This window comes from Leptosomus discolor, chromosome 4 (assembly GCF_034619465.1).
Source record: "Leptosomus discolor isolate bLepDis1 chromosome 4, bLepDis1.hap2, whole genome shotgun sequence".
In the NCBI taxonomy this organism is placed as follows: domain Eukaryota; kingdom Metazoa; phylum Chordata; class Aves; order Leptosomiformes; family Leptosomidae; genus Leptosomus; species Leptosomus discolor.
In genome coordinates this window covers 53,097,254-53,169,342 of record NC_141394.1, presented here as the reverse complement: position 1 = coordinate 53,169,342, position 72,089 = coordinate 53,097,254, and positions in this window count along the sequence as shown.

Sequence of the window (72,089 nt, the reverse complement as noted above, 5' to 3'; positions counted from 1 at the left end):
AAAGTATTTGGGACTAAGAGGGCTCTTTAATCTGAAAAAAGCACGACGTCTTTGTAATCTGAAAATGTTGCCAAATTCAAGGCAGAAAGGTTGACTTTTTCTTAACAAGCGAAGGCAATAATTTGCCATGTGAACAAGTCACCAAAGAGCTTATTCTACATCTCTTACGTGTTCAACACTAGATGATGATCTGAAAAAAATATATTTTAGCCAAAGTGGATGAAATATGACGGCCTAATGCGAACAGGGCAGACAGTGGCCCCTCAGGTCTTAAGCTCTGTGAACCATTCCCCAGCATGGCAGAGCAATGGTAGACATCCGTTAGTCATGAATGGTATCATGCAATAGGTTGGTGTCAGCAAGGACTCCATGAGTAGTCCTACAAAGTGGGCTGAACTGACCTGCTGTAAATGTGGTTCTTCAACCAGCAGAGATTCCAAATGCTTCAGAATGTTTTTCTTTGCACTAGAAGCCCAAGCACCACCCTGCTTGGATTCTTTGTCTAACAAAAGACTATGATCCTTCAGTCTACACAGGTAAGCACAGCTCACAGTATGCCATTGGAAGAGATTGTTATTCCTAGCCATAAATAATGCCCTGCACTTTCTATTCAGAAGTGCTACAGCACTTCACAACTGTCTGCACTGCTCAATGCAGCAGTGACACAGGTAAGGGCTGCAAGGACTCAACACAGCAAAGCTCAGTGTGTGCCAGCCATGGTTCAGGATAGCCCTGTGTCTTCTAACAAGGTGCTGCCATAGGAGGAATGCAGGGAGACAGAGCAGTTATTCCAGTCGGAATCATCTGGCTATAGCGGCCAACACTTGCCCCTTTCAAAAAGCAGCAATGAGACTGCAAAGTGGTCAAGACCTCATTCTATGTCTTTGTTAGACAAGATGCCTGGTACCCGTGGCCCCCACTGCTTGGGAGCACTTCTGCAATTCCAGCTCAGAAGGACAAGTCCCACCTTCCAAGTCTCCGTCTTCTCTGCCACACGCTTCCTCAAGGATCCAAGAAATGCCTGACTTTGCTTGGCTTGGGAGCGTTTGCTGCAGCAGATACAAACAGAGCTGTAAGTGGAATGCTTCCTCTGGGATTGTGTTCCCCCTCCATGCTGAGTCTCATGAGCCAGCCTCGGTCATTGCTGTCTTAAACAGGGCTGTTGGCTAGGAGCATTCCACCATAACCATTTGCAGATCAAGGCTGGTGGAACCTCATGCTCCATAATGAGACCATTGCAGCAAAATGCATCTGGCAGGAGATAACTTGCAAAAAACTAGGGTGAGAAGAGTTGAGTGTTGGCAACCCTAATAAGCTGGATTCCCAAACGGACTTGAAGGATTTGCCAGAATTCAAATTACATTTTTAAACAGTTACTGTAAGTGCAAATGTTATTTTATCCACCCCCTTGAACCGTATCATCCTGGCCAGCTACCAGGCAACCACACCCACACTCTTACTTTTACAGCTGCAGAGATGGGGTCAAGATCATCCATGTTCTGTATAACTCAAAGCCTATCATTAAAGTAATTCATTTGCAAATAAATCATCCTTGTTATGCAGCTCCAAGTAAAGAAGGAATAAAATAAGGACTTGAGCTCTTTTGTTGAATGCAAATCCTACTCCCTTCTCCGACCACATTTAAATAGTTAATGATAATTTGGTCACCAAGGCACCTCTCCTTATTTCATTCAAATCTGGGCAAGTTGATACAGTAATCATTAAAGAAAAACAAAAATAAAAATAAAACAAAACAAAACAAAAAAAATACAACCCACCCCCTGCCTCCCAAACAAACAAAAAACCCCAAAACAAACCCCAAGAAGGTTTGTCAAGTGATGGTTCTTCACAGGAAAACAGAAAAGGTCAAAGGATCTTACAGCACTCCAAGATGTAACACTGAGCCAGAACATGACCAGGAACATTATTTCTTCCTATTTTCAGCATTACTTTTATCATGAGCATGGGAGTGTAAACCTGGCCCCAGCTGAGTCAGAGTAACGGCCCATTGACTTTGATAGAGGCAGGATCTCAGCTACTGTGGAGGGCTTGAAAGCTGCCAAGTGATTTCTGGGAGGAAACAAGTAGCCTCATTTTCAGAACACTTTGCATGATCTGGCTTTAATTCAGGACCTTGCACCCACATCAACCTGCTCAAGAGTTCTCTGTTTGATGCCCTTGTTTTTTTTTTTTTACTCTCCCCTTTTCCCTTCTTACAGGTCCACAGGCATAACATTTTCTTTCATTCTTTAGGTAAAAATTCAGGTTTGTTTACTTCCGCAAGTCTGCACATGGTTATGACTTTTTCCAGTGCTGCCTTCTGTGTTTCTGTAGGATACTGGATATGCATGAGAACTGCAAACAAATTTATTATTAATCAAACCTAGCCTGCAAGACTCATTATATCTTTAAACAAAACAAATAAAGGAATAATTTGTTATTAAGCACAAAGTTATTTTATGCCTGCTGCAATATTCACAAATATACATAAAGATTAGACAGCTTTTATGTGATGAATTGAAGCCACAAGATCAGCTTTAAAGTAATACCACATCCAGAAAAATATTATGCTGAAACTGAAACAGCCAGAGCCAAACTTTTGTCTTACATTACGGTATAAAGAATTCTGAAAGAAATTTCCACACCACCTATTCAATGATTTAAAATAACCATTCCTAATATAGCATATCTTCTCTGACCCTGTATTTTAGGGCTGCTGATGGCCTAGCCACCCACTTACCACTGTGGCTATGGACCAGGTCTTGACCAGTATCCAAGCTGAAATACTTTTTATATTTTATTTTTGTTTTCAAAAAGATGATGTGTTCATATTCACACACAGTTTTGTAATAACTACTTGAATAAATTCCACCTGAAAGATTGAATTAAATTTACTTAAATTCTTTAGTGTCTACAAAAGGATAAGTTTCATTATGGATGTTTCCAAAGACGCCGTGTTTCTTCTCACTGTGTGTCTATATGGTCTGTAAACCTGAAATAGACTTTTTCTGTTATAGAAGATTATATTTCCAGTATTTTTTTCACTGTTTTAAACTAACTTTAACACAAAAAAAAAAAGAAAGATTTTTATGTATTAATATTGGCAATCTCTGGAAGTCATTACATTTTTGGAATCCCAGACTAAAATCGAAAAGCACCTAGTAGAAGCAGCAAGTATAATTTTGGATGCTAAACATTAAGCCCCACCAATTTTTTCCTCCCTATGGCCTACGTGACTCAGATTTCAGGTCCTTCAGAGACAGAGCCTGGACTCTGCAAAGTGCCTTTCTGCTCAGAGATTTCTTAGCATCTTACAGGAGAGAAACAATAAGCCATCTGTCATGCAGTCTGGGATGTTACAACCAAAGGGAGAACTGGATGAAAAAAATATGAACAAGCAGAACAGACTTTGTCAGTAATTCATTGTTTTCCTCCACCTCCTTTTCTCTCTCTCTCTCCATGGAACCTACCTCAGACTTCTACCAAGCACGACTGTGGTAACAACCTGTGAGGAGACCGTTCCCACCACCAGCTCTCCTGCCACCGTGACTCTCATGATACTTGCCACCCGTCATCTGGAAATTACCTCCTCCATTGTCAACACATGTCTAGTTGTTAGAAGGTTGGTAACATAACAGTGATGCTGCCTGGCTCTGCCAGGGAATAGCCTCATTTGAGGAGTTTCAGGATAAAATTAGCTGTTAGTAGAGAGTTGGTACTCACTGCTCCTCCCCCATCGTGGCTCCTCAGATATATAAACAGTGTGGCACACTATTTTTACGCTTCAGAGAGAGATGTGCCAGGCAAAGGACACATGTGAGATTTGGGAAAAAAAAAGAAAAAAAAGTATCAATGGTCTCTTACTCATCTTCCAAAAAACAGCACTACCAAAACACAGGCACAACTGTTCCCACATGATAAAGGATGCATTGATAGTGGTGCTAAAAGCAAGCTACTGTACTCTTGACATTCTCATCTTGTTGAATCTTCATGAAACTGCTCGATCTCAATTTGTCTGTTCCTGTCATGATCACTGACATCTAAAATTGCCCTAAAGGCAATCGAAATGGCATGCCAGATCAGGCAGTCTCTGTGCACAAGTAGAGGATGCCTAAGGAGGTATTAGAAGGAGGGCAGAGCACATATAAAATGGAAATTACAAGTAAGTTATCTGTTGCATCTGACTAATACTTTTTGAATAACATTATCTTTTTGGTCTTTACAAAACTCTGTAGCATTGTGTCCTACATTTTTGTTACAGGAGCATGCAGGAAGGCAGCAGGGTCACAAAAAGTCACACAGGAGCAAGTGTCAGAGAGGACAAACCTTACCCAGGCAAAATCAGAAATGAAACTGAAAAAGCATTTCAGCATCACTACAATTATATACCTTTTTGTGATCTTGACAGTGATATAAATACGAGGGCAAGGGGTGATGCATTAACAGATTATCTGGTATGTTGGCAGTTGTGTCAAAAGCAATTGTTATTTTTCAAATTTATCGGTGAACAAAAACCAATCATTTCAGTTATGAAAATGAAGTATTTGTGTTCAAATTTGTAAATAATTTTCGAACAAAATCATTCTTAGTTATAATATATTTTGTTGATATTTTTAAGATGATACAGAAGCTTCTAAAACTGTGTCCTATCTTCCCTCAGTAAAAATATTTTGTTGTGATAAACCCGTTTTTTTCAAAAGGTATTCAGCTGCTGCTTTGGTTCATTAAGGAAGTTTGAACTAAATTATTTCATTCAACCCTTACTCTCTCAGTTTTGTTTAGACTGAGATTTGTTAATCGAAGGGAATAGCACCAGTGTATTCTTGTCATATTATCAGCCAACAGTGTTTGGAAAAATCATATAATAGAATCACAGAATGGTTTGGGGTGGAAGGGACCTTGAAGACCATCTAGTTCCAACCCCCCTGCCATGGGCAGGGACACCTTCCATTAGACTTCTCACCCTCACAGGAAATAATTTCTTCCTAATATCTAATCTAAATCTACCCTCTTTCAGTTTGAAACCATAGTGCATGCTGTTTTCAAATAAATACCTGTAACAACCACTCAGGGGAAGTGGTATCTCTATACGATTTATGAAGGGTGTGAAAAGAGAGATAGATTATTCATAATCTACAGGAATGCTGAAAACTAAGATATAAAGGGATGCTTCCTAAACACTCAGAGCAAGAGTGCTGCTAGGTTTATCTCATGGTGCTAATACACCCCAGCAGGATAAAAATGACAATAACTTAATTGTCTTTATTGAGAGAAGTGCCTGTGATCTTATAGAGGAAGATCTGTATCAAGATAGATCTTATAGAAGATAGATCTGTATCAAGGAAGAAGCTGTTCATCCTGCTTGCTGTTCTTCAATAAAAATGCATTGGTTTTCCTTTATGTTAACCTACCAGTAGTATTTTTCCAATTTTAACTTTTAGGGCCTGGAACAATATTCTATAGAGTAATGCTGAAGCTGCTCTGCCTGGCTATGGCATGACAGAATGTGAACAGAAGGGACGTGTCCAGGTGAAAAGATATCTGGACCAAGGAGTTCTAAAGAACAACATGGTAATAAATGTATTTTTAAAGAAAAAAGAACTTCTAAAATATGACATTTGAGTGAATATTTAAAAACACAGCTACAAGTTTCAACAAAGGTGAAAAATTGTCATTGATTTCAGAGACTGGAAGTTGATAATAACCTTCCATATAGACACATGGTCACAAGATGAACAGTAATGACTCCTAAAGAGATGCAAAATATTAAACATCAGTGTTTATTACTAGTAAATAATGGTTAGTGATTTGTCTTTTTTATTAATGAACTCCAGAATATGCTTCCACATGGCTCTTTTTATTTCACTCTTGTGCATCAAATCTTACTACCTATACAAGTTTGTGCTTATAATATTTCTTTTCAGTGAATTAAATAAAAAAGGACAGATGTTTCTGATTTTCCTCTATATGGATGACAACGTAGAAATGTACTGTGGAATCTGGCATTGACTGGTTCTTGAAGTAGAGTTACCACATGTCCCAATCACAAAACAGCAACACATAGTATAACATTTCTGGAAAGAATCTTGCTGCAATAAAATGGATCACAAAAAGTTTACAATCTATGAATTCTGCCCAGAATATAAACCACCAATACTTTCCTCCTATTAAGTATTTGAAATTGGAAACCAATTCACAAACCAGGGTGGGGGCAAAGAGGAGGGATTGGAAGTTAGTTGTACTTGACAGGAAAATGCATTCCTGTTCAAAAATTAGTGCAAACTGCTGATCACAACACATTTTTAAAATCATGCAGAATATCTTTTAGAACCTGGAAAATATATCCAGTGAACATTTGGAGAAAATGTTAATAAATTCATAAATCAAAAGGAGGACTATTTGATATTCTTTATCACACAGGTGAGAGGGCTTCCCTGGATTAATGCCAGTTGAACTAAACACATCACTTTTAGTGAAAAATCAGCTCATGGTTTCAAAAACTCCCAGTGATGGGGAATATACCTTAAAACTTGGTAGGTGACCTGGTTAACAGCTCATTATATGTCACAGGATGTGTGTCTAGGCTCGAGGATTTTATTTCGCAGGGAAGCGCTTATGATCTTCAGGTTCCCTTCATCCCCCTTTTCAAAAGCTGAGCAGCTTGCTTGGTGGTTTTGAGCACACACCCCCCTTCATTCCCAGACTAAACCTTCTCTCATACCAATGGCATCCCTGCCCTGGACTGAAACCTCCTGAGCGTCCCCTGGATCCACATTCAAACAATCCAATTAGCACTTCTGGCCACACCACCACTTTGGGAGCTCATGAGTAAATAAATAAACCAGAAATATTCCTCATCTCTTTTACAGTTGCTTTCATAAGGTCCAGCACGTTCTTAGATGACTTCTCCCAAGCAACATTAATGAGGAGCATGTCAGCCCGTCTCCGGGGCAGCAGGTGCCCTGATGAAACATGTCTGCACCCACCTTGCTTGACCAAATGACCTGTCAAGGTACCCTGGGCAAGTCATCTCAGGCCTTGGCAACTTATTTTATCCCACCTTTAAGATAAGACTTGGAGACCCACAGCAGGGACAAGGACAGCGGAGTGACCTGTTCAAAATCATTACAGAAACGACAACTTGCTCACGCAGACCAAACCATACAGGTTCACTGTTATTAAAGAGAGATTTCTTAAGTGTTGGCCCTCTGTACTCTCTAGACTACACTCACAATTCAGAGCTCCCCAAAGCATCTTTATTTCGTAAAATGCAAACAACTCAGGAAGCTGAAGGTTAATTTTAACCCATGCCAATTAAGTGACAAAGTTAAAGCAGTGTGAAGTTTTCAGGATGCAGCTGCCTGGTGGGGTGACTGGATAACAGCCGGCACTGACTAGCAGGATGCCTGCTTCACCTGTCAGGCTTAAAGAAGATGTTTGTGGTTTGCCCTTCAGTGGAAAATATAGCAACTCGGGAGTAGGGCACTAACTCCTGTGGCTGCTCAAAGCACAGCTCTTCCCCAAGACAAAAACTTCAAGTGTCACAGGCTAGTGGGAAGTTTCACATGCTCTGTCACTAAGTACGAACTTTCTTCTGAATCTGATTTTACTCTCAACCCAGCAACAAGACTTCCAGGCAACTCATGCTAGGAATGGGAAAGAAATTATGAAATGGTTAAAAAAAGATTTAGAAATGTAGAGAAACAGAATAGAGACAGTGTGAGAGGAAGACAGCCAGATTTTGGTTTGGTTTCTGGATTACAGGTCTACCACAGGGAAGATGCCAGGCATGTTTAATTTTTACACTCTTTTACACATCTTTTACACAAGAGATATCTTGTATTTTGTTTTACATAAAGCTATTTTGCATAGTAAAGCCAAAGTCTACCGAGATGCAAATGCTAAGATGCACTTTAGACACTCCAATCCCCCAGGCTTCCTACTGCAGAAATGAATGCAACCAGCAGTATCAACAGCCACAACAAAGTTACGACAGGACATAGGACGACATTTCCTAAAAGCCAACAGTCATCTTCAGGATCAGCGCAACACTTTGTCTGCTCCTCATCTGTGACACGCTCCAGAGGAAATTGTGGGAGCAAGTGCCTGTCTATGGGGCTGTTCTTTATCAAACATCTGGAATGCTAATGTAAACGCTTCACATTTACTTCATGCTTTGCCTTTAAAGACTTTTGCCAACATTAATAGTAATGCTACTACTCATAGAGCTTTTGTAAGGATTAATTTGTTATGGTCATTAGAGTCCACTGCTCTTTACCACAGTCATGTAATAACATATTTGGTGTACTCTCCAAAACAAAACAACAAAAAAAGAAGCCAGCTGCAGTACATTAACATCCGCTTACAGGAATCCAGTGATTTCTTCTCTGCTTGTTCTGATGACGACATGCTGCCACATACGATAGCATCTTAAATCCCATGTCTATTCTAACCCTTGTACGCACCCATGAAAAATAATTGTCACAACATCAGTTAATCTACCATTTCTTCTTTTTCATGAGGATGCAAGTGTATGCTGATGTACTAAGCAGTACTGTTACTGGCATCTCTGTGAACAATTCTTTTCCATCAGCATGGCTCAGCCCTTCCTCCCAGTCTCTTCCAGATGTCCACAGAAAGATAGCAGCTGGCATGGCACCTTGTTTTCTAATTATTACAGAGAATTCAAGCTATGGCCCAACAAGCCCATAAGGAAAGGCTAACGTTGCTCAAATCCTGATGAGTTACTTGGTACACAGCACTGGCACATGAAGAAACAGGTTGGTGTTGGTTTCTAAACAAATTTCCATGCCCTGTTGCCCATTACTATCTTATCAACATGCCTTGCAACCCTCAATGCATTCCTTCTCCTTACCCTTTTCTGACATAAAGACCATTTCTCCTACTTCAGAGATGAAAATTGATGGTTTTTACCTGATGGTTAGTCCTTCACTTCAGTGCCCGGTAGCAGTGCCTCTTCTTTTCCAGTCTCTTTATACTTTCCCAACCCTTCCCCAATCTCCTCAGCCCCCTCCCCAGCTTCTGAGAAATAAAAAACACAGATAGACCACAGCCCAGCATCATCCCTGCCTCCACCAGCAAGGAAGCAAAGCTCCTACTTCAGGCAGAGCTGTCAAGTGCCTAAATTTAGCTGGGATGAATCTGGGATTAAACCATCAGAGCAGGGAATAAAACCAAGGCGTCTCAAGTATTAGGCTAGAGTATTAACACCATCCCCTACATTGCACTGGGATTTCTGCCATTCAGCAATCTAAGTGTGCAACATTAAAAATGATGCTGATAAAGACCAGCATTGAATTCAGAGCAAGCAGAGATCAGATCTTTTAAAAGGACAGTATTTAACACACATCACCACTTCCACTCTATTTTTTTTCTTTTTTTTTTTTTTTTAAGGAGAGCAATATTTGTATGAAGCCTGATTTTGTCAATAAAGGGCTAGAGCAATATCTAGCTCTCCGTGTGCACAAACAGAAGGGTGTCATACACACCCCATTGTCCTGACCAGGTGCCTTTACAAGGTAACTTCATGTACCAGGCTGCCATGGCATGCCGTAGTGCAAATGGACCCTGTGTTTTGCTCCATGATGTGTTTAATTGAGTCTGTGAGCAGTTGGACAGGTAGACAGCCCCTGATGAGTCACGGATGCTCGTGCTCAGGGAGTTGTGCCTAATGGAGGCAATTGCATCATGTTGGGAAGAGCAGAGCAGCCAAGACACACCCCTGGGTAAATGGTGCCTCATGGTATGCTTAATTATAGTTAACATGCCTGGCTGTACGATCTCAGAAATCAGAGATGGTAAAGACCTGCTGCATAACCTAACCACCACAGCAGTGAAGTATGTCTCCCTTCCTGTTGGCAGCAGTGAGGCTTTCACTGCTTTCCTTCAGAGGAATAGTCCAGATTTTTTGCTGCGCTCCTACTTCTTGGGAGTTTTTGCTGTCTCTTCTTATTACATTCCATCATTTTCTGAGTCAACCCATTTCCAGTAGTTAATGGCTCCTTACAGCCTCCTACTGCCACCTGCTTGGTGCTTTACTGAGCACATTGACTTGCACCTACCCTTCAAAACAAGGAGCAGAGGTGGCTGTGGAGAGCCCTGACCTCCCCGTAGCCTACAGGAGGTCCCTGCTCCTCACAACAAGTTTGGGATGCTCATCTGCAAGGCCACTGCCCAGGGCAGGGGGCCTAACCCTGCCACCAAGGACATTCATGGGGCTCGTTGCAGAGCCTCGAGCCCAGATTCATCTTCCTTCTCTCCTTCCTCTGCCTGCGCCACCCATGTCCACCCATATAAGGCACCTTCTACTTGTTTGCCGATTTCTTTCTGCTCTACTCGTTGTGTGACAACCATCCACAGAAGGAAAGGAATATGAAACATAAAAGGATCACTTTTCTTCAATTTTTTCTTCTTTTTCTTCTCACTGATGTTTACATATTTTGGTGGTGCGTGCTCTGGACTCCTGAAATTTTTGCGGCATCACTGGTGCAGCATGTCCCTCTGAGACAGGATCCTGCATGTACAGCACTAATCCCAAGTCATGGCCTCATTCCCTGTTATTATCTGCTGAGCTCTGATGGGAGATGCGTCACCACAGGAAATTCATCCAAAATTTTCCGTCTGGTAAATGAGGAAACACCTCATGCATACAACAGGGAGTTCAGATGTGCATTTCTCCACACTAGAGCCAACAGAGTCTGCTATTTATTTATTTTTTAAACCTGGAGATGGCTGCTGTGCACTTTTGACCTGCTGTCAGTTTGAGCAGCAATTAGCTATTCACAAGATGTAAGTACATACTGCAGCAAGGACGCATGTATATAGGTACGAAATACCAGCAATTTCAGTGATTTCTCTCCCCTTCTCTGCATTCAGCAGTGGTGATAAACAACAGTGAAAAGAAAGGAATGGGTCTGAAGCTCACAAAAAACCCTCCTGCGTTCAGGTGACAGGTTCCTACAGAGAGCTGAGGCTGACAGCCAGCTCAGGAGCTACACAAATTTTCAGACTCGTAGCATGAACATGCAAATGGGCCCCTTGTTTCTACCAGTGTCTTAGCAGAGCTCTTCAGACATTTTTCATGAATGTGTCATTTTTACAAAGAGATTAAAAAAGGCAAAAACAACCTAATTTTTGTTGTCAAACGTGGACAAACTCCGGATAAGAAAGTATTTGAGCAAAGGCTAAACCTTTGTACAGCGCTGCAGAGATGTCTTGGTGCTATGACTGGGGATCAACTGACCACTCTCTGATATGGTCCCCTGGAAATGATGCTGGGGGAGAACCGCCTGAGTTAACCCGTGACATTTGCTCATTACTTATCACAATTTTGCTGTTGTTGGCACACAGTACGCTGAGAGATGCCTGGTTTCCCAGAGAAGGGCTCATAATGCACACTGGTGGGACATGTTGCTTGCTGCCAAGTCAGAGAGAGGGTCTGGGGATGTTCAAGGATGGTAACGGGACATTAATGCACTAAATGAGGGCATGATTTTTCTGGAAGTCCCAATATCTGAAAGATAACTTTCAAAGCTGTGAACCAAAGGAAAACAACCTTTTCTCCCAAAGAGTATCCTAGATGAGAAAAAAAGAAAAAAAAAAAAAAAAAAAGCAGCTGTAGGAAGGCCACATGATCCAGAACAACTCAGAGACATCCAAAGTAATGCTTTAAAGAGAGAAAACTGGCTGCATAATTCAGACAAATTAGTCTCATTGCATTATTGGTGTTCTGCTGCCCAAAACAAGCTCTTGGCTACCCAATGAGAAAAAGCTATTTTGCTTTCAAAAATTGCCATTCATCACCCTTCCTGACTTTAAAAGAAACTGAAATTTCACAAATTAAACAAAGAGATATTCAGGTAAAAGTTATTTGAGGATCTTCTACGTCACTATGATAGTTTCTTCCAAGGGACAAAGAGAGGTAAGTGATATGAAAAAAAATTAATGATGCTTAAGAAAGTCAGTAAGAAATAAACTTGTGAGCATCTGCTTTGGGCTGGCACCAAAGCAGCAGCTGCAGCAAAATAAAATATTAATTAAATGTGATTCAATTATTTATATCAGAAGTCATCAGAAAAGTTATTCATTCCTTCTTCTCCTCTTGAAAATATTTCACCTGAAATAGCCAACAGTATTGCAACTGAAGAAACAAAAAGTATTTTGAATCTGAATTGCATGAGGAGAGGGGTGCTGTCATTATTACATCTTGCTTGGGCTTTGGAGGAAACCCATGCTCCTCATGCTACAGTGCATTTTCTTCTATTTGTGAAGAAGAGAAGGCAATTCCTCATGGCAGTCGTGTGCTTGCAATGCATCACACGAACCAAAGATCCGCTGAAGATCATCTTTTCCAGGGAAATACAAGTCTCAGGTATCCAAACAGGAATTCCCATGAAGTTTTGTGGCACCTTTAAAGCCAAAATATTTATGCTTTTAGCCTCTGGACAGATGAATAAATAAACAGCATTTCTGCATATAAGATGAAAGTTCATGTTTTTCCTAAAAGAAAATGGCACACAAATTACATACTTTTAAAAAGTAAACAAAACCTTAAACCAACAACCTTGAAAATATATTTGTCAAAGAATAAGTATATATATGAGAATACTTTTCATAAGAAAACACACATCCAAGCAGCAGACCAGTGTCTTTCAAAATGTAGCTCAAACCACATGAACCTGTGCTTGCAAGTGCTGCTCTGATTTAGAACATTATTTCTGGACATCATAAAAGAAAGTAATTTCCACTGTTGCAAAGAGAAACTTCCTCAGAGAAAGCCTCAACAAACTGATGCAAGATTTCTGCCATGCTCCTGCACTCCCAGTTTGCTGGGACCTACCTGCAAATAGCAGCCCATGCTTCTTTTCTGAAAAATGCCCTAGAGCTCAATTTTCCAATATTGAGCTTTTAGGGATTGTGTTTACATTTGATAAAAATCCATTAGTTTAGATACCGAGAGCTACTGCAGCTGCATTTCAACCACATACTTCACAGGGGTATCTAAAATTTCCATGTAAAACTTTTTTTTTCCCCAAACCCATGGAATTCCCATCACAGTTTATCCAGTGCCAGAGGCAGCCTAAACGGAAACTGTAACTATCAAACGCAGTTGAAAAAAAGATAAAAGGAAAAGATTTTGTCTGATGGTCTTTCCAGGATCCTCAAGAAAAATGAATGAAATTCCTAGTCTTCTGGCACTTGTAACAGCTCTAACCTGAAACTGTCATGCTTATTAGAGCCTTGCCAAGAATATTTTCAGGTTTTGACTGTGCGATTCACCTGAAACAAATGTTGAATTCTGCCAGTCGTTAACTCTAATGCTTTACCATTTCTACATGCTGAGAACACACACATTACACTCTGACTCAGGGCTCCGGTCATGACATATGGAAGTTCTTAACTTCCCAGGCTCAAAAGTAGATGGACATGGTTTACACTTCTGCAAAAATTCCTTTAAATGACACTTTTTAACATTTTTGTGTTTCTGAACAAAGAAAGAAAACACACAGAGCAAAACCAGGATTATTAACTGCAGTCATTAAAATGCCAGGCATAATAGATCTCAAAGGAGAAAAAGAAACAATCTGGAATCACAACAGTGATTTGTTTCAAAACTCATTTGTTTTGAACCTTTGTAATGTCTAGCATTGCCCAAGAGTGAATCTGTAGCAAAATTATAAGCAGTGTAGTTTTGCTTTCAGATCTGATGTAATACATCAACTCTTTCAGGAAGGGCAAAACCTATGCTGAAAAGTTGATATCAGTACAGTTAGAAGTCAAATGGATGTGAAAAAATCTCAGAGAATCGGACGGTTACTTTCCATCCAGGGGGTCAGTGCAGTTGATGAGGCCATTTTAGGCAAGTGGGGAGGGCGATGGGTGTCGAGGGAGCATCCCATGTCCTAGGGAACCGGAGGACAGGGAAGAGCAGACTCTCTGCCCTCCCAAGAATGAGACCAATATTGGCACTCGGCTGGTGACTTTGCAGCCTTGTCAGAGAGTTTATCTCCAAGAGCCATTTCACTTCTTCCCCAAGAGAGACCTTTTTCTAGTGTTTAATGTGAATTTTCCTGGCTGAAATTAAATTCACTCATTTGTATCCCCTCTACCAATGCCAGGGAGGACAGGCTAGCCCCAGTAGCATTTATGCAGCCTTGAAGGTTGCAGTCTGGTCCTGTACCACTGCCCTTCTTAGACTACAGTAAGCTGAATTCATCCAGGCTCCCTCCATTGATCACAGGCCTCAGAAACATGACCTCTCCCACTGCTGCCCTCTGGACTCTCTCCAATTTCTCCAGACCCTCTGGAAATGCGTCATCTGCCGTACTCCAGCTGAGGCACTATCCATGTGGAGCAGGATGGAAGGATTACTTCACATTTCTCGCAGGCTATATGCCTGTTTATACAAGTGAGTGGGATGTTTGCTTTTTTTTGTGGCAATGCAACTCCACTGACTCACAGACAGCTTGTGACACCCTGCAGAGCCCGCTGCTTGGATGCACCACCTACGCGACTGCCCCTCGTCCCCCATCTGCTAGGTCAATAGTCCTGCCTCCACTGACTGCTGCAACAGGCAATTCTCTCCTCATCATAATCACACTAAATGAAAGAGTTTTGTGGTACTTCTGAAAGGCTATTTAACTGCATTTCATTAAATTAATTTTTTTAAAAAAAGAATAATTACCAGCAGATGGCGGCCCCCTGGCATGATGCAGAGCCCATGCCACCAAGGTGTCCATCTTCCCTGTCTGCTTTGTAGGGAGGTAGGAGAGTTGATCCGGAGATGGTTTTCTGGGTGGGTTGCTGTAGAGTAGAGGGATAATCCTGGGAGAGGAAGCAGTGCAGAGGGTGGCTCACCCGCTCTCACTTCCCCTTCTCTCCTGATCCCAGAGTGCAGATTGGCCTCAGCATGCCTGCAGCAAGGCTGCCCAAGCAGAAAGTCCATTTCTAGCATCACCACCTTTGCAAGCAGGCTTTCCTCTGTAGTGGTCTCTGCTCATCTGGAAGCAATCTAATACCGTGATGAAATACACACCCTACACATGAGGAGGTGGGAGTTTAGCTTGGAGGTTCTTGCACACACACAGAGCTGTCGTGGGAGTCACTGCCTGGGGTCAGGCTCCCAGCTGACCCCTGGACCATGGTGTGGGGAGAGCAGCAGCACATCCACTTCCTTGGACTTACCATCCTGATCAGCCCTGCAGGGATGAGATCCAGGGAGCCATAAGCTTCCTTTCTCCAAGCAGGGTTGCTCAGACAAGCACCACACAGGATGGGACTTTCTGTTCTGCTTTGCTACATCCTTTATTGGTTCATTGAAGATGTTCGTGCAGTAAATCTAATTCAATCACGTATTTATTTATCATACACTCCAGAAGGAGTCTAGGCTATTGAATAAACATGTGGTGGCCTAAGTGAGGCTGCTTTTTCAAAATGTCTCTGTATCTTTTTTTCTATGATTTGTGCAAAAAAGCATGTTTATAAACAAATTGCAAGATCTATTTATACTATAGCTCAAGACGTTTAGACAGTAGCATCTCAGAGACTTTTGATGGAGGCGGTAAACTGGGCTGGAAGTTGATCTGACAGGAAATAAAAGCTAAAATTGTTTTCCTAAAAATGAGCAGATACAACTAACAGGCTGGGATGAGTAAGAGCATGGAATCCAGAGCAAGACGTTGGATGTAGCAATCTGCGTTCTACAAAAACCTCTGTCAAATGAAAGAGATGCACATTTATAGAACAAAAACAACAGCATATTTTAATCATACAAGAACAGAAGTGGAGCAGAGCTACCAAAATCCCCAGCAGGAGCTCATGTTTAGAAAGAGAAAATTTCATGGTGAGAAACATAAGAAATAATAAAATAAAAGCCAAGACTAATAAATGACTTGAATCCATAGACATATTTTTCGGATGACTGGTCGGGTAGGTCAGCACAATCTCCACAGCTTGTTCTAGAAGAAATCTTGATTAGGTCTGTTCATACAGATCTTTATCACACATGTGAACTTCAAGTTTTGCCATCGCTCTAAAAGCAAAGAGCAGATGCAAGATGGAAGTCAGCCAAATTAAAGATGGAAACAAATATTCTTGCAGCAGTACTGTTGTTAATGCCTCTAGAGGGGTACAACTACATTGAAATACACACACGAACAAATGAAGCCATTTTTTATTCTGATAATATAAATGTCAGATAAATAGTTCCTAGCAAGTTCATGCAATGAAGACAACTCGGGGAGGGAAAGCCCACAGCACCTGGGTGACTAGTATTAGACATAATGAGAAGGAAAAAACAGCCATAAAATGTTAGCATACTGCAGCTCTTGAGCTGCCTGTGTATGCAATTCATTTACAGCCCCAAACGGCTTTGGCGGAGTCTCTGGAGGAAGCAGCGTTCAGCAGACTGCCTTGCCACACCAGCTCCAGGAAGTCATCAATCAGGCCAGGGAGAGTTATGCTGAGATTCTGCCCAGATGAGAGGTTACCAGCAAAAATAATGTTCTTGCCAAAAAATGTGGAACCAAAAATGGATGCTTGAATACCTAATCAAATTGCATCCTTGTTGTGATCAGTAGGGAAACTCAACACCCTTCACAAGCTGGATGTCCCTGACCTTCTACTGTCCCTGTGTTGGTGGTAGTACTTTAGCACGACAAGATGACACATAAGCAAGAAATAAGCTAGCTCTAACATGAAATATGTAATTTTGACTGGAAACGAAATGACTAACCCCCAAGTCTTACATAAAGATAGCCACCTGGGGTCAGAGTGAGGATCCTGTCCAGCACCTGCTTCTGCCCCACAGAGGTGTCCAGGAAAGAGCAAGAGAACAAAACATCTGCAGAGAGATGCTTTCCTACTACCTTCTCCACGTCACCTGTGGTTGAGGAACCTTGACCAGAGGCCACATCCTGCTTGATAAAGGAACCGTGTGCTTGAATCATCAATCCAAAGAAATGAAGGCACTGAAAATAATATTACTCTGAGTGAGGGAGTACACATCTGGGAACTCAGAAACAAATAAAATAATAGACAGCTGAGGTGTGAAGTGAAAAGTTGTGAACCTCTTCAGTCCACCTCAAACCCTGGCAGAGTTGTAAAGCACATAGATAACGCGGCTCTGGGCTCCTGCTGTCTGAAGTATCTGAGAGCCAGGAACGCTGGCAGGAGAATGGGAGTTTTTATTTTCTGGCATAAGCACAGTGTCTAAATCAGGGTTTCAAAGTCAAATACAGTGTCACATGACAAAGTCAATATTTTCTCCAGTCGTGAGTGTAACACTTACTGTGATTTCACCCATATCAAGTCCCAGTGATGGACTGCAGAGATCATATCTAACTGGCAGCAACTGCTAAGATGCTGTGCCGTTTCCATCTAGAAACAGACCACCTCCTCCCACCCCCCCCCCCCCCCCCCTGCCCGCCCCAAACTGGCTAGCTGCCAACAAATGAAACTGTGGTTTGAAAAACAGCCCACTGTGGTGTTGAGGTGAGGGGAGCATTTTTCCTTTTGGCCACCAGTGACTCTTACACAGACTGACAACTTTTGGAGTACTAAAACGACACGTGGTAACCTGTACTTCAGCAAACACCACAAGAAAAAAATGAGTATTTAAAACAAAAAAATGCCTACATCAAATTTCTATTAATTTAGAACATTTAAAAACATGAAAAAATTTCAGCATTTAGTATTACCCTAATCTTTAGAAAAGATACATTTCTCATATATTTATATGCTTCTGGAATGTTGCCATAATGTGAAACGGTATTTTTCATATATTCTTACTATAGGTTTAGTTATTAAACAAAAGGCTACCTATTAAGTTTTCATATGGAAAAGTATGTAAGTCCTCTAAAGATGAAGGCTGCTTTCCACTTCCATAATCTGAAGTATGAGCAATAAAAAAAATATTTTTCACAAGAACAGTAGTAGTTTAATCTAGCTATTTTGCAGGTATCCTACAAAGATATCCTACATTGTCTTTTATACCTCTACTATCACGTAAGAGCTAAGCGTATGTTGGCTATATGATAGATAAGGACACTAAACGAGCAAATTTGTTGGAAGTCTGTCTTCAGAAGATGAGTACAGGTGCTGCATATCTGGCTGTGCACCTAGTGGTATTTGGAAGTGCTCAAGAAAATAAAGGAAGAGGAGACCTTAAGCAGGAAGGGAAAGTATAAAGGGAGGTCAGCAAGGGGTTAGCAAGGAATCCTGCTAGCAAGGTGAAAATGAAAACACCCCAAAAACCTACAGAAAGAAATGAAAATTCAAGAAATTTATTTCACTGAAAGCAAGTTACAAGATTTTGCTGTTACAGGAAGCAGTGGCTTCAAGTCACAGTGTCTCATTAGGTATGTTTTTCTTATTTTTACCTCTCCTTCAGTGTTCTCACCACTTCTCCTGCTTGTACTATGATGTATGATGTGATCTGCAAGACTGTTGACCAGCTATTTTGGGCCAATTTCCTTACAAGCTGATTTCAGATCAGTTGCAGATGGTTAGTTTTTTGTGCCAATGATGCTGAGCATTTGAAATTGTTTTATCATCCAGACAATTGCTTTTTTTTTGTGGAAGGAAAAAGAACAATCTACTCCATTTTGTCACAAAGCAGGAATGCATTAGAATATTTTTGTCAATATAGACACTGTAAAATTATATATATATGAAAATTTTGATATACTATAGCATTTCTAAGCCATTTGTGGAGGGTGACAATTTTGCAAAAACATTAATGTTAACTATAATGTGTGAACCCAGTGAAGGATCATAAAATAATCTTTCTACTCTGTTGTAATAACAGTTTGACAAAATATCCATTTTTTTCTGACCACTAATCAGCTGGTTTTAATGCTAAGAGATTACCCAGCTGATTCTTACACTACCACTCATAGCGAGGCTGGAACATGCTCTTATCGCTCTTTTTAGATCTGAGCTGCAGTTTGCGTGTTTTATACAAGAAGTGTGTTCCCAGAAAAATCCTTTCCCAGTATACATTTTATTTAAAACGTTCTTTTAGTGCTTGGAGTTGTCTGTCTCCTTATCTGTTGCCTGTTTTCATTTTGTGGAGTTTCACAGAACTCCACAGAGATGGCTTTTTTGTACTTTTGGTAGGGATTGTCATACTCTTACCTTAATTGCCCAACATATCTCTCTTCATTTACTGGGTTTGAGACTAAATTTTTACAGAAATACTAGAGGAATCATTTCCATCTTAGGCAGACTGTTTGAATATACAGCACTGAATATCTTGTAATTTTTTTATTTTTTTTTTTTTTGTGAGAAGGGTATTTCTACTCTAAGCACACAGCACAGATTTGCCTTTAGCCAGAACACTATTTCTTAAAATGAGTCATCCATGAAAACAGATAGGTTTAAATTACAGAAAAATGCTTTGCAAACTAACCAGTGTTGCAAAACCAGAAATAGCTCAGGAGACCGGGAGAGACTCCAGTTCCACAACATTCATCCATTCTCCCAGTCCCCAGCCATTCAGTCTTCCTGTCATCCTCCCTCTTTTTGGGCGATTGTTAAGTTTTGGCTAATGCAAGACTAAAAATCTGCCCAGAAATGGATGTGTTAATAGAGAGTAAGAAACGTCATTCTTTCTTCTTTTGTTATTTCCAATAGGAAAGTCATGTTGTAGAGGCTGTACTGAGCTTTGTCTCGTAGTCTCTACCACGACTTTTGTTACATACACAAATTTGGGACAGCGTATTTAAGTAACAGATAACCACAGAGGATCTCTTCCAGCGCATTCCCTTGCTTGTTCATGGAAAGAGTTGACTGCAGCATAGCACGGTGTTTCTCTCTGTGGTTTAGATGAGCTGAATCCAAAACCAACCGTTTTCTGTTCCGTCTGGGACCATAGAAGTCAGAGCCTGTCCTGGAAGTACATTAAGGCATTTTAGACCAAGAAGCAAACTCCTCCAGCAATTGCAGAAGAGCCTGGGTTATTATGTAGCACGTAAGGCTTAGACTGTGCATTTTACAAAACCTTTCCTGCCGTGATACACTGCGACCCAGACTAATCTGTTTCAAGCACGAATATCTTTCTGCTTTCTGCTTGTAAAGGTCTGCTTTGTAAAGGGAGAGGAGCTGAAGCAGAGCTAGATTCCTGACCCCTGTCTCCTCACCAGCCAATGCAGCCAGCTAAGGCCACAGGAGACTGCTCGTCCCAGCCACCACCCAGCCCCAATGCTACATTGCAGCCTGTATATAATTATTTGGAGAAGGGGTTTTAGTAAAACAGGGTAACACCCAACTTCAGAAATATTTGCAGGAAAAGCTCTGATGTATGTACTGCTTTGCAGAAATGTGAAACCTGAATCACAACATTTGTCATGAGTCAACGTCAACACATGCTCCTTGATGGCCTGAAGGTTGTGCCAATGAGAGCACTACACTGTGCAAGTCCTGGTCTACTTTCCCCTGAAAAGCTTCTGCTGGCTGTCATTTCCCTAGTCCTCTCCTCGCAGACAGGTCTCAGCCCAATAATAACTGAAGCAGAGTGTGCTCATAGGAAGGGGAAGACAGAAAACATGGGAGAAACTATTTGGATGACAATAAAAAGCAGGTCAGATAGTGACTTCACTGCCAGAAGGACTCCTGACTTCCTGTGCCAGAAAAATGCTCTGCAGTGTGGTGGAAAGCTGGAGAACTTTCTGGGATCTGACCCTCTGAGGCTTTTCTTGCCTTCCTTTCCTAACAACGTTAAAGTAGATCTTAGCTCAACAACTTCTCTCCTTCCTATATTTTGCAGCAAGGTTCAGAGTGGAGACCAGTAGCAGCCCTGAGGAGCCCTTTCTTGTGGTCAGTTACAAAGGATTGCCCCACTCCAGGTAAGCATGGAGAGGCACACAACACTCCCAAACTTCAGCTTTTACAGATGGAGTGTCTACATATCTTCCAAATACCTTCACAGGTGTCTAGCATTTCAAAATGCTGAAAGAATCTGGTCTTGGCATTAATTCTTTCGTGCGGATTTTGGAGAAGAATGTAAATACTAACAATAAGAAATATACAGGCAGCTTTGGGTAGAGATTTTTAACATCTTCAATGTTAACCTGATGAATATTTTTGAAATATTTTAATGAATCAAGTACATATTAAAAAAGTTTATTTTGTCCATCTTTCTTTGTTCAACTCAAAAAACTCATGCCAAACTTATTTTATTTCAACAGAACTACAGGACATACGGGAATGAAAATCTGTAACCATTTTTAAGTCAAATGAAGTGCATTAACAGTTGGACATCTGTAATTGCATTTCCTTTCTCCAAACAGAGTTTGTTAACACCTAAACAAATTTACAATATTTCTCCATGCCACTGAATAGAGATTCATTTTTTGCACCTACTACCTCTTCTTCCTCTTTCCCTTCCTCCTTCCCTGTCACCCTCTTCAAAAAGATTTGATGGACCAATTGCATCCAGCTCCATCACTGTCATCTTTTCCAGGCATTTGGCTGCCTATATATAAGAGCTGAGGATGGGCCCCCAACTTTGAAATCAGACAGCCTGTACACCAATACTTGCAGTTTGCAATGAGAAACATCTTACTTCTGTTCTTCTTTCCCATTATTCTTTTTCCTTTGTTCTTTCAGTGCTCTCACGCTCATGGTTGAGGGAGGTATAAACAGAGTCTCACCATGCCACAAAATACATAGCAGCACTTTGGGAAGTTTGACAAACTGGAATACGTGTTTAGATTTCCTGACTCAGAGACAATGCAGAAAAGAGGGTTCTGGCAAGCCTCCTGGAGATGGGATGCAATTGCTTTGCTCTGAAATATGCAGTAGGGGTTACAGGCACTTTGAACATTTACAGAGCACCAGTTCAAGAAGAACAAATCATTTTTTAATCTTTGTGTTGTAATTAAATCCAACCTAATGGAGTTTCTGCGTATGAGAAAGTTGACTGGAAAGAAATCAGATTGTTGTGAACTAAAAAGAAATTATAACATGACACTGCACAGCATGTAAGTATGACACAGTTCCTCTCAAATTTTGTTGCCTCTTCCTTCTCTGGCTTCTTTAGGAAAGACATGCTCCTTCATAATTTTCTCTTCTGTGTGATGATTCATTTCCTGCATACATAGCATTTAGGACAATTCACAAAATTTCACCGGGTCCACGGATCCTGGGGAAAATCAGTGGAATTCCCAGGTGATATTTTTTTGCATCACTATAAAAAAGATCTCATCTAACTTCATGGCCATACAAATAACTGGTTTGTATATCCAGTTTTAGTAGCAGCCACCTAAATATATTTGAACCCTTCCTGGCTTTTTGTAGTCTTTGGTCCCTAGCTTGCCTTCTCTACAATGTGCTGTCTTTTGAGCATCCACGGCTTCCCTACCTGCAGCTCCTTCTGACCTCCCTCTCCTCCATCGATTAACTGCCTTCTCTTCCCCTTCAGTGCCCACAAAGCCCCCGACAGGCAGATTCCATCATCCCCAGATCTCCTCTGAGCTGACTCCTTGCATTCCCCGTGTTTGTGTCCCTGAGACAAGCGAGACAGAGGCAGGTGGAAATTATGCTAAGAAATTCCAAATTATTCCCATTTTTTTAAACTAGATTTTTCATTTCAGAATTTAAATGATTGTTTATAACATGAATGTGCACTTGTCGATAACATCATTATTTATAATGCACTTTAACTCCAGTGATCACTTTTAGTCTTCATCATTTTGCAGTTTTATTATTGTGATTCAACAGACCCACAATTTTAAAACCAGGAAGCTAATGTTTTCTGAAAGGCTGAACAACTAGTACAAGAGGTCAAGCGCACTGAAACTGATCTCTCAAATTAAAAGAAGCCCTCATATAAAAGCAATGCTTTCTTTTAAAACAATATTATTTTTTTTAAAAAAAAAGCAAATCGCAGAAACCAGAAACCTTAAATGAAGATGGGAAAATACTTCATAAATATATTTTTGTCTCATAGCAGTTATCAGTAGTTTGTATAGAAATCTCAGTGCACAGAGCGCCTTCCTGCCCTTAAGGCACTCAGCTCCCCCTTGCTCTGTGTGGATTGCCTAGAGTCTAGAGCAGGCGACCCATGCTTGATATGTTAGTATTACAATAATGATAATAATTATAATCATATCAACATACTCTAGTTGATTTTTTTTGGCTCACAGCCAGAAACAAAACAACCGTAAACTTTAGAAAATATGGCAGGGTTTTTTTCCCTTCCATGTGCAATCATACATATTTCACCTAACACACATGACAAATAAAAACCATTGCTAATGGATAAAACCTTAAGAAAAAAACAAACCTGTTTCAGATTCATCTCAGCTAAAGAAAAGGCAGCTTTGAAACAAAGCTCCACCATACTGCAGTGGTGCTAGGTTTTTTTATTATTTAAAGGCAATCTCTCTCAGCACAGGAAACCTTCAAGGGAATAATAAGGCAATTCAAATGGATGTAAGAAGAAAGCCAGGACATTCAGAACATGAAACAACTTATTGCATTATTCTGAAATGATCTGATCAAATATGCATGTTTTAACTCACGTCACAGGCACTTTCAAGTGATCTTGCTGCATTCTACTAGGTCATGTTATCTGTACAAATCTAGGTAGACAAACATTTTAATTCATAAAATCGCAGTGTTGATTAGGATCATGAAGGATGTGCAGATAAAATTCACAGAGAAAAATCAAGCTCTTCCCAAAAGGACAACAAAAAAATGAGAAGACCTTTAGGGAGAAGGTTTTAGGAAGCAGTAAATACATCTGAGAGGGCCAAGGTTATCTGGGATTTATAAATTTTTCCAAATATTTATGCCAGGTGCTAAAAAGCAGCATTGCCCTTGCTTAAAACTATTTGGACAAGCAGGCTTACAGCTTTCCTCTCTGTGTAAACAGTACAGCAGCATTCTAAACAGATTAATAGTGGTATCTGTTCAAGTCAAATATTTATGTAAGCTAGATGAGTGGAAAAGGTAGTCTAAGGAGAATATTTTAACCACAAATTCCAAAAGGTACTGAAGTATCCTGCCTGCAAGCAAACAGCCCACCTTGACAAAATCGTGTTGTTTAAAATGAAAAGGTTTCACAACTTAATCCATTATTTCCGGTGACTTGAGAAAGATTTTCTCTCCCTTTCAGAGCTGTCAGAGATATTTATGTTTGTCCTAACCACCACACCAGAGAGGTACCAGTACAAAAACCTGCAAAACCAGAGTTCAATGGCCAAGCGCTAGACAGAAAGGATCACAGATTCTCTCTGGTCTTACTGTGGTTTTATTGTACAATTATGAATGAAAAGCTAATGCTCAAATTGTCTCATCTGCACCCAGGTAGGTGGAAGGGAAAACAGAAGAGGAGAGATGGGCACCATGCTGCTGCATCATGTCAAAGGGCAGCAGAGCCCCTGGACCAGAGCTGCCACCCTCAGGGCAGGCTGCTCAGGCGCAAAGCTGCTCCCATGGGAAGCTATTGCTGCTGCTGTTTGCATAGCAAGGGCCTCAGACTGCTCAGCCTGTAACAGAGGACAGTATAGAATAGCTCTTCTAGTCCATAAAATCTGTTGGAGAAACTCGGATTTTATGGTGGTGTTCTGGGTCAGGCAAAATTGACAGACACTAAACCAGGTCGCATCTAAGGAGACCGAAAAATCTGAGGCGGTGTTTGTCTGTCTCTCATACCCATACTTTAGACATACCCTTGCATATGAATCAACATCCCTCATCCATTTCTGTCCTAATTTTTTGAATTTTTTAATTCAAGTAAGAATTCATTTCAAAGAAGAAACAGCTACGAAATTAGAGCAGCACATCACAGAAGCTGAACAATTTTATAGCTTAAACCTGACAGGTTATATTTCACCACAATGTTTTCAACATCTGCAGATTTTTCTTGTTTTGTGGAAGACAGAAGTAAATGTCTTGCAGAACAGGCACCAGAGAGGAGCAGCCAAGATATTTAGGTGGCACAGCTGTACTGCCTCAAGAGCTGGACAGAAATCTTTCTCCATGAGCAGGAGGAGCAAGGAAGCCTTACACAGCTACATACATTCACTATTGTTTTGTTAACCTGAGTATTTGTCTTCCCCTGCTCTGGAAGCCAAACAACAATGGTTAAGTGATCTGGACCACAGAAAGACTGATGGGAGCAGTCAACACAAGGGAAAATCCCCCTCCCCTAACACCAAGTCTAAACACTAGCACCTGAGGGCTCTAGGGAGGTTACAAGCCCAGCAAACGCTCCACCTCCAGGAGTCACCCATTTCTGCACAGCAGTGGGCTGCAGTACAGCCCTGGACCTGGCTATTTTGGGACCTTGAGCACAGGCAGAGAGACCAGAAGGTGCAGGGGGACCACTGGATGCATCAGCAGTGGGGAAGGGGTACACTTGGAGGCAAGGGACTTGTTAATTCAATGGCTGGCAGTTTTTATGCTTAGCATAGTAAGTGGAGTTTGTGCTGCCTGTGCACTGTGGGAGGTCATGCACCTGGTGTGCAACTCTACTGGGCCAACATCTCCTCTCTAGCCGCCACGTGTGGTCTGAATTTGTCTCCATGTTAAACTGGAGCCCCAAATCATGACAGCACAGGGGAAAAGGAATAAACGGGGGAAAATGAAGATAAATCCTCTACATACAAGAACTGCAAACAAACAAACAAAGAAAAACATCTGCCAAGGAGCAGTAGTTTGTCAGGGCAGAGTAGGTTTTTTCACCAATAATTTCATGCAAGCAGGTGATCAAGGATTTTGAGAGAGGCACTCACTGCCTTACTGAGGATGCGGGAGCATCTCCACTTGCTGTGGGTGACTGTCCTGGGAGGTGTGTGGTGGGAGCCAGTCCTGTGCCCACAGCCAGCAGGGCAAAGGAGGAGGAGACAAGCCTGGAGCATTGGGCGCTCCCGAGGGAGGAGGCTGTGGGCCTCAACGCTGCCCTGGCCAGGATCCCTGACTCTCTCAGCATGAGCGTTTCTGAGCAAAGGACAGCCAGCACACCTCTTCCTGGGTACCTTTCCCAAATGGTGGCACATCCTTATCAAGAGCAATGGTCTTTTGCACAGTCAACTCAGGCTGGTACATGCTGGCCAGATTTTTTTTCTCCCCTGCCTTGCACCCTGTCCCCATCCATAGGGGTACACAGGGACAAGGGACCCAGCCCACACATAAGTCTTGCACAGTCCCCAACATAGCACTTCTTGCTGACCCTGGTTTGGAAAAAACCTGTGAGATGAGCAGCTCCCACTGCCGAACTCCTCCTGACTTCTTTTTGCAGCACAGGCTCAACAGAAGAAGCCTCATGTAGGACCTGGTTTTCCAGCTGGTTTTCAGCATTCCCAGCTGAGATTTCTTGCAGGAAATGTGCACCTTGGAGCACAGCCATCTGCATGGGCTGTAATCCCAGAGGCCTTCCTGCCTTGCTGGGGCTGGGGATAGGAACCGCGGAGCCTGGCACAGGAACTGTCCTGTCCTGTCCCAGCCTTAGAAAGGCAGAAAGTTAAAAAGAAAACACAAAACAACCCAAAATACATGACTGCAACCCACTGCTGCTCAGCAGTGGCCTGGATCTGATTGCTGCTGTTCACATGAAGTTCAGAAAGGCGTTGTTCAGCCTGTACAGTGTCCTTCCATCTGAGGCTCAGCCTGCAAGAAATTCTCACAGTAAAAATAAACCCCAACTGTCAAAAATTAATTTTTACACAATTACAGACTGGGGCTATAAATCTTGAGCTCAAATCTGAGGGATAAATGTGTTTTGATTAAATAGTCCACTTTCAGAGGCTTGAGTGCTGAATTTCAGCTATCTTATTCAAGTACAGAGGTGCTGCTCTAAGCAGCTATACAAGATTCCTGGAAACGTCATTGCCAAATGAAAATTGCTGGGGACGAGTGGGACTAGATTAAAGTCTATTCTGGAAGATCAGGAAATGGAAATGGTGTTTTCACTTAGATTTAGATGTCTGGGTTTCAGGGTACTCTCCTAAACAGCAATACTTCCAGTGAGTTTACTTTGCAAGTGAGGGGATTGCTCTGTTGGAGGATGATGACTGCTGGTAGTCAAAGCCTCGGCTCTCGTGCCACAAACACTGGCTTTTGGAGGTTTGTATTCACAACTGGTCTTACAGTCACATTTCTCCAAAATGTTGGATTAGCATTTTGGGAATGCTTCCAGAGCAAAGGCCAGGATCTTGGTCTCCTTCTTCCAGGACTTACTGGATTGGCAATTCAGCTCATCTCGCCTAATTGCTCAGACACACTGAATCATACAAAATCTGGTCTGACTCACGAGAGGAGATTTCACATTCTTGCACACAGGCACACAGGAAAGACTTCCACATTTTTAAATGATAACCTAAGAAACAGCAGTTTCTGAAGGAGGCTGAAAACATGGCTCTGTCCTTATGCTAGTCAAACCAGAGCTGTCAGATCTGCTATAGACACACCACATACTTGTATTTTGTAACAATGGATTAGTACAAGCCTATCAAACATGTTATCATCTATTCTAATTATTGATGCAGACATTTAACTTGCAGAGTGTTGAGAGAAAGTAATTTTCCATCTCAACTAAAAATAACAGCTCAATTGCACGCAGGAAGTATGAAACTCACTTCAAAACAGGAAGAAGAGAATACTTTCTGGATGAACAACACGTCTAGATGCATGTTATTTTCTAGTCCAAGTGGATTCCTTTCCAGATGAGCATCTTTTTTGCACCAGTGCTTATGTAGGTGGGATACATTACATGTTTGTCCGTAGTTAGTAGACTTTAATTTATTTAATTAATAAATATTTATCATAAAAAGTTCACAGAACTCTGCTAATATAGATATAACTCATAAAGCACTGCGTAGAAAAGTAAAGTCACTTGAAATCTGATTTTGTATTCTGGTAACTTTTTTTTTTTAACATCTTGGTGTTGTACAGTAATACCATACTATAAGAGGGGAAAAAAAGTACGTACTTTGGGGATGGTGGTGGTGAGAGTCTAAAACAAGGATTTTGAGACTGAAACAATTTTAAGAGAAGTTACAGGAAACCCAGTTAAATGAATGCCAAAAATTTTCCAACAAGCCAAGCCAAATTCATTGTAGCCCAATCTAAGAAACATCAGAGGAACACTCAGAGCCTTGCTATGATTATCTGTGTCTGTGCCTCCACACACAGTCAAATTTTCAGCGCAGTGTGACTTAGCAGGATGTTCACAAATAGATCCCTAACCTTCCACTTAAGTCACGTTAAAGCTGAATTAAGCATCGTATTGTAGTCCCATACCGTATGCTCTAGATAACAGGGCGAGGTATTGATTGAATGAGAACAGCAATTATTCACAAACTCAGAAATACCTGAAAAGTTCTTGCCCCCCAGAAGATCGTACGCTTCAGCTGAGCTGGTAACGGCCTTTGTCCAGTTAACAACATGATTTTTTTTATACTCTATAGAAATGGGAATATCTTGTTCCCTCCCTCCCTTCCCTCCTTCTCACAATTCAATGGCAATTAATATGCAGACACACACTAAAGAACTTTATTCTTGAATGCACCAACTTGTAATTTAATACATGAGAGCTCCAGAGCTAGTCTGTTGCCACATCAGCAGAGGGACATAACTGGATTTAGGCAATCTTTCACCCAGCACCCTCTGAATTCAGAGACTTGTGGAAACCAACTGTTGCTGAGCTCTCACGATGAATCACAGCTACACTCAAGTCTCACACACCTCCACCAGGACAGAAATAAACAACTGCACTTAAAATAGGGGGTTTCTTTTCTCTACCCTCCCCCTGCTTTCCCGTCTTTTCGATAGATATGTTTTTTGGCTTCTTCCTACTCACAAGCGGAAAACAGAGGACACATTAGGCTGGTTGTTCAATGTACATAGATGAAAGGCTAAAAATCAAGCCAAGGGATCATAAAACTTCCCAGGCTAAATGCTGAAACCTTCTGCATGCTGACTGAGCTTACACGTTTGTATGCTTTTACAAATTATTCTGCAGATAAGAAAGGACTCTGTATTTTTTATTTTCTACCACCACAGCCAGTCCCAGAGTAGCAGCTAGCCTCGATGGCTCGTGCTTGCACCAGCTGAGCTCTCAGGAACTGCTTATCCTTCCTTCTTACCTCCCAGACCCCCAGTGCAGGATGCCAAAGGACCCCTCTAGCTGAGGATGGTCACCAAGAACATGGGCTTCGAGGTTAGACTGTGCTACTACAAGATGTCAAAGCAAAAAACAACTAGACCTGTGGCTGTGCATAGGCCAGTGCATGAGCAAAGAGCTGTGGTGATCTTCCCTCAGCAATCCAAACTGCTGGAGGCCAAATGAGAGAGTCTGGGACAGTCAGAGACTAATTTAGCTCTGGAAGAAAAATTCCTCACTGGACCAAGTGTCTGTTGTCCAGCTCAGAAGTTGCAGATATGGGTTGCAATGGCCTATCCAACAACCAGCAGTGGGGAATATAACCTTGCAGCTAGCGGCAGATGAAAGGAGGAGCCTTGAGGAGCTGCTTGAATATCCAGCAGCAGCAATGTGCCTGGAGCGGCCATGTACATGTCGTGGGGTGCCTTGCCAATACCACCACCACTGCAGAGCCTGGGCTGAAAATGTTGTTAAAATATCTGTGTTAGACTAACAGGACACCCCTGCTCCAGCTAAGTGGGCAGTCATTCATGGTATAGAAAAAGACATGCAAAATGCTTTATTTTCATCATATGCATTATAGACATCAATCCTCCCATGGCACTCAGAAAAGCTGTCTCAGTGTTGTTCCTTCACTTTCCAGTTATTCATTCATCAGACAGTGATGAGCTGTCATGACCTGCCATCCTAACCAAGAACGAACACCGCACACACAGCCACAAGCAGTTTGGGTCTTTGAAATAGATGGTGAAAGAAATAATATACATAAATCAGCAAATCTAGCTCACAAGAAGAAAAAAAAGAAGTGCCCTTTCTCCCAACAAAATCCATATCTGAACAGTTTCTGAACAGTTCAGAAAAGCTGTACTTTTCACCAGCAGAGACTTCCATAGTTTCAGTTATTTTCCAATCGATTCCATGATATTGTGGCAGTGCTTTGGCTGGAGGATTTCCTTGGCCAGAACAAGAGCTAAATTTGGATTTCAGATATTGCAGTCCACACAGTGAAAACTTCCCTTTCAGGAAGGGTTTTAGTCTTCTGAACTTCAAATTCCCCATTTTAGGAGGCTTGGCAAAACACAAGGATCCATAATTGCGGATCCAAAATATTGGAAGTGTGAGTGGATGCCAACAAACATGTCCCATGCAGGCAGGACAGCTACATTTGCACAAAATCCTTTCCTAGTAAGGACTTCTGATCCAGAAATGTATCATAAGGGTTGCAGGTGTTGTTGCTGTAGTACAGACAATGGAATTAAGACCCAAAATAACTGACTTCAGTCTGGTACAGAAAAATAGCGGTAAAGAAAAGAGCACAAAATCTATGTAATTTTTCTGGTTTTTTTTTTGCTTGGGTATCCAAAGCTGGGCAGAAGCTGATGTGAAAGCAGCAGGAGGGTGACTAGAGGAGCCTGGCTTGCCGGGGTACCTCCTTACTGCAGAAGGCACTGACTGCTTGCCAGCCCACCAACAACTGCTGAGCAGCAGGTTCTCCCAGTGAAACCCATCTGGGCCAAAATACGGCCTGTTCCCTTCCCTGCAAGACAGTCACCTCTGACAGATAAGGAAGCAGCCTCTTGAACTCATCACAGCTAAGTATGATACCCAAATCACCCCAAATTTTGGAGCCTTAGTGTACAGCTCAGTGTGAAATATCTCAAGCGACGCAGCTGAACAATTTCAGTAAAATGGGGTTTAGCTGCTGTTTTTCTTCATGTACTGTATGCTGATTTTGATGTGCTTTTACAGTTCCCTCAGCATACAATGAATCAGGAAGAATAAATACAAATGGACCTGTGGCAGTAGCCTTCTGATAAGTCTGTTCTACCCGTCAGCGGTACAATCTAACACTGGTGTGACAAGATCAAAACAACCATCTTCCACTCCACACAGTCTGCTGTAGCTGTATTTTTGTTTTCTACAGTGACAACATAGTAAGTTTGTAGAAAAAAGTGTGTGTCATGTACATACATACATATAAATTTCCAGTGCTGTACTCAACTGTAAATGGAAACAAGTCAACTTGACAATTAGCCAATATAAAGAGAGCTAGAAGAAATTTTAGCTCACACACCTATCCCTAATTCCCCTGCCAAGATGTGGTTTAGCCATCACTTTTTCCTATTAAAAAAGAAGTGTAAATGTTTCCTCTGTTACTGTGTTAAGACATGTAGAAATAGGAAAAGTTACTAACACAATGACTGTCTGGACAAAGCTTTATAACATCTATACCCAAAGGGCAATATTTTGGTATTATTGCAGTTGACAGTACTTAGAAATCAGCAGAGCCAGGATTTCCCCCCTCCCCCCAGCAGTTCAAATGCACAAAGTAAATAAAATATAGAAAAAGAGAAAGAAAGACTGTAACACATTTCGTGTCTTGCAATCATTAACTTCAAGTACTGGATGCCTTTACCACAATACCTCTAAAGAGTTGTATAATTCCTCATTTTTAGAAACTCCAGTCTTAGGAGAGGAGGCTCTCAGTCCAAAAAAAGTTGTAAGTCAGGCTCTGAGATCTAAGTGACTTGCTGAAACTTAGGAGCAAAGGGAAAGTCAGCACTGGAGCTGAGAGCAGCACGATCCTGCTTCAATACCTTTTCAGTCACAATGCAGCCTCAATCCTCTAAAAATTCAAACCACTGCTCAGGTTAGGACCATCTTTCACAGGAGCCTACTGTTTGCAGAGTGAATTCCCTGAAAAAAAATACATTAAATAAAAAGGAAAAAACAAAAAAGGAGCCCAGCCCAGAGAGCAGGATTGTACCTTTAACTGCTTTGACAGCTATAAGTGTTTTCTTCCTGCTCAGGAGGCTTGTTGGCAGCCTTAGCTGACCTGCAGCCTGCTATGTCTTTAATCATGGGCTTCTGGCCACAGCTCATTCAGGAGCTGCTTGTATGTTCCTGGTTGATCTTAGCCTTCCCCATTAGCATAACGGGAGATGCACTGTCTGGTATGGAGGTAGAAGTACCTCAGCCCATGGGACTGGCCTTTGGTCTCAGGGACAGGGGGAAAAATGTTACTGTAATAGTGACAGGCTTCAGCTCACTCGGAGAGATGTGCAGTTCTTGCATCAATGCACAGGATCCAGGTGCCACCAGGCCAAGGATTAGTGCTCTGCTCCACACCACCAACGAGGCGAAGGCTGCCTCACTGCTGACTCCCCCTTTCTTGATACTGTTTAAGGATGAGGGCAAAGGGAAGAGCTTTGCTGCACTTTTTCAGGCTGCCCGCTTCCTGCAGCCCTTCAGGAGAGAGGTGTACACAGGCACATGACCCCCACAAACATCCCCAAACAGATCACGAATCCCGAGGAGCTGCCAGCCACTCTCTTCTTGCCCCAGGCAGAAAGTTCAGGAGACTCTGGCCATGAATTGCAGGCAGCAAAGTCAGAAGGACTTAAACATTTGAAATCTTGCATAAACGGCAAAAGCAACAGTTCCTGCAAAGGAAAAGGTTCAGAATGTCTCTGTGGTTACTTTAAGAAGATGCTGATGTCTTCAGAGGCTGGTTTTCCCTGTGGATGTCATAACTCAAGAGACATGGCCCACATTACAGGCAGCAAATGAATGAACTCTTTCCCAGGACGATCACAGTAGGAGCAGGATCTTTCTAGTCCACTAATTACAGTGAATGGTGAGGATGAACAAAGCATACTCCAAAACTCCTTGTAGATGCATTAAAGATGACATCTCCACTCGGAGGCTCTCCCAGAGCATCCCATCAGACTCTACTAGTCATGTCATTTCATATTATTTGACGTGATGCCATACACAGCTGATAAAACCGGACAGACGTACACAACAATAATGTAACCATGCCTCCAGAAAATGGCAAAATTAGTCCCCTGTGACATCGTGACCAAGTAAATTAAAGTCAGTGGGGAAAAAGTATCTTTCACACATATTTTTTTGCTACCTAGTATGAAATTATTCAGTTATTTACTGTCAGAATCTTTTTGCAAGCAGCTGGCACTATAAAATAGGGACAGTCCTACACGAGAAATATAAACTGCCCTTTTGAATGTGTAAATGAAGAGCAGCCACAAAATACATCCTGTGGACAAAAATATATGAAAATCACTGGAGTGAAGGAGTAGATTAGGTATGCTGCAGTACAGCATTTATTACTTCATCACATCTTTCTGGAAAAATGATGATGCTTGCCATCACTTCAAATTAGAAGGCATCTTCCCTTCAATTTAAGGCAGTGTTCCAGGTCCAAGCCTCCAGGATTTTAGGTCCTGAGCTGTGAGTCAGCAGAGCTACTGCATTGCTTAACAGTTTCAAGTCTTGCTTTTTGAGCCTTCATCAAAAAGAATGCAGTGCCTTTACATCTTTCCTCAGCTATTACCACACCTTCAAGGAGCTGAAGCTTTCCATCTCTCCTGGTTTTCATCATCAAAATCTCTCTTTTGTACAAACTGCCATACTGTATCAGACAAAAGGTCCACCTCCCCCCAAATTCTGGGGTTTAACAGCAGTCCATGGCCCCTGCTGTGCTCCCAGGGGAAACACTAATCTAGCTTCTCCAGCCCACCGTACTTTCTCAGCTGTCCTTGATTAATACATAGCTTGTTACAATCACACAGTATAAATATTTTTGGCATGAAATGGAACAGTTATTGACGTTAAATCATCCTATAAAAGCACTTACGGTAGATTTCACAGATACTGGATTGCATGAAAATGCTTTATGCTGTCAAGCACTGTTTTGGGAAATATAAATGCCTTTAAGTTCTTTGTGTATATAGAGAACAGACTGCATGGTTAGCCTGACCTGTCTTTAACATTTCCCAATCCTTTCCCAATCCTATTGCAGTTGCACATTTTCACCTTTAAGACAGTAACAACAAACACCAGCATCAGGAATGAGGGAAACCAAGCCTGATTTCTGCTTCAAAGAGTTTTGAAAAGTTTGGGCCCAAGTATTTTAGTCACTTCTGAGAGCGAAGCCTGAGGAAAAAGCATTTTTTAGCCCACATTAAAAAACCACTATGCACTAGCAAGATTTTCTTGGAAAAACTCTCAAGCCTTCTTGCTCTGAGGGAGGGACTGGGATTCGGCTGCAGGAGCGCAGGAGCGTGGGACCTGCGGCACGCAAGCCACAACTGCAAAGGTGGGAAGCCTTGGAGGGGAGACAGTAATGGGACAGCAAAGAATGCAGCAAATGGGCAGAAGTGGCAGGAATCAGTGGGGAGAGAAGAGAAATACCCACGTACAAAGGCATTACTTACCAGAGCATCTCCCCATCCCGAGGCCAGGACAGAGCCCAGCTCGCCTGAGGTTCACCATCACTCCACTGCAAGGAGCCAGTGACGGATGCCTCTCTCTTTGCTCTAGCCCAGGTCCCTGCGGACAGCAGCAATTACTGATGGTCAGTAACTAAGCTATTTAAAGTGCCAGAGGTAGGTGTAATAGCTTCTAAGGTCTCAGGCTCAGCACAGGTGCCAAATAAATAGTATGATGCTGTGTTGCAAAACCTTTGGGGGCAGAACTATTCTTTTAAAAGCAAACTGGAAGGTTATACACAGGAACAAATAAAGATCAGAACTTAAAGTCCAGTACTTACAAGACTACGTTTGGCAATGTCCTGAAATGAGGCTGTCTCTACAAGCCTAAAGCAGTTCCTTTTATGCTTGTTTGTTGGGAAACCATCTTGCAATTACATGAATACATAGAATTTATTTCATACAATCCCTTACCACAGTCAGTGCAAAGGAAAGAGAAGCTGTAAAATACAGTAGACTTAGATACAGTATAAAACTGTTGGTATAATCCAGATTCTGCAGAAAATAATTCGTTTGGAAGATGAGGCTAGGAACTGCAGATGAAAAAGTTTAGTTTCACATGCAATGCCAGCCAGCATATCAGCCAACAAATCAGATTTACTATCCACTTCTTCCTTGGTAATACTAGATCAGCTGAACTAAACTCTTCACTGGTGGACTACTACATATTCCTCTTTTTTTGGGTGCCTGATCTAAGTTGCTTTGAGATGCTTGGTTGTTGAGTTGCATGAACATTTGTAGAGAGGATCCCTATGCCAGAAGACACCCAATCCCCAAATTTTTCTCTTTTGCCTTTCTTTGGCTAACTTCCCATGCACAAAGTCATTATAATGCGCATTTATATCAATGGAGCACCAAAAAAATAACTGTGGTAGTGTTTGTGAAGTCACCCTAATGACAAGCACCAGACTAAGCCAGGAAAATACTAACAGTTTTATCTTCAAAGCACATTTTAAATGTCATGCTGTAAATAAGACAGAATGCTAAGTACTGAACAAGAAGAAGCCATAATATCACTTGAGAAAGAACCATTCACTCTGAACAAGGAGGAGGAGAGACTTTTGCATTCATGTGGTTAAACACTGCCATTTAAGCATACTCACAATGGAGATGAATTAAAAGTGTGCTATAGTTTGAGGACTGGTATTTCATGAGTGTTTAATTTTACAAGCTTCATGACATTCTTCTAATATTTTTCCTGGGTAAGCATATGATATAAATATCATGCCTTTTAAAATAAAAACAAACAAACAAAAACCCAAACAAGTAAATTCTTTGCTGCTCGGGGATAATAGCCCATCGATTGCTGAGGTTTTTTTGAAAAAACTCCCGATAGGGTTTTGAACTCTTTCTCTGAACCAGTTAAATGACTTTCCTGTTTTAACACTGAAGTAACACGTTCCTCTTGCTCTTCCAAGATACTTTCTTGAACTGCCAGGGTACTATGCCTGCCTGGACCTGACCAGGTGCTTAATCTCTGCAAGCCAGTCCGGGGAAATGCACCCACTTGGGCAGGAAGAATAAGTGATTTCTTCTTTGTGCTTCTGGAGTATCTAATACTGCCCCAAGACATGCTGATAAGAAGGTGGCTGGCTCAGAGCACAGCTGTGTAACACATGCATTTTGCTGGGGTTTGATGACTCATGGTCTCTATCTTGTAGTTTCATCTGGTTGTTGTATGAACAGAGTACGGGACTCCACAATGGCTCGCCTCTGGAGGTGCGGTAACAGCCACTCATTTCTCCCCATTGCCCTTGTCTGGGCATTCACCCTCCTCCAACACCTGAGCTCACCCACCATCACAACTTGCTGCAGAGCTGTGTTTTTCTCCCTTCTTTTCTGGAAGCAGCCTATGTAAGCATGTATACATGTGCATGTGATTTACTCTGAGGAGGTGTTAGCAATGAATAAAAGCTCTTGGAAAGTGATTCCCACAGGCACTATGGACTCTGGGTCGTGCATCATCCCCTGCTAGATGAAGCAGACTATGCCCACCCTTAATTTCCCTGCATGCTACTTTGCTGAGAGTAGGCTGATTGTTAGTTGCTCCTATTGCATCAGGCCATGCTGGGCCCAGAGCAGCAGCCCACCTCCCCCACACCCATGTCCTGCCCTGAGCCAGGAGACTGGCCCCGGAGCTAGAGCTATCTCCTTCCTCCCACCTGCCATGGGGCAGGCAGGGTGTGGGGCAATGCTGGCTCCCCAGGGAGCCAACCGAAGCTCTTCTCTTTCTGCCTTGGGGGCTCATTCCCCTGCGCTGCTTGGCTCAGAGAACAGAGCAGCTTCTTGCCTGTATGCAAAACCAGTCTGCATCAGTGCAAAAAAAAGTCCCTCTGGCAGGTAGTTGCTCCCCTGCCTTAGGGAAACCTAACAGAAAAAGTAGGAACGGAAAGGTTTTGCATAAAAAGCCGCCTAAATCTCTACCGCCTACTGAGAGGGTCCCTGTCTGGGCTGAGAGAGCAGTTCACAGTCTTTCTGACTCCTCAGTGGCATTGCATGGGCAAATATCCGTAACTGCCAAAACACTTTCTTCCATTTATGTACGCCCATGAAAGGAATCCATCTGTGACAGAGGCCAGGATCCCATCGGATATGAGTTTGGCAATGGTCATCCAAGCAACAGAAAGGCCCAGACCTTCCCTTTCTGAATGGAGGTAGCCAACACCACTAGTGTGTAAGGATTTATAAACTGTGCTGTTCAGCAGCGCTGCCCTACTACAAAACAACAGCAGGGTAAAAACAACACTTTGGAGACAGACTAGGAGTGCAAAGCTCCTTTCTTGTCTTATGGGAGACCACCCAGTTTCCAAACACTGATCAATGATGGTTCATGCATTAAGGAATTGCCAGGTTTGAAAGAATTGCTTACACTAGGTTGTATACATTTTGTCTCTGTAAAAAGACAGTCTGATTTGGCAATGGTTTACTAAAGAGTGTTGCTTAAAAAATACAAGTGGAAAGAATATTTCTATTCTTCTTTGTTTCCTTGGATAATTTCCCATTTAATAGCTTAAAGGAAACCATCATTTAGAAGAAATACCCATTCTTCACAACCTCCTTTTACGGCAACAAAGAATAAGGACGAATGATGACCTCTACTTGTATCAGCCCGTGTGTGACTCTAAGTTATTTATGCTAGTACTCTTTAAGCTATCAAGTCGGCGCAAAGTTTTGAGAAAATCTAGGTCATAGATGATAAGCCTAACATAGCTACTTTATGGTCCAGGCCTGCAAGCCAACAGATGGAATGGACCTCAAAAACCATCTAGTCTATCCCCCCACACTATACACAAAGAAAGGACTACCTAACCATCCCCAACAGATCTAGCCTAACCTGTTCTTAAAAAATCTCCAATGAAGGTGATTCTTCTCCACTTACAATTGTACTATAAGACTGAACACACTAATCTTTGCAAAACTTTTGTCAGCAGAAATATAGTATTTTCCTGAAGGTCATTAATGACCTCATTAGACAGCAGTGTATTTAACACTGGTCCCTGTGGCACCACACAACAATCCCCAGTCCATTTTGTTACAATTCTCTTTTGATGACTACATCTTGAGATCTGTCAGCTAGATGTATCTTAAGTCACTTGTTAAGTGTCTTGATAGATATGCTACAGCACTGCTTTGTAATCAGGGCGCTATGTGGTGATAGTGCATTGCAGAAGTCCACTGTGTCAGCTATCTGCCTCAATCAACCCTTGTCTCTCGAGGTCTGACATTAGGAACATTTAACAAATCCTAGATTTTTCTGAAACCATGTTCACTTGTTTTAAGTACAGTCCTTTTGTTGTCTCTTACTTAAGCTCCTGAACAAGCAGCTGACACAACTGGATCAAATTAACCAGTTTATTAGTTACCATGTGTGGCACAACTCTACTTCTGTGACGGGATTTCTGAAATACAGTAGAAAATACAGGCAGTGGGATTCAAATACCTGTAGACAGCTGTTTAAGGAGCCTCTACTGCAAGTGAACCAGGACCATAGCAGTAGAAGGGATGAAACCAGATTTGTGTCCTGCCTCACCTTTTTGCCACAGGCTCCTTTCTCTGGCGCACAAGTGTGTGAATCTGGCTGGCCAAGTGGACACCTGGAGCCACAAGCTGCTGGCTGACTGGCCAAGCTGTATCTGCAGGCTTGGCAACAGCTGTCTGCTGCCAAACAGCATGGAAAGCAGCTGAGTTTTCCTTAATGAAATGAAGCATTAACGGAGTCTTTCTCCTCTGCCCAGCTGTTGATTTTCACAAAGATTGATGGAGCTGATAGCTATGAAACATCTCCTCTGCTAAATTGGTAAGAATTAGTCTGTGGGTTCAGAACTATTGGGATAGGATCTGTCTGACTGAGATCCTTTTTGCCTCATTTCTGTAGGAAACCAAACTGAAAACTCTTCTGCCTAAATGTTGTTTTTTCATATCCCCTTGGTTACTGACAGACTGAAAAGCACTCATTGTTCTCATGAAATCCCGAGACAGTCTGCCACTGCTTTTAAAATGAGGTAAATACTTATTGAATCACTTCATGTATCATTAGCAATTTAACCACCATGAGTGATTCTGGACAAAAATACTGTCTTGGTACTTCTTCAGCTTCAAAATCACTTTATGCCCAGGCTGCAGTTAAGTGTCTTCTGTTGTTTATCTTTGAGGAGGGCTTGGGACTAATTCATTTGGAGAAGAGGGAAGTACCCAGATCACTCAGAGATATAAATTTAAGCCCTGCCTCTCTTGTCAGCATTGCTTGGTGCTCAGCCCCCAGCTCCGTGTGCTTGCCTCTGTCTATCCCACCAATGAGCACCAGCTTTCCCATTCCCGGTGTGGGCAGCCCAGCCCCCAGCCAGTGCCCGCAGAGATTCAGTGAGATGCCTTAACGAGGGGCACAGCAGAGCCCCTGTCCTTTGTGGATTTACTTTGAGGTGCCTTAGAAAACTTGACTCCAAATACGAAAAATGGCAAGCAGTTCGTTGCAACAAAATTCTTTAATAAGTCGTGGTGGGGTTTTGGGAGAGTGAGGAATACAAAAGGCACTTGCTGACAGCAAAAAAATATGAAATCCTGGAGATAAATAAAGATTTCCTTTATTGTGCAATAAAATTGGTCTTTTAAAATTTAACCAGTCCTTTCAAAATATTGCTAACTCCCTTCCCACCCTGCTGTGCTGTCACAATTACAACAGAAAACAACTAGGGAGAAAATTAACAGGATGCTGCTGATACTGCTGCTTTTTTAGCATGCTTTTCTGCCTTAGTTTCTCTAATAGCAGCAGCCATTACATAACATCAATGACATTTTTCCTGCAGCAAATTAAAGACTGAGACGTCATTCTCCTCACCTGAAATGCGTGCTGACCTGGGACTCCGAGATCCTGGTGTGGCAGCACCAAAAGACTTTTTCTGAAACAGGTCTGGCTTCCACAAAGAAACTGCTTAAGTAAAACAGATGATTTAGTGTCTTTTTGATGGAGAGAAAAAACATAATATTCTTGACTGGGGAAAGGCAAACCTGCATAGATCTGCATCATTCCTACATGATGGACCATTGTGCCTGACAGAGCTCTGAACCAAAGCATGCCTCATCTTTGAAAACCATCCTTTTGACCCATTTATTTAGAAAGATCCTTTTATAGTCTGAAAATCTAGGATTCAGGAAGTGGAGTACATGCTACATAAAGGTTTAAGATGATGGCAGAAACTTGCACCTTGCCAAGTATATGTTGTGTGTTACCCGTGAATGTCCTGCTCTCTTGAATAGGAAGTTGGAGGTAGGACTTGTGCCACACTTAGCACTAAACCACATTAAAACCTCTTTAAAAGTCACATGCCACAGAGACATAATGGCCTTTTTCTCTAAGCAACTCTGCAACACCCTATTTTCACGATGGATAACATATCTTCTGATTGCGCAGAAAGTGCACATTGACATTTTGGGGATGTAGAGCATGTGTTTTTGAAATGTTCCAGAGATCAGCACACATGAAAATACAGGAGCATTGTTTTCAAACACTAGTCATGAAAGTTGAGCCTCTAAGTTAATGTTTAGGGTCCTAGATATGAGTTACAGAAAGATAATTTATAATCCTAATATTAAGCATGTACTCTGTGCTCTATGAAATAATTTGTAACTATTATTAAACCTTTAAATCAGCAGTTTTTAGCAAACAAAGTGGGAAGTTCTTCAGTAGTATTAGCTACCATAGCACCCTTCACAGTGAGGAGGGCTAGCAGAATACCAAGGAATTCTTTGTGCCTTTTTGGGGGGAGAAATTAATATACAATCCAACTCTTCTGATAGAATTAATTACACCCATTGCATCCTCTTAGGAGTTCTGTGAGGTGGGGATCAAAGCTGTGCTGGAAAATGTGTGATGTAACTGGCTATCAAAACATACATCCTGAAACCACTTTCAAAACTCACTTCAGCAAGCAACACTGCTGTTACCCATGGGAACCAACTGGTTTGTACTTAAGCCCACAGACGGGCCTCCTCTCTTGCTTCTTGCTTAGGCTTCAAAACAGCAATCTACAGTCCCTAATCCCTCTTTCAGGCAGGCACTCATTGACTTTGTTTCACCCTCTCCAAAGATAAAAAATAAAAAATGGAGGGAGTGTGTAGCAAAAAGAGTAATCAGAAGGAATGTGCAGTCTTTGTGGTGGTCTCAGCACTGAATTAAAGGGCAGAGACTCTCCTGTGGCAACATCTGAGCAAGAACAGTTACAATAAATGTTGCTGTTTGTTGTAAAAATTGGAAGAATTTTGCAAACTTTAGGCTTATTAGACATCTGCTTTTGTAGAGTGGAAACAGAGCTTGGAGGCCGGTCTTTTGCAGACAGATATCAGAGAATTCAAAACGCTTTACAAGAGGAGGCAACTTCCATTCTCTCCATCTCCAGATGTGGACACCACAGAGGCAGTGGTTATTTAGCATCCCAGGGGCACAGGTGAAAGCAAAGCTCAGAGCAGGACCCCACACCAACTGTCCCACCGAGACACTTGACCCCAGGCCAAGGGAAGAAGATGCTGTGGGAGATCTGGGGTATGACTGGAGAAAACGGCTTAGCACGTTCAGAAAAACAAGATCAGAGGTTTATTTAAGATAAATGGCATTTTGAAGCCTTTAAGTCAAAATACAAATTAAATCAGATAACTGATCAGTGTTGGAGCTAGTAAGGATTTTGTTCTCTAAAAAAGTTACAACATCTGATCAAAGCTGAGTGTGGGGAAACAGCAATGACTGATTTCTCCTCCCTGCACTGGCCTGACTCAGAGCACCTTCTCGTTCAACCCAGAGTCATGAGAGAAGCACAAAAAAGAAAGGACCCTTGACTTGCGATGCCAAACCCCATCCCGTTTACCTGGGACCCCTATCCATGCTTCAGTCCCATCCGTGCAAGTCTGAGGGCATTAAATGGCTGTCAGGGTGGATCAAGGCAAAACGTCATGTGAGTGTTTTGTGCTATGGTACAACCACCGACCTTGCTTATTCCTGTGGAGAATTTTCTGCACACACATAATGGTAGTAAAAATCTCCATGGACTGTCGAGTCCAAACTAAATCACTTCTAACCCTTCCAGTCTTCAATTATCCTCCTATTGCTAGGTATAAACCACCCTGTGGTAAGGGGAAAGATAGGATATTTCAATAACAGTGTGCCCTGCCAAGGCTGATATATATTCTCATTCACATATTGGCTTGTTTCTGTGTAAACCTGTTGACTTTTTTCCATTATAGGCTTCCTTCCAACATCGGGCTGTAGCACTAGCTAGCAAGTAGCTGAATTCCTGAAAATATTGACAAGGAACATGTCAATGCCCATGTGTAGTGATACCAAACAGATCTCATGCCAGAGCCACAACCTTTTTAAACAGAAAGGACTAGCTGAAAGCACTTTGGAGCTGGTCAGGGCTGCTCGCTAGCCAATGCTGGGCTTTGTGGCCAAGGACCTGAACCCCTTCATCCCCAAGCACTCTCTCTCCACCAAGCTAATGACTTCAGCAGATGAAAAATGGTTCCAGAGGCCATATATTTTCTTTTGGACACACATAAGCAGTCCCTATTGATTTCCATGGCATATTGCTATTTTTATATCCTCTTCATTTTTCAAGTGTAAAGAGAAGTCATCTAAGTAGCCAACAAAGTGTGATGAAAGGATCAATTTCAGACAGATTTTTGCAGCATGAGATGTATCTGTGTGAAGACCTGGCATTATATCCCGCCACTCCCCTGGAGAATCATCTACAAACACTCCTGGGCAACACCTTTTCCTGAAATATTTTGTAACTTTTTATCGTAAAGTTAAAAGGCTGCCTGGAACAAATCTTATTCTGTCCCTTCCCTATAGTTGTAAATGGACTCAACAGCATATACAACCACCCAGAACATCTATCTTCTGCTTTTGGCCTTTTTAAAACCATCCCAGCCATCCCTGTTTTGCTGCTCCCACAGCTGAAGTCCCCCTAGATATTTTCCTGCCCCTTTCTCACTTTCTTGTCCGCTCTTTGTGCATGAGCGCTTCTCTCACATAGCCTGTGGCTACAGCTGCATGCGCCTGTGTTACCCCTCACCAAGTGCCCTCAGGATACAGCCATTATTAATTGTTTGCCATGTCTCACACAAGGAACCTTTCTTTGAGGACAAACCCCATACTGAACCCGGACAAGACAAACAACGGCATCAACGCCTGCCTGAACTAACATCTTGAAGATAAAGGGAGATCTTCTGCAAAAAGTTTTCTCTGTAATAGGTCAAATAACAAAAATATGCAAGACGGTTTTACAAGATGTACAGGAATTTAGAATGTCTCAAACATTAAAACAGAATTGCAATTAATATTTTGGATGAGCTGTCTTTCAGTCATTGTGTTTGAATGATTTCACATTTTTGTCCATTAAGTGATGGATTTGTCAAAACGAGACAAAGATATATGTGTACCATCCATGGTAGAAAGACAGAATATAGTTCAATGGGGTCTAATGCCAAGCAGAGGATTTATCAACAGGAAGAAATTTATGCTATTGCCAAATGGCTAGTCCTATAAACCAATCCAGTTAAACAAACAAAATGGTTCTTTTTACATCCGTTTTTCCAATGTAAAAATAGCTTCTTATAGTTGAAATACATTTGTTCCAAACGTTTCTAAAAGACTGAGCCTATGGCAGGATCCATAGCATTTTACTGGCAGCAAGAGCGTTAACTGCAAAGAGCTGTGTAACCACCTTGTACTTCCTGAGCTCCGAAGCCAAATTATGCTGCAAAATGAAGAGAAATGGCATGTCACACGCGAAAGAATCAAACAATACTTGGATTAATACAGGCACAATATTTGGCAGGAAAACCTTAAAGCAACTTCACTATCTAAGCATCCTGTATTGTTCATAAGCTGTAATTCATACAATTACCAATTCTGCTATTGCTGCTCCAAAACAAACATGGCTAAAATGCTCTTCTTAGAGGATACATTTATCATACCTGGGGTTTGGCAAAAGAAAGTATTATCCATTCTTAGATTTATAAATTCTCTGAGATAGTTTCAATGTGGAAAAGCAAAATCTTCTTCCAATATAGACATCTACTCTATTTACGTTTCTGTCAGCCCTAGAATTCTGCAAAGCTGAATACAGTTTCCCTGGAGTACAGCCCAGCAAAGAATTGGTGAATAGTTTATATTTTATAACAGTGCTTTAAGTCTCTGTTATTAGCTGTACATTTGGAAGAGGACATTTCCTGAGTCCTCGTTTACTACCATAGCACTACAACACTAAATCAAGCTTTAGGTTTTTGTTTGCTTGTTACTTTGGGAATTTTCCTCATTTAAAGGTATATTGCTTTGTTATATAGAGAGGGGAAAAGAGACAAAGAACAAAAGACTCTTGTTTTGAAGGAGGAAATATGGTATTAGCTGTTGCGTTACATGTGTAACAGAATAAATACGTATAATGTGTACCACTTCACATGTATAATTTAATTTGTATGAGGGTTTCCTATTCTCAAAAATAAATAATATTATTCCCTTTAGTTTTCTGTTAAAGAACAACAATAATTAAAAATCATGAAAATCAATATTACCATAGGTGTACATGCAGAAACAGAATTGCACAGGACCTTTTGAGCAGAAATACTGCGTCTATCAAAGGAAATTATTCCCTTGATATTTTAATTTAAATACAACGTTTGGGAGGGTTTGGATTTAAGCATGTTGGATTTCTCTTACTTTGGATGCATCAATTTTTTTCTTCCTTTTTCTGTAGCCTGCATTCTTTTGGAGTGTCAGGGGCTGCAATTTGTTTCACTAAAGCCAAAAATGTGGTTTTGCTTTGTATACTTAGCACTAGTTTCTATGTAAGATACACACTGGACAAATCTCAAGTAAAGGTCTCTTCCAGCAGAAGGTCAGACGCTTGGTGCCTTTTCCATATGTTCTGAACGGCATTGCTGGCTGGCTGTGTGTTGAAAAGGAGCTTTGAGAAAGAAATCGAGTCCTCCTTGCACATCTGGAAATGTTGATGGTCAGTTAGATTTTAAAGCACTATGGTCATTCTCCACAGCAAAGATTCAACATACCTTCAAGGCAAAAGCAGTGATTCCCAAATGCTCATGACATTCCAGTGGTCATTTGAAATGAAAAGAGAATGGATTTAAAAAAACCTAACAAATGACCTTACACCCTTCAGAGTCCCTGTGTGCTCCTGCCAGTGTCTAAACTTTTACGCTGCTGTTGCAGTAAGACGAAACACTTTCGTTGTTGTTTTTTACGGTGACTTTAAATTGTCGATATGATTTACATCACGAAGCTCATCCTGAAAAAAATTAAGGAAAAAGGAAGACAGAAAAACATTCTCAGGCAAGAAGAAAGCTTTTGTTTTTCCTTAAGAACCTAAAGACAAATGCAGCTGAAGTGGAAGAAACAAATTGTCCTATATGTCCCTAACTAAATGAAAAGTTATTGTGCTTTTAAAGATGAGAATATCTCTGGAGATAAAATCTCTTTTTATGTACATGGCTCTTACAAAATCTTCTTTCATTTCAAGAAAGTGTTGTATGTTTATCCAGTCTCCTGGAATACAGAGAAGGGACATATGGTGAGCATTGTTGGACCATCAATCAGATTCTAGTTCATCAGTCAAATCTGTGCAATGTAAACACTGCCCAAAAGAGCAAGGTTCTTCCATTTTTTTTAAACACAAATAGTAATAATATTTATTTAAATAGTGGCAGATTCTACATTGGAAACATTTTCATTTTTTCAGTGTGAGGGTTTTGCCACCTGACATGCCTTCAAGAGACATAAGTTTTCTGAAAATGATGGGAAAGCACTGCTAAAAATCCAGCTTCCTACACCTGAAAACGTAACATCAGAGATGGTCAAATTAATTTGTCTCTTTAGTTAACTGTTGATTGCCTCAAGGCTGCAAGACCCTCTGTACTTTCCTAAAGGCTACATATTTTTTGCTAGGATCAGTGATTTTCTCCATTTTGCTTGGCCTGCTTGTTGAGCCCCCTTAATTTGCCTTTGACATTGAAGTGATTTTCCTTTAAAGAGTTTGTCTGGGTCTGTATCTTATTTGAAGCTAATCTGTTCATCTAGTTTTCCAATATCAAAAGACTACAGTTAGTATAGAGCCATCACATTACATATCAATGTCTATAATTTGCAGTCAGCTGAAGTCAGAAACCTGCAACACAACCAGGTAATTTGAGAGCTGTGCAGTGTTTGCTCACGTTGCCCCCAGTTGGGTCTAGTATTATATTCCTCACGTGTAAGATAAACTTTCTTAAATACTTGCATTCTTAGATACGGGCAGGTCTTGCAGGCTTGAGGTCAATTTGAGAGTTTGACTTGAGAAAATCTTGATGTATTGGGTTAACTGCTGCTGACTTGCCAAACTGTGGAGCGAGTTATAAGGCTTTTTATAAAGCTTACCTGCCACTGAAAGTTTAGCAGGTGGCACAAAACTGGAGACATGTAGCCTCAGCTACCTGGCCGTAGCTGCAAACAGCAGAGCAGTAGCCTACTATGTACGCAATCCCCTTGGCTTCAGCATGAACACATGCAAAGTTGGTTTCAAAGGTATCAGATCTCTACTGACCCCCATTTGGGCCAATTCCAGTGGATGCAAACCCCAGGTGCAGGTCTTCTAAGGCACAGTGTGTGCTTTGGAACAGAAAGGTAGCGCCAGCTCTGGACTCGAGACAGTGAGACTTTTTCTTTATGAAAGGCTCTGCTTAGAGGGTCAGGCTCTCTTGTCCTTCTCCCCATTTCCATTTTTATATATGAAATAATTATCTACTAAAATAAAGAAGTTTACAGAGTGTTTAAAAATCTCTAAAGATAACCCTTAAATTATGGAATAAACTGTTCAAACTCTGTGTAAACTATATTTTAAAATGACGAGTTGTGGTAAATAATTCGGAGCGTAGATAAACAAGTTGGGTAGTCTTTTCAGCATACTAGACCAATTGTTTGTGAAACATTCTTCAAAACCACTTGAGAAAATGCTGAAAGAGACATCACGGAGCTGGAGGGAAGTGTTGGGCTCCACGGGGCAGGCAGAGTGGAAGATGACACTGGTGAGATCCTCTGGGGCAGTTGCTTCAGGGTCTGAGCCCAGACCACGAATTGCAAAAGAAATCCTTGGGAAATCAAGAGAAACATAGTCCAGTAAAGTCATCTGAGAGCAAACCTTTCCCGATACTAAAACTAGCTACATAGCGTATGGCTTGAGTGGTGGCGAGGTAGCAAGAAGCTCACCCTGGGCCTCAGTGTCCAGCTTTGACTGTGCCACACTCAGAGCTGTGAGTTGTGCCTATGACAGCAGCCATGGTGGAGGGATGGTCATGGAACCCTGTAGATATTCTCTGAGGCTTATATTTCAGGTGATCTCTTCCTTTACAGGCTATGGATTGATTTTAAAGGGCTTTAGCATAATAGGCTTATCCCTGGCCATGTTTAATCCATTAATCTTTTCAACATGCATTAGTTGGCTAAGAGGCAAGGCCAATTCAGGATGACAGTGAAAAAGAGACCACATTCAAGTAGTAATTATTTCCATGTCAAAGACTGAGGCCTAATCTACATAAGGCTAAGAGGTTCCTTTTAAAGTTTAGCATAACAGGGAACACCGTTAGCATCTCAGGCATTATTTTATCTCACACATGGCCTGTAAATCTAAGCTAAATCAAAAAGCAATTAACTTTCAGCTCTGATTTGCCTCTGGGATTTCCTGTGTGTCCAGCACCTCCAGCCGGATCAGCCTTGTCACTGGCCACCCTGGTGCCAAAGCCACTGCTGTTGCCACACAAGGTGAAGAGCCAGCAGGTAAATTCTTGAGAGATGGATGGGATTTCAAAATATAACTCCAGGAAATTTCCTATTATCAAGGATCTAACCATTTAATGAAGAACAGATGATTGATATTAATCACGCTGAAGTAAACAGGCAATGTTCTTGATTACAGTGTCGCGTCTGTGCTGACTCAGGGATTGCTAACATGTTATGCTGAGATGCTGTTCCTTCAGCTGTACTTTTACACTTCACCCTTTGCCAGTAAAGCCCAGTTCCCTTGAGTAATATCAGTACTCACACTAGTAAAATTGATTTTTAAATTAAAACCTGTGACACAAATAGACAAGAGCAAAAGCATGAGAAGACAGGGCAATTCTGTGGATTTGGTATCCCGAAGGTGGCTGTTGGGTTCTTGTGACTTCAATTCCCATTCCTCCAGAGCAGGGATCATATGTAGGACAGCTAGGCTTCCTCATCAGCCTGTGCCCCCATGCTGCCCCGGACATGCTTGCTACACCACTGCAAATTCCCTCTCAGGCACACGCTCTCATCAAAGCCACATTCACTTTGGTGCTCATCCATCGGTGTGACGGGGTGTATACATGCAGCAGAGCGAGCCGGGAGAGGGGCGGCATTTCTTGGTACAGCAGCTTAAAGTCTGGGGGTAGGGCCCTGCTCATCCGACAAGACCAGTGGGTTTGAGTGCCTTCAAACTGAGAAGAGAGCTAGATCCAAGTGTCCTAGCTCAAAGGAGAGCAGGAACAGAAAGTGGCTTCTCCATCTCTTGCCATCTTCTAAAAGAGAGAAGCAGCCTCTGATGTTTTATGAAGGGCTGTCGTGCCCGTGGCTGTTAGATGCACACTGTGAGCCTCAGCATGCCTGGTACCCCAGGGGACTTCAGCAGAGGAGCACCTAGTCCTGGATCCAAGTCCAGCCAAAGCCCTCAAATCATAAGCTGGGCACTACTGGGAAAGCACAGGAGACATAAGTGCCTGGAGATCCCAATGACAGGGGGAGGTCTATGGCATTTGGATGCTTTCAGGTTGGGAGAGTAGCTGAGCAGGGTCTTTGGGGATTGTCTTCATGGACCTGGGCTTCCCATACACATCCCAGATCCTGCTGAAATTGTGAGAGTTCCTCCATCAATCTGATCCTAAGTGGCTTGTCCAAGACATAACGAGCAACTGTTGCCTTATCTGTTAACATGGTGCCCATCACAGTTGACGGTCCTGTCTCTCTGGGCTGAGTAACACAACTTGCTATGGCTAAACATTGCAAGAGGCACACAATCCACTCATGAAGGCATCACGTAACAACTCCCAACACCACATTGAGGAGCTGAAAGCTAACTTACACCTCTCGATCCATCCCTAGAACAGGCAACAATGTCCCAGTAAGCCAATGGGGAGAAATATTATCAGCTCATATCAGAAAACCACTTCTACAGTCTGGTGTGTAAAAAAAGACACTAGTTTGTGTTTCTGCTCCAACAGGAGGAAAAACAGCTCCAAAGTATGGTAAAAACTCTAGTGTCAACATTACTTTTTTCTGTGAGCAGGGACAAGACTGGGTGACTCACACTCAGTTCTTGTCAAAAGAAACTTTACATAGTTTCTCCCAGTGCAAGAAAGTTCCCATTTGCTTCGTTATCAGATGTTATTGCTTGGCTTTGATGCTGTTCCCAGTTAAGTCAATAGAAGTTTTCTCTTTAACAGTGGTGGAGCTGCATTATACCTCTTCCACACTTGTGCTCTTCAAGAGAAGCCTGTTATGACTCTTATGGGATATTGTGCCTGGAGCATTGTGGCTGCTCTGCTTTTCAGTTTGTAAGTGTTGTATAGCCATTTAGGTTTTCATTTAGCTATGTTTCAGACACCTCATCCAAACCCACAGGCATTTGATAACTGAAACGCCTACAGAATTAAAAAGTTGCAATACCTTCTTGCAAAAATGAATCATTGCATTTGTCAGAGCTTGGCTACTAACCATTAACTCTCAAGCTGGATGCAGAAGTTTTAAAGAACTTATCACATCAAATTAATCTGGCAGCAGATTTTCAATAGCCATTAATTAAATGCTTCATAGATGCAGCACTGAATAAATGATGAGCTATTCCTATGGCTAGTTATGAAAACATTCAGTCTTAAGCAAGTACATATTAGTTACCCAGTCAGCTTTGAAAATAGATTGGCTGTAGCAGTTTTTTAAGACAGCTCCAAAAAGACTGCGACCACATCTGCTGGTGTTAAACCGGAAAAATTTGGCACCTGAAAAACTGTTACATACAATGTAAGGACTGTCAGACCCTGCAATATGTCCCACAGCAAGAACTCTGTGTGATGCAAAACAGGTTATGTCAGACTCAAGAAGCAATATTAGACTCTGGATACAGCAGACAGAATAGAAATTTGACATGCTGCTTAGAGGGGAGCGCAGGCAAAGCAGCTTGCTCAAGCTGCAATTTCCACTGCAGAAATTAGGCTTCAGAAACAAGCTGTGGCCCATCCCATTAAGCTATGCTGATGGGTAAAAGGGCCTGCAGTCCCAGATTCCTGTTGTGCATTGACTGCTGTATAAAACCTCTGCACTTCCTTCTGCAGGCAGGGTGGGTGGGGAGGAGGACTAGCAAACCGGTAGGTCCTCCTGTGTGTCATGCAGGGAGCTGGCAGTGCTGCCTTTCCCTCGAGGAGTGGATCCGGGAAGCAGATATGATTCAGCTGCTCATGATTTATTGAGTTGTACCTAAAACAGAGCTTGTGTCAAAGCTGCATTTTAACTCTTGTGTTGCTGGTCACCTAAAACATGCCAGTACATCACCCGCTTCTCCCTGGGAGGAGGCCTGTGCTCTCCCTGTGAGTCTTTGCTTTCCACCAGGGCACTGCAGGCAGGAAGGATTCTGACAAAAAAGGGGAGCTCCTTAGCCTGATCTGACCATCAGCAGCCCAGAACAGCTCTAGATGCCCTGTCCCTGTACCCAAAGGACAGAGCTCCCCTGCTGCTAGCTGGGCTACTGGTTCCTGAGTGCTCCCTAACCCTTGCTGGCTCCTCACCCAGTGCACATTGACTGACACACCATAGGAGACAGCCCCTGAGCAGCTCAGGCTGCAGATGTCCCGTCCATCAGGTAGGCAGGCAGACAGCGGAGGAACAGAGGGATCTCTCTGGCTGGCATGGAGGGAACCAAGAGATGTGCTTGGACAGGGATGAGCCTCAGGTAGCAAGAGAGAGACAAGAGGGGTGGGAGAGGACCAGGCTGCACGTCTGGGCATTTCCAGAGACATGTGCTAGAAAATCCAGGTTTCCCTTGCTGATTTCTACACTGCAGCTGCTCATCACCAACAATAAACCCTGCAGCATTTAATAATTCAGGCTTTTGAGTTCCCATATGAAGATGGGGGAGAGAGAGAGAAGAAAGGGAGTGGAGGCTTCTGAGGGTAGTCCAACTTTCTTCTGAGCTTACTGAAGTGTATTTTGGGACTAGCATACTGCACGGGGGACAGAGCCTTGACCACAAAATGGCTAAAAGCCCTTTAACAGATTTTTAAAAGGGAGTGTTCTGGGAAAGTTTTAGAAAATGAGAAAATGATGCAACTTTCTCTGGGAGATGGAAAATACCAAAATATACGTATAGTGTGTATTGAATATAATAATTGTTAGTTGTGACTCACCAGCCACATAAACTCATGTTATCTTGAATATTCTACCAAATGAGTGGGAAGAAAACCAGGGAAAGTCATCAAGAAAGACTTGTTTTCTGTGTATTTTTTTTCTCCTGTCATTTCCAATCTTTCTGTTTTCGGTTCTGTATACAGAACTGTACTAATCAAATGGAAATAATTGCCATGAAAATACTACATCTTTTAGGGTAAAGATGGAAAGCAATGTGGCATCTTCTTGCAAAATTTTCATGTTTTGTTTTTGTGTGTGTGTGTGTTTGTGTGAAATGTTTTCATCAAAAGCGGGTTTTTTTTGGCACTGGTGTGTGTATGTACTTTTTAGCAGTATTCTAGCAGAAGTGTTTGAGTATTGCTTACTTTACCTGCTTGACCAGAGCTGGGCATCTAAGGTTTTACACTCATATATCATCTTTACCATACAAGGTTTTGACTAATTAAGGGGCATCCAACCAAGAAAGAAAAATCTATTTATGTTGCCAACAGCAATAAGGTCAAATGTTAAGAATGAAATATTTGCAAATGGCCCACAGCTAAGAATTATTCCCCTAAGAAACTTAGAAGAAATGTTAAATGATGAATATGTGAAACACTTGCAATTTACACTTTCAGGAAATAAAATCAACTAGACTGCTAACTACAATCATTGGTCTAATGGCAGTCAGGATCTTCATGTGAGGGCTGGAAGCCATCTACTGCAAAGTCCTCTTAGAGGATTAAAGATAGGATAGCAAAATGCAGCTTTGCTTAGATCTATTTTCATTGTGCACAAGCTTTAATTTGCTTCTGTATTTTTTTCTTGATTGCTTTATTTGGGTGGTTTGTTCCTACTACATCCTGGGGCTTTTTGATTCCTGAAAGTAACACCTGCTGTCAAGAAATCTCTGGGTCCCGTTGGACGTACATCCTACACTCTTGTGTTAAGGACTCCTTAGGTCTAATGGAAATCATTTGCTTTGGGTGGGATAGAATCACAGCCCGGCCATGCTAAGCAGGACCTTAGCAGTTTTGAGTCAGCCAGGAGAGCTGACCTGAGTTAGCTGCAGGTGTAGCCCACCCCATAATGCCATGGTCACTCTAAAGGGAGAAGGCTACTAAGGAAGATGAGCTCCTGTTGGGTTTCTTGAGCTCCTCTTGGCTCCTGAGGACTGCTCTCCTGTTGATTGTGACTGCTGCATACTCATTTGGCTGAGTATAGTTTTGTATGCCTTTGTTGGTATTAGTGTTATTTCATTAAATCTGTTTCACTTCTACCCACGGGTCTCCTCTCCTTTTTCTGATTCCCCTCCCTGGCTGGTGAGGTGTTTGTCGGGTCATACAGCAACTGTTACAGTTTAGCCCTGGATATGGGGTAAATGTAGACAGTGGTCCTCACTGCATACACTAATTTCCATCCAGTACTCTACAAGGAGCCAAGGAGGGAGTAGGCCCCAGCAAAACGTGCTCTGGGAAGCCAGCTCAGCCAAGCAAGCCTGTTAACAGGGTTCTGAACAAACCAGAGCCCTGTTACGATCAATGGTTTGATTCACAAGCATATGTCCTATGCATATTCCTGCAAGTCATAGATTGCTATCTGTAGATCTTAACCCAGCAAGAAAGAGTGCAGCCTGCCAGGCTATCTTATGCAGAAGAGCTTTCTCACAGAGCTGTACTGCTCAGGCACAAGGAAATAGCAAAGAGCCTCCACCAAGCCAAGTGGGTTGGAACATGCTGATAGTGCAAGTGCCAGACCTCTTGACAGAGGGAAATTCTGGGGAAGCTGAGGCTCTCCAACATAGTTTTCTCCCTCCACCCTCCACACACACACACCCCCCAGCATTATTTTCAATCTTATCTGGCTCAGATTCAGTAACTGGTTTTAATCCAGTTATTATTTCAACTGGACCCAGGAGGACTTCTCAGGCATCTTGGTAATTTTTAAGTCCCCTGTGAAAGCAATGCAGAACCAGAGCACCACAAGCACAATACTGTTTAATGCTTCTGACTCAAAAGCTCTCCTGCAAGAGTCCTGTGCCACAGGACTTGGATCAGGCAGGGAAGGAGGTGGCTGCCTATGAAAACGTGCTGGGTGTCAGCAAGCCTGTTCCCATCAGTGGGCTGAGGGAAAGGGCTGACTCTGCCTCAACATTATCTCACTGATCAGCTGGCCCATGAGAGCAGTGGGCTGCGTGGGACTTACCAGCACACAGAGCTGAGGAAAATCAGACCAAGCTTAGCCAACTCGGCAAGAAAACAGAGGAAGTTTCCAGGAGTGGAAGCCTTGTCTAAAATAGTATTCGAGTATTAAATATAAAAAATTGGAAATGTCTATACATGATAGTGCTGGGGACTACACAGTCACCACTAAAAATACCTCTCTAAGCTCAACTTCACCCAGGATGTGAAAAATCCATCCTGGTTTGTGCTTTGGGCAGAACTGAAGCAGTCACCATTCACAATGTCCTGTGGACTTGATGTAGGCGTCTGTATGTTCTCACCATGTTACTTGTCACTAGTGCTCTCTTGCTGCCCTCCCCCAGTCAAAAAAAAGAAGCCACAGTCTCTCTGTGGTCACATCATCTCACCAGTACAGCCGGTGAAGTAGAAGTGACCTTGTAATTGTCTTCTGTTGTAGCCATCATGGAAAATATTAGTACGAGAATTGTGGCCACACTGAACCACTCCTCATTTCAGATTTCTCTTCTCTGAGTAGATAAGAACGACCTAGGGCCTCTTAGTGTGTTTTACATCAAAGACTGATGAAGAGTCCTGACAGCCTTGATGTCAGTGCTGTAAATAAACCATTAATCACACTGCCATTCCAGGGAACAGTCTTCTCCCAGAGGGCATGAACCTTCTTCAGGTCACTAATATAAACCACATCTCTGCTAATCCGGTGGGGTGGTGGTAATGTCAGGGCTTTCAAGGTGGGCTGACTCTGTGTCACTGGAATACTCCATTACTCTCATTTTAATGCATAGGTCATTGTTATGGTTCCAGTGGATTATAAATGGTCAATTAATGGAGATGCAGTTGCAGCAAATTAAATAAAGTGCATTGCAGTTGGAGGTACAGAGAGAAGTGGAAGGAACAGAAGGATCAGTGTCATGTTAAAACTTTTGCTTTAGAGTGGAGTACTGCATAAAAACTTAGTACAGAGGTGTAAGAGAAACAACAGGGTCAGTGATCTGGCAAGCAACCAGAACAATATGGTTCTAGTAGACACTGCAAAGCCTAATGCTGTCAATAACAAAAATGTGTCTATTATTAAAGAAGAATCTGATTTCAAAATCAAAGCCAGGCCACTGCCTTGTCAGCAGTATTCTATGTTATGACACACTGTGGAAATCTATAACTGGCTCTTCATAAGATTGTCAGTGGATATAGAGAGAGAGATATATAAAAACAAGCATTATATGTATGTAAGTTGAATGTTATAGATATTCTATATAACACATACATTATACGTATTATATATTTACACATGCATACTTATATATTAAAATAACATATTAGGGTGATTTGGAAATACAGCTAAAACCCAAGTCAGCCCAACCTGCAATCTGTGGCTGGATCGTTCAGCCATCACAGGTGAATTGCAAGCAGCAATCTGATCTTCTGACAGAGTAACTTTTGCAGTGGGAACTGCCTCATTAAGCATGGCTGTCTGCAACTTCCAGTGAAAAAAACAGAATATCAATGGTGATACAAGGGAGCTGGTTGCTGCCTCCCTGCATTAGAGACTCCTGAGGGCTGTCTATGATTCCCAGAAGTTATTCAAAGTGGCCCTGAATCAGGGAGCTTAGGGCTACTCTCAACTGTGCTAATACAGTTTTTCATATGATAAATTATATTAAAAAAAAGTGCTCTGAAGGCATAAGAGCCAGCTGGCACTGGCCATTTTCACACACTCCCTCCGCACCGCAGCCTGGCACAGAGACTGCTAACACAGCTTTCTGTTACCAAAGGAAACCCCCACGCTTTTCCTCTGGAGGCTGAGCCTAGGGTTTAAGGCTGCGCAGTGTGGTTTACGTACTCTGTCCAGACAGCATGGTCTTGAAGGCATGCTCAGAAAACCTCTGCAGAGCAGAGAGGGCAGCGGGTGGCTGCAGGCCACTTGGGCACACCGCAGCCCTCGTCTGGGAAGGGGCTTTGTGGTATGGCCAGAAGGGGGTTCACACCATCCCCCTGGCCTCCCCCAGCTTCACCAGCCGTGCTGGTTTTAGGACTCCCAAGTGAAATGCAGTATCTCACAACTTGACTTCTCTAATTACTTTAAAGCCTGACACTTGCTAGCCCAGCTGGGCGCTGACCTGGATCTGTACAACACAAGCTACTGTCCAAGGGCAGTTTCGTTACCAAGAAAACCATCCCGCTGGTCTGCTCTGCATTGCAGACCAGGTCCCACAAAAGCCCGAGTGCTCGTCAGCTCCACAAACACAGCTAATAAACTTCTAACACCTCAGGCAACTAAATCACAACTCTGCTGTGCTCCATCTATTTAAAACACTGTCGGTGCCAGGACCAAGGCTCTGAACTTCCCCTGCTAAAGCTTTGGGTGACCCTCACTTGCCTTGTAACAAAACAAACCAGGGTGCGTGGGGGTGTGTGTGTTTGCATAAGCTTGACTATAAAAGCCTGACTCCCTTGCCTGATGACTTAACCAGGATCAGAAGATGAGATTGCTGACGTGGAATGGAGTTTCTTAAGAGAAAAATGCACTAAAGAAATGCTTTTCTTTGCTGAAGCACAGATCACTTGTGGAGTCCAAAATGCTGCTATTTAAAAATGCCTTTTGCAAACAAAGGGTTATGAGTTTCCAAGCTGCCCAAAGAATTGCTCTCGCTATAACCATACGTAGGTCAGGATTAAGCACTGTCCAACAGCAAGATTCATGAGCGGGGCCTCCCACTAGCATCCTTGGGGAGAGGAGCACAAGGTAAGCAGCCTTCCACTTCTGTCAAGAGAAGCTCAGATGCGTTTTTCTAAGCTTCATGACATGGTCTGCATACTTAGTTTTTCAATACAATATTTATTTCAATTTTAAATTGTAAGTCTCTTTTAAATACCTACTTCAAGGCTTCTCCATGCACCTCCAGCATAATCTTCTGAACTTGAATTCACAGGCCTGAACCTCACTTCATAAAGATTTATTTTTTAAAAGTCAAATTCATTATTTTGGTCCTTTTAAAGTAATAACAGTAAGATAAAGGTATAAAATATTGGCTTTTGCCTTTTCGTAGTTTCTTAATATTTGTTTTAAAGAGTGTAGTCCATAACATAAATAAAGAAAATATGTATTTAAAGCATGGTGCTTCTAATCAAAGAGACTTTAGAGCTGAATTTATTCTAAATAAAAATACCTGACTGAGGTTCCCAATACATAGATTTAAAGCTATTCTGACAGCCTGAGACAACAAAAGAGTATTAGCTCTCTTGCCATCTACATTTGACTGAAATAAAGTTTCAAAAAGTTCCTGTGAGCTGGACAGAAGAAGATACCCACAAAGTCTTGAGAAACAGAGGTGAGCACACCTGCTTCTGGCCCAGACTGAGGTCTATAAGGGCATTTCCAGAGTTGCCAATGAACACTGCTGGCAAAAATGAACCCAGGAATTATACGCATGGGCCATACACAAATGTCTTCAGCCACCATCTGATCTCACCACACCTGTCTGTGCAGGCTTGCCGTGTTGTGTTCCCATCCACGCTGCTTTGCTAATGTTTCATGGGACATGCCATCACCTCTCCCAACATACCCACTCCCCTACACCCTGTCAGAGCCTTCCAGAAAGGCATCAGAGTGTGTCTGCAGGTAAGGGGAGGCTGAGGGGCTTCAGCTGGGTTTGCTGCTCCTCAACTGTCCTGCCCATCCTTCCTTGTGCTGGGCCTAGACATGCATGCCCACTTCCCTTTTACCTCTTCCCTCCCCTGAAGAAGGTGCAACACCTCAGCATAGGAAAAATAGGCAGCAGGACCTACCGGTCATCTCAGGCTGCTGCCAGAAGCCTGATGCTCTCTACACCCTGGCTGATCTTACTCAGTGCCTAAACTGGTCCCAACACACTTGGCTTTCCCCTCCAAGCTATCAAATAGGGTCTACAGCCTTAAAGTAGCCTAAAATTTCAGAGGCTGTTTCAGACGATGCAGCCATCCGTGGTCACCAGGAAGGCTCCGCAGTTCCCTTCCAGTCCAGGGAAGAGCGAATGCTTGTAAACAAATTAATATTGTTTAGCGTTGACTATGACTGCCTCCATCTGATGTGTACTCTGCAGTATATCAGAGAAGATCTTTCTTCTAAACAAGAGGAAACCTAAGCACATTAATTTCAATACCCTTAAAACGTAACAGAAGGCTGTTTTGTGATGACTGACGTGGTACTCAGCACTAAGTACTACCATTATGTTATGAAGAGGACATGGTATGTGACGTGCAAGCAAACATATATTTCTCAAAATTACAATCTGATGCCAATCTACATTCTACAAAATGTAGGCAAATGCTCACTTAAAGCATATGAGTAAAGAAAAACCCCATGTAGAAGTACACAGGACTGAAGCTTAAGTCTGTAAAACTTCAGAGATGCAAAAGCAGCACATAAAGTTTACAATAAGGTGTGGGTTTTTTCCTGGTGCTTGCAAGTGTGATAGACCTTTAACTTCACTGATGAGCAGAATTGTGCCCAGGAATTTCAAACTGTTTCAGAGTCATTGTTAAATACAAACGCTTTGAAAATGTTCATAAGCAAAATGTGGTCCTTTTTTTTTGGTGGTTTTTTGGTGGTACCATGGTGTGTTATCAGGAAGGGTAATTGTTCCCCTAAAACAGAACTTCTGCTAATTGAAACACAGAGAATCTCCTTACAACCATCCCTTCTTTTTCTTACAGAACCTACATTTTATGTTCAAGAATGAACATATTTAAAATTAATCAAGCCACTTTTTGAATCTATTTCTGTAAGTGCTGCTGGCCATTGCATTGCTGTAACACATCATCAAGGAAATGGCCAGCAGGAACAAGAGTTCTGCAGACTGACAGGACAAGCAACTTTTATTAAATGCAAACTGTCAACTTTTGTGCTTTAGATAAATACTTTGATTTAGTAGGGTCAGAGAGAGGCAGAAGGTGTCAGCAGATAGATTGAAAGGTCTCTGGGACTTTTCAAGAGATTTATATGTTGACTTTTGTTTAACTGTTTGGGTTTTAAGCATTTTGGTTTCTTTGAGGTACTCAAACCCAAGTTGACATACCTTCTAATTTTGCTGTGTGCTTACTGTGCAAGTTTAATAAAAACACTGCACATTTTCACCGTTCTCAGTGATTTAGCAGGAAACCTCAATAATCTTATAGGTAAAATGACCTAGAAATAGCCTTTGATCTGCAGTCTATGTATGCATCATAAAAACACAGAAACACAGTCAGCACCAAATGCTGCAACAAAGACCTGGGGTTTTTGAGTCATGGGGCCACAGTTCATTTTGTGTGTAATGAAATTATCATTGCTCTTCTGCATCAATAGAGCAGTCAGATCAAACTTTTCCTGACCTGTGGGTAGGGGGAAAGGCTGCTGTTCTCTACTGAAACACATTTATACTCAGTTGCCCCCTGGCAGCCCCAGAACTGGTTCTAGCTGCAAGGAGAGGGGGCTTTTGCCTGTGGCAACAAAGGAGTCCTGGTTCTGTCACTTATGCCAGAGACGTGGTCAACAAACAGCTGCTGAGGGTAAGGCAGGTGCTTGGGGTGGCAGCTGCTTTTGGCAGAGGATGGAGTAGCATCTGGCAGAAACATCTCTGTTCACACTCAGTTTTGCTTGTCCTTCCTCCCATGGCATCTCCTGTACAAGGAGGTACGTGCGAGGGCTCATCCTCGGGCAGGGAAAATCGTCTCCCCTTGTATTGCTCAGAAGCCTCAGGGGGGTGTGGGAACACTGCTGCCAAATAGCCTCCTTACAAACAGGAACTGTTGGCTGAAGACCCCAAGCTTCAGCCCTTCATGTATTTTCTGGAGAGCCTGCTGGTAAGCAAGGAGCCCTGCTCCAAGGACACCATGAGCATTTCTGCTCTGGACTCTGTGTGTGTCCCCATCACTGCCATTACACCACTCACGGTGGAAAAGCTGTGGTGGAATTTTCTTTTGAAAGTTAATTTTTAAGAACAGAAACATGGAAAGTAGTTCTTTGCTTTGACTTATTATGGAAAACACGTGTGAGCAGAAGGTAGTGGGACCCACCTGCTAGAATATCCTGCCCAGTGCAATATCCTATCCTTTGCTGTTGGAAGTCATTTGAAAGAACATTTTCAGGTTTTCCACACTTGCTAGCCAGTTTAAAAACGAGATTGCTAGTGGTGTTATAATAGCTGCTTACTTTTATTTGTGATAGCTGCTTTTCTGTATGTGTTTTCCTGTTTTTGCAGAAGAGGTTATTTCCTTGACCTTCACATGGTCTGGGGAAAAGGCTTGCATTTTAGATTTTCATTTTAATTTTGTTCTTGTGTGTTAAGAACAAAAATGAGACTATCGGCTCCCTGGAGGATGTGTAAGGTATGAGCTGTGAGCCAGATGCAGGCCATAAAATTCCGCAATTGAGAATCCTTGCAGGCAGCTGCAGCCACCCATCAATGGAGGCTTCAGATCCCAGCATGCATTGAAGACAAGCCCCTGGGATCAAGGGAGAATATTTAATGCTCTGAACCAGGACCTCCCTGGGACATGCTCCTGTCTTAAAAACATAGATTCTGTTATTAATTTGATTTTATACAAATTAAATTTTCCCTTCAGGACTCCTCGTCAGGGGAGGACTTACATGAGATACCATAGCATTCTACATATAAGATAATTATGAGAGACATGTTTCTTCAAATAAACACAGAACAGAGATAGTCATGAATATGTAGACTCACCAGTATCGTGGCTTTTCATTTGCATAGACTGAAATTATGTTTTGTTACTGCGTTAGTCTCATGATCCATGAAAGACAGAAAACCACTGCAATATTGCTGGAAAATGCCCAGCCACCCGAGAACATCCAAATCACAGACAAATCCAGCAAGATCCCCATTACAAACTTGTCATTGTTGGTTAAATGCCTTAAGTACTCAACTCTGTACCAGGCACAATAAATAAAGTTCTTCTCTCAAAATGCCAGTCTAAACAATGCAGCCCAAAAGCTCACACATATCATTAACTGTGTGATACATGCACTAGAAGAGTTATAATCTCAGTATGTTCACTACTTTCAGCAAGTTTGATAGGCAGTCTCCCTATGGGTTACAGACAGCAAAGCCAAAATATCTCAAGATGCAGATTCATCACCACCCAAACCAGAGGTGGGTTACATGTCTTACATCTGCTCAGGAATGGATGAGCAGCATGATGGTGCTGTGCTGAGCCTTGTTTTGTGTGAGGATCAGTTTTTAAGAAAACAAGAACAAAAAGTAGCAGGAAACATAAAGAAAAACCCAGAGAAAGAGACTGAAGTCACTCAGAGCCAAAAATGCATCGGTAGGACAGATCTCAGTTTTTGGGTCAGGTGCTGGGTGAACAAAGTTTGGGCTGTTTTATCCTGTCTGTGCCTGTGGGACTTTTGTACTTGCTTTGGAAATAAAAAGGACTGTGGTGAAGACCATCCACCATCACCGCTGTACAACTGACCCAGCCTGCAATACTCTACATTTTCGGTTACCAACTTAGGTTGAAAGTAACTCCATCATGTCATGATGCAAAGTTAATTTATGATGGGTTCAGACTTGTCATAGTTCCAGAAGCTTGTAATAACCACTAGATATGCTAAAAATTCATTTCTTCATTCAGGATGCCTTTGCACATGTTATAGACATGTAACATAAGCATTACAAGGAGTCATGACTTGCATTTTAAATTGAAGCACTGATGCTATCTCAGTTCACAGGTCTTTTCAAAGATCAGTGGCATAAAATAACATCTTAAGATAGTCCATAGGCCATTTCAAAGCACTGTGCTGTATAGAAACACAAGTGAGTGGGTTTTGGGCTTCTCACTCATTTTAGTGCTTTTCTTAAAAGTCTTACCAGTTGCTATTATTGTGGAGGAAAAACGTTTCTGTGGTCATTTAGATGTTGAGAGGGGCTCAGTGCTGAAAACTGTTTAATTGCGTTAGACAGATGATACCAAATAGATTTCACACATAAATCGGAGACAAAGGCTTAAATGAAAAATTAACAGATTTTTTTTAGATGGATGTGACTATGCTTGTGCTTACTACAAAAAGAGCTATTTTTTTTCTTAAATAATTTTATTTGTTTGTACTGGCACAATGTGTTCAGCACAGGATTTACCAGTATGTTCAAGTCATCCGTTAACTTCATCCACTGTCTCAGATGTTTAGAGTTCCCTACCCTATACTGAGTGAAAAATGGACACCAAAGCCACAGGGTGACCTGAACCGACCTAACGTTTGATTGCCTCCATTCCAGTTCATGGGTGAGAGCCGGTGTTGACTTCCACAGTCTTCTGCACAGCTTGTAATTGATTTCCATTTGACCCGCAGTGTTTAATTTTGTTCACTGAGGAGCTTCTAGATCATCTTTGTTGTCTGTTTCTGAGCTGGTGAGGTCAGTGTACCATATGCAGGCCTTGGCCCACAGGAGGTCACAGGCAACTGTCACCTGCTGAGGGACCACCACCAAAGTCCATTTTGGATGCAGAAACAGATCTTTCATCCTTGAGCACTGGGCAGCACCATAAAATGTGAAAGATTTTCCAGACTCTCAGCTTCATTTTAAACCAACATTTAGTGCAAAATTGGAAAAAAAAAAACTTTTGTAATGAAAACTAACAAATTTGTCCTCACTTTTTTATTTGACAAGCATTTTTGAATGTGCAGACACTTTTATTTTCAGAAAGAAATCTGGCAAGACTGTATGCTGGTGATGTCTCTGTTCTGGTGTCCATGTGTGTCCTTAAATAATGACACAAATATAGCAATAACAACAGATATAATCACACCATTAATAGGTGCTCTAGGAAAAATAGATGTCTGAGCACGTACAACAGTGCATTCCCAGAAGCCTGTTCTATCACTGCATTATTCTCCCCAGTGCATATTGAAAGTTCATTCATATGGTCAAGGTAAATAATATCAAGGTGATATTATCTCAGTCCATCAGGCAAAGGAATACTCAACTCTCCCAAAGAGATGATAGCGTCAGTAACCCAAAGCAAAACCTTTTTACTCCAATTCGGAACCCACATTTTTTGGTGTGTGTGTCTAAATGCAAACATGGCCATCTCTCATTTTGCTTAATCCTGTTAATAGAAGAAATATTTCTGTTCCCAAATAAGTATTTCAGAGCTGGTTGCATCCTGTAGGAAGATGTAGTTACTGGACAGCATGGAGCATCACCATTATTTACATGAAGGTGCTTCCTGTTAGCATGGTATCCTCCATTCCCTGGCCTCATACTTCGTTTGGTGCATAAGGCTAATCACTCTATAAACAGGAAGGACACTTGAAAGATCATCTAAATAAACCCTGGTGTGTATAATTCCCTGGTAGGTTAATGAGAAAGAAGCTGGCCAAAAGAAGAATATTATATGCAAGACAACGGTTCTTATGAAAGTAAAAGAATCTTTGTATGTGCAACCTCCATAGTGACTAAACCCACTCTAGTAGTAAAACTCTGAACAAGATGAAAACCTACACTTGGCTGTTACGTATGTTTTCTCACAAGCAAAAGCACACACATATATTCAGTCAGTACGTGGCCTCAGGTGAAGGCAGAGGAGTTAGAAAGAAGGAATTATCTTGCAATATATTTGCAAATAAGTGTTGTGCCAACCTTGCTCTCTTTTCAGCTGCCTTTATGCCTCCTGTTGACTTTACACCTTCAAGATGCCCAAAGCAGGCAGAGTGGTCAGGCAATGGGCATGTCATAAGCAAATGAAAAGAAGCATCTAATTTAAGATGTACAGGAAAGCTGCTGAAAATTTTGTATCAATTGTCAACTTTTTTTCTCTCTTCCAAAAACTCCCAGAGTCTTGTTCTTGGTATTAAGTTTTACTTTCTAACACAGAAATTGTTCAAATAAGCAATGTTATTTTACTTTAGTTCTCAGATGGGTCTTTATTTCATCCAGATGTTACTGCTCATACCCCTGTCTTCATTTAGAGCAACACTTTGTAGAATACCTAATCTTTAAGTCACTTTTACTTTAATTCACCACTATAATTTTTAAACGACTGTGTTTGACATAAACCACTGGCTGGTTTCACAACTGTGGCGTCTCCACCTTTGGCAAACTGTTCACTTCTTTATTCCATCCTCTTTTAATGGAATTGCTGGAACCACTTAAAATCCATTAATATACTACAAATTTCAAGCACAAATCATGTTTGTGTGAATTAGTGCAGTTGGGAAGACTGAATAACTTCTACTTCATAAGAAATTAAGTCTGTTGTAAACATGTAGCCATAGTTTTCAAAAAGGTTAAAGATTTTCCACAAATACTGTGAGTTAAATCCATGGTTTGCAATATTTATCCACTTTTTATTATCTTTTTTTTGAGCTTTTATTTTCTAACACATTCTATGGACTTTGTTTTTAGGGACTAGTCTAGGGACTTTTATTTTATTTTGTCACTGTCAGCTACAAATGCATCTGTACACACTGTATTAAGCAATTACAATGCTTTTTGCATATATACATGTATATGTATTATTCCTAACCATGCCATATAACACAATATTCCTCAGGGACTACATCATCTGCTTGCTTATGCTCCTTAATGACTTCCATGCTGATGTGCCAGACAAGCACAGCTTCTTGATTTTAGCCAACCAAAGAAAAACTAAGATCACCTCACAGCCACTGATGAAAGTTCAGCTGTTCAGAATGAAATTGGCTTGAAACAAACTCAAAGTTTTCCATTAGTGTCTTCAGATGCATTTTTTGAGAAGTTAAATCACAGAATCACACAGAATCACAGAATGGTCGGGGTTGGAAGGGACCTCTGGAGTTCACCTAGTCCAACCCCCCTGCTAAAGCAGGCTCACCTAGAGCAGGTTGCACAGGACTGAATCCAGGCGGGTTTTGAGTATCTCCAGAGAAGGAGACTCCACAACCTCTCTGTGCAGCCTGGTCCAGTGCTCTGTCACCCTCAAAGTAAAGAAGTTTTTCCTCATGTTGAGGTGGAACTTCCTGTGCTCCAGTTTGTGCCCGTTGGCCCTTGTCCTGTCACTGGGCACCACTGAGAAGGGCCTGGCCTCGTCCTCTTGGCACCTGCCCTTTGGATATTGATAAGCATTGATAAGGTCCCCTCTCAGTCTTCTCTTCTCTAGGCTAAAGAGCCTCAGGTCTCTCAGGCTTTACTTGTAGGTGAGATGCTCCAGTCCCCTAACCATCTTTGTAGCCCTCCACTGGACTCTTCCCAGTAGCTCCCTGTCCCTCTTGAACTAGGGGGCCCAGAACTGGACACAGTACTCCAGATTTGAGGATGTAGATTTTTGAATTAGACAAAACCAACAAATTAAAATCATCATGACAGTTTGTGTACTAAAATTCTTTGGAAGCTTAAATTTATAACAATTGTAATACAAGCATTGAAACAGGTCATAATTCTCAAAAATAACACAAGCACTTAAAAGAGAAACTAAATAATTGGAAACCCTACTTATACAAAGTTACTGCAGGGTCTATATCCATGCTAAGCAAGTGGGACACCTTGGTGTGGTATTAAATAAACCAGCCCACTGCCCATTAGGAGTATTGCAGGATGTTACAGCTCTGGCCAAAATCTGACCCTGATTATATTAGAAGGGCTGTCCTGGAGTTTCTCCCAAGTAGCCAAAACAGGAATTTATTCCAGTATGTTCAGTTCTCTCAGCCTTATTCCTGGTTTTCTGGGAGGTGAAGGAAACAGTGGTATGATCTGCCTCAACCTTATACCTACCATGCAGCTCTGAGACTTTCCATCCCATCTTAACAGCCTTAACACATTAGCACACCTTCCCACTCACCATTTTTTCCCAAAGATAATGACCAGTACTGAAACCGAACATGACAACTGTAGCTACCTCAAACATACGCTTTGTCTTGCATGTTCCTTTTCTTTCCTCCTTCCTTCCTTCCAACCCACAGCCTGCACAGCATTTTGCTTTTGAAACATTTTGGCCTTGTATTATCTTTTCTCACTTTCCCTCCATTTTTCTCCTTCTCTTAAGCCTCTTCCCTAGGAGAAAATAACTTGCTGGGAAGCTGAATGCCTTTGGACTTGGGCTGGAAAGAAGCCAGTCACTGCAGGTGTCCAAACTTGCCAGAGCCTGATACTTCCTTAAAAACCAGTGTGGGGAGCAGTTTCATATTTCACCTTTTCTGCTGTTGCAATGGGTATATGCAAGTGGTGGCTGTTTGCAATACAAAAAGGTTCCAGAGAGCTCCCAGCATCTCTTGCTGCTCTTTGCTTTGTGCTGAGAAGTATTATTGCCCCAGACCACTTGAACCAGCTTCAGCTGCAGCACAAGGAGAGAATAGCATTACATTTTTCTCCCTCCAGAAGAAGCACAAGTTCCTTCTCAGAGCTTACCCCCAGCTCCTCTCAGCCATTACTGCAGAGCCATGTCATGTAACTCATCCCAAGTCATGCAAAGTCCATGTAGATCTTATCCTGTTTCAATTAATTGTACCTCTCAATCTCTCCATTGGTCTTTGAGCCCCGTTCTCTCTTTGGAGACCGAGGGAGCCAGAAAGAGGCCAAATATCCAGAGCTCAGCACTCCCTTAAGAAGGATCCAGTTTCCAGAGAGGAATATGATTACAAGCAGCATTCAGGCAACACAGTGTTAGGTGTCTGCTCTCAGGCCAGCATGGAATAGAAACAACAGCCCCAGCTTTGTCCCAACAGCTTTATACCACTTTGGTTTCTCCAGTGATCTGTTCCTGCTTTATGCTGATGTAAAAGAGAGAAAGAGGAAAAAGTAATGTGTCAGGGCTACAGGGTTTCATAGCTGATACAGCCAAGAAGCAAGAAATCACTCAAAAATCTTTCTTTTACAAAATGCAGAGTAAGACTGAGTAAGAGGATTTGATGGTACTGATTTACTGGCAGGGAGAGACACAAGTATGCACCAGTAGAAACATCTATTTTCATAGCTATTCTGATAGACAAGACTCAGTTTTAACAATGTTGGCCCAGGCCTCCACCAGTTTTGGTTTGTCCCATGTCATATTCAGCTACCTGTCAGAGTGGCAGGCAGTGTTATCATTATCAAAAGAAAGAAAAACCAGCCAAGGATTCAAACAGAAAGATGTGATCTGCCATAATAAGAAAACAATTCATTTTTTTCTTCTGGCTTTTCCCAAAAATGTGAGAGCTATGCTGTCTCCAAACAAAGATAAATGAGACTCAAATCTGCACTACGTTAGCAGAAACCACCTGCAGTTAATTACAACTAGATAATGAAATGACTTGTCTTTTCATCCAAATCTTCTGTCTTCGAGGCCCACGTCTGTTCCAAACCACACAAAAGAAGGGATTCAGCTCTGATTTATTCTGTGATAGGCGATGGATGGCACTCACACTCTTCCACTCCTCATTCCTCCTGTGCGCTCCTATTGCCTTACCTTCATGGTTTAATGAATTTGAGAGGGGGTGAACTGCATGACTTAATTATAATGTTTCCCCCAGCAAATAATGTTAGGGCTCAGGTATCTGTTTCTACTGCAGTGGTTTTCACTCTTCAAAGGCTCCTTTCCTGCAGGAAATATGATTTTTTAACCAAGGCAAAGAATACACTTCTTCCCTTGACCACTAGCGTCAGCATTAGATGCACATTAAAGTTTGATAGGAGGCCAGAAGACATATTTTCTCTGATATCAAACTGGTCCTTGGAGATTTTCCCTTTCAGACAAATCTACTATTCTGACTCACATTAGAGATGAGAGACAACACAAAGAGTGGTCTTAGAGAACATTTGAAAATGAAACCTCTTTTAGGGTGGCAGAAACCTTTGGGGTATTTTATCTGTTGTACCTTGGCTTGGTGGTAATTTTTGTATGTGCACACTGGACCTGATAGCTGGATTACTTGCCAGAAGCGTGTCTCCCAAACAAAGCAAAGTATATCACATCAATTATACACTATCTCTTAATGGTTTCTAAGCAGTGACTTCATCAGGGCTCTGACATACAGTTAGTGGTTCGTGCAGACTAAATAACATTATGCAGAACTTCCTTTGTGCTAAAGGCTGTTTTTCATGTTGAGGAGGAATCCAAGGCTTATCCCAGACTAGGTCCCTTTGATTAAACACAATGTAATTCTATTTTTCCGCTGCAGGCCAACAATAATCACCATATCTATCAGTTCAACCACATAGCTGTCAAATTTAGATGCTGCGTTTACTTTTCTAAAGCCATTATCAACCAGATTTGTTCACCTAATTTCAGTGTAGTTACAAGACAGGGCTATACTATGGACTTCTTCTGCTTCTGTCACATCTAATTTGATCATTTTCTGCTGAGTTAAAGTCTAAACTGCTGAACTTTTGAGAATTCAGAATACCATTTCACTCTTTCATTTACATCTAATCTCTGAAACACAAGCGTTTGTGAACAGACTTGTTCTCTGACTGATTCACTCTGTTTCTGCTGTAACAGAGGCGGAAAAAAAAATATGAGGCAGTGTCTTCCAGACAACAGTGTGAAAGCTGTGACCATATGCAAAGAGCCAAAACAGACAAAAAGCTGAAGAAGGAATCCAAATGTTATCATATCACATAAGTATTTAAATATATTGGTTTTATTTGTAGTCAAGCCCTTCCCTGTCACTGGGTGCGTCCCCACAGCCCAAGGTAGATAGGGGCCAGGAAGTTTTCTTGGGGGGCATAGCACTCTGCAGAAGAGCCCTGCTGCCAAGAAGACTTTCTTTATTTTGTTGTTTAAGTGTTGTTTAACTGTATTCTGTTAATGTGCCCGAAAGTCTGGAGCTGGCTTTCACCCAGCCATGTAGCCATAGGCTTTGTTCCTTTAAATTCTCCAAAGCTCTTTTCTCCCTGTTTTTCATTATTTGTCCCCTTGCTCCTACACCCCTTTTGCTGCAGTTTCCTGGCCAGCCCATCAGTGAACAGCAACAAGATCGTGGTATGACTCCAGGGCCCCTGCTCTGCTCAGGCACTGCAACCACAATAAAGGGAGGTAGCCCAGCATCCCCATAGCACATGCTGGTAACCCACTGCTCCTGCTTGAGGCACAGGGAGACAGACAAGTTCCAGCCACCTCTCATGGGGTCACCAGTGCTGTAGGAGAGGGTAGGGAGAGGTAATAGCAATGGGTTTGACAGGAGATTTTGAAGAGACTGAGGGTCAGCATGAGGAACTGCATTTGGCCATAGAGGAAGAATTAAAAATGAAAAGACGTGTGAGCTGTGCAGAGAAGTATGCCAGGAAAATTGTCTAAGCATCAGCCTCGAGTGGACATAGAACTCAGCAATCTTCACAGCTTGATGAATGTCTGCCATTTTGACAGGAAATGCCAAATGCCTTGAATTAATTATGTCTCTAACGTTTTCCTGCTGAAGAGAGTGTTTTGGCCCATTTGAAATAATGAAGCTTAGACAAACAAGAACTGAAAAGGCTAAAGTCATTGTCGTTAATCCATCTTTGATGAAATTAATGAATGATGAATTAATTTCTCCTCCTTCTGCCCCCTGCCCGCTGCCCCAATTTACTTCTACAGAACAGAATCCATAATTCAAAGGATTTTGCTGTAGCCTCTCCACATAAAAGCCTCAATGAATGTAAGAAATATGAATTCAACAGCAATAATCAATAGATGTGAAGTGGTAAATTTAAAGTGCCTTAGAAAGCTGCACCAGATAAGCAAGCAAGGCTGCTGCTGGGGAAGTGCTGTCAAAGTGGTATCCCAGAGGGATGAGAAAATTATTGTGATAATCCCAAACTGGCCTCTAAGGGGCAGTAACGTTGGAGCAAATTAGAGCGATCAAATAGAAAATTAAAAAGCACATAAATTTTTAAGCAGAGAGAGGCTTATATGGGAAGACCATGAAAGGTTAGAAAAAGCATGGAAGAAAACCAGTAGCAAAATCCCAAAGTTCGCTGCCATTCGGATCCACTGGAAAAGCAGACATTCACCACAAACTATTGTCCTCAGGTTCCCTGAAGGGAAAGAATATCTAGATTAGGCACACTTCATGAAGGAACTACCACATGGACCTTCCAAAAAAATGCTGATATTGTCTTTAAAGGCAGAACTTCCAATGCAAACAGTGAGCACTGGCCCCAGTATGGGGATTGTCTCTTATAGACCGCAGAGAGAAAATAACATCACTGAAATCCTTAACTCTTATTCAACAAAACTGAGCTTAGCTGTGCAGAGTGATCAGTAAAAATTCAAAGGATTCAGAATTTTGGTGAGAGAATGAACTAATGCCAAGTCCACTAAAAGATACTACTCCCTCCCTAATTACAGTTGATTTATATAAGCAAGTTGTTTCATCTGGGACAAAGCACCTGCCACAAAGCTACTGGGCAGACCAGAAGAGTTTTAAAGGATCGCCCTTTTGAAAATGATCTTTATCCAGATATAACAGAACATTTAAACAGAATAAATCAGGTCTTCTCCTGAAGTGATTACTTGGAGCACAAATTTTGGCTGTGTTACTGATAGCTGCATTTTCACTTTTTTATTCTTTTGCAGAATCCTTTTCAAAGTTTGGCTTGAAATGAGTTTGTGATTTAAAAGAGCCTGTGTACATAAGTACATGCACATATACAGAATATTTTGTATTTAACAGCTATTTGCACTGATCCACAAATTCCAGAGGAAGACAGCTCTTCGTTCAAGTATCATCCATATTCCCATACTCAAATTTCTTTGCAAGCTTCCAGGCAATATTCATTTTTCCAGCAGAGGGGAAAAGTGATACAGAATAAATGATCAATGAGGAAATCTCCCTTTCTTTTGTCTGTCCCCAAATTCACAGGAGAATCTGAGGAAATTGTACCCACACTCGGACCTTGGGACCTGTTGGGGCAACTTGGCTCTGTCCCAGTGAATATACATGGATTTCTTTCTTCTGGGAGCAAGGCGCACACCTGAATTTCTCCTTGAGGCAGAGTCACGGCAGGCCCAGACTCCCAGGAATGCCACATTGCTTCTCAGTTCCCTGCTTTAAATGCAATTGTATGTTATAGCAGAGTACCTCAGTTCCCATCTGGAGAGTGACAGCAAGTCTGCTTGATTTTCCTGCTGGAGGAATAGCAGTTGTAAGATTTTAAGGTACTACAGGAGAAGGAAACTAGGGTGATGTCTGGCTGTGCTGAAAATTACCTTGTGATATAGGAAAGCTGCCTGTGACATTTCCCAGAGAAGCTAACTTGAAACGTGCTTCTGAAAGAGGTTTTCAGCACACAAACTGGCATTCGGGCAAAGCCCAGCTTTACCCAGGAGACTCTCTGTCCCCATTCTATTGAAACAGTAGGTAGGTTTTTCAAAACTTATATTGTATAATCACAGACATATGTTTAAACATGCCCAGTGTGTTTATTCATCTGTATCCACTTGTCTAACATTTCTGTACAGATGTCACCAGCTAGGCAACCACTGGGCATATGTTTGTGCTGGTGCTTGACTTACAAATACTGATCAGCTAATTGCACAAGTCAGGAGCACACGAAGACATGGCCACAGTGTGAATTTCATTTTAATATCTGACTAGGATGCTAATGTTCAGTAATTAAGGCCAGTGTTCAGACAAAATGTTATTCAGTACAGATACTTACTTTTAGGTTGTTTCCTAGAACTAAGCATAGAGTCAGGGAAGGGAGGGAAAAAGTCCAAAGGCAAAAAAAAAAAGTCCAAATGGTTCCTTTATCCACAGGAAACAAAACTGTCCATAATCTTGGGGTACTGAATAGTTATTCATAAAATCAGCAAAGAAATAGCTAGTAATAATGATCTGTAGGAAAATCATTAGAGTTCAGTTCTAATGTTCTTAATGTAAACATGCTGATTTCTAGAGTTCAGAGCATCCTTTGTGGATAATGACATCCATGCACTCTCTTAGGCTTTGTTTTGCAATTAGGAGATTTGTACTTCTCCTACTTTGGAAAAAGAAAGCTGAGACTTTTCAGAAACTGAGCATTGACAAGGTGTATTAATTATAGTAGTGAGTCTCTCAGTCCACTGCCAAAGGCCATCAGAGTGGGTAAAATACTCCAAAAGTATAAAATACCATTTTCTGCAGCCAGTCACTGCTCTTTCATCTTAAATCTCCAAGATTCTTTAACTTTTGGGATGTATTACTTTCACAAAAAATAGGAATAGAGTTGCTTACTCAACTTCTCAGAAAATGAAATGTGTGTATGGAGACAATCTTTCCCCAAGACCTTCCTGCAAAATATCCTTCAGATTACTTTTTCCTGTAGTATTTCTAAGTTACTGCAAATGAAGCAGCCTGTCAATTACAATTACTGAGAGAGATGGCCAGTAGGTCGCTGTTCCCAGATATCGCAAACATGTCAACTTTCATTATTATATCTTACTATCATCCCTTCTTCAATTGCTATTTGCATTCTGCCACACACTGGCTGGTTGCTTTTTGGGTGAAACTGCTAGTTATTGAGTAGGATTGATTTATATCTAGGAATGAAAATGCATTCTTGAAAGCAGTAAGGTGACTGGTAAAAGCTATGGTTTGGGTTAAAGCATAATTGACTGTCTAAGCTGCACTTAGACTTGTTGTCTCT